Raw genomic sequence first — 72,089 nt, 5'->3', positions numbered from 1 at the left:
GACTCTTAGAAGGGTGAGACAAGAAATCCTGCTGATTTAAGCCACTAAGTTTTCATACACTGTATTGGCAGCTCCAGGAAGCTGATACAGTTCTAAATTACTTGATACTGGAGAAACAGAAAAATACCACATGCCAGGCAGGGAACTGGAAACTAATAACCATATTCTGAGTATATGCATCTAATGTTAAAGCCTTTTAAACTATTTGACTTGTGGAAGAAAAAAAAAAACTATACAGCATAACACCTTAATATAAGCCCTTGTACAAGACCATTTTTTTTTTAATATTTATTTGAGAGAGAGAGAGAGAGAGAGAGAGAGAAAGAATGCATGTGCAAGTGGGGCAGGGGCAGAGGGAGAGAGAGAACCCCAAGCAGGCTCCATCCTGTCAGTACAGAGTCCATGTGGGGCTCCATCTATGACAGTGAGATAATGACCTGAACTGAAATCAAGAGTCTGATGCTTAACCCACTGAGCCCCAAGTCACCCCAAGAGCATTTTTAAACATTCCATTTTGAAAGCATCTACCTGCTATATTAATATTTCTATTAGAAATCAACATATCTACTACTTACCTACTTTTTTGCCTTCACAAAAAAATTCTCGTATTTGCAGTGCTATACAGATGGTAGGCTTTGAAAATTGTCTTTTGTCGATTAGCCCATAAAAACAGCATAAATTATTCTTTCTTTCAAATGGGGAAATGCTTGCCCCAACTAACTCAAGTGTGTTGTTAACAAAGAAAATAACGAGTATTAAAGTGTTTAAATTTTTCACAAATCACCAAGAAAATATATAAAGTATTATTAGTGAACCAATTAATATGTGGAATTAAAAACCACACTTTTAAAATAATTTAAGTCTTGGGGCACCTCGGTGGCTCAGTCAGTTGAGGGTCTGACTTTGGCTCAGTTTTTGAGTTTGAGCCCCGCACCGGGCTCTGTGCTGACAGCTCAGAGCCTGAAGCCTGTTTCAGATTCTGTGTCTTCCTCTCTCTGCCCCTTCCCCACTCATGCTCTGTCTCTCTCTGTCTCTCAAAAATGAGTAAATGTTAAAACAATTTTTTTAATAAAAATAAAATAAATAATTTAAGTCTATAATAAAATATATGTTTGTTTTAAATTTTGACCATCTCTTTAAAATGGCATTTTACTTGAAAGGGAAATAATTATTGGATAAGGTATACTTTCATGATTTATCTTCATCTATTTCTCACTAAAACAAAAACAAAAAAGAAAAATAAAGACAAAAAAATCCTCTTATTACTTGGAGGAGGGATTTGTTCTGACATGAAATAAATTAGAAATGGTACGAATGTGAAAGACTAAAACTCAAAGAAAAACAGGATGCAAATGTAATTCCCAAAGCACTGTCATTTACAGAGAGATCTTTATTTTGGCTTCTCTGAGTTTTGCATTAATTGTGTCTCAAATACTCAGAAAAATCAAAACAAAAAGACCTAGAAAAGCAAAATCAGGAAATACTAATTTTATTTATCTGTTTAGGCAAGAATTGGAACCCTACAGTCCACTTTCTGAATTATTTATTCCAGTCTGATTCAATGAGTAAAAAGTGGAAATTCTTCCCCAGGTTACACATTAGAGTCATTAGCAAACCTTGACACATTACATCATTAACTGGGAAAGTTGGAAACACCTGGAACTTGTTTTCCTTCTTTCTTTCTTTTGTTCTTTCTTTCTTTCAAAACCTAGTCATTTTTAATTCATGCTAGAGACCTGGAATACTGGTCTCTTAGAACTTTTGGACTTACTGGTCACACCTATTTCATGTTTCTGATGATTAACTCTCAACTAACTCCCTGTCTCGTTCTAATTGAGTACCTCCAGGAAATACAACTATCTTCTTCTCTGGTGAATATTTATAAAAATAAACACTTGAACCATCACCAATCACTAACTCTTCGTCCCCTCATCTTGTATATGCTCCCATCCTCCATGTTCACATAACCTTTCCAAGAAAATCTAAGGTGAAAACCATCTTTCTTTTGATAGCAGAGTTCCCTTGGAGCAGGTTATCTCTTCTCTGCAGTCCCCAGATTCCTGGCCAAGGAGGTAAAGTTGACAAATCTGGGAGTCCCCATTGTCAATTCTAGATAATCATGCAAAGTTTTATTAGAAATAATAAGGTAAATACTGGTAGGATATGGTCAGTTTGCTTAAAAATATTTTCTTCCAAAATTGTTTCATTCTCATCTCTATCCTCTAAAAGAATGATAGTTTAATAGCTAAGATTGAGAAACTCATATTTTTTTCTAGTAACTACTGATGATATAAAATGTGCATGAATTTTCAGGCAAAACACAAGCTAGTCTGTTAAGATAAACAAAAAGAAAGGGATTGAGAGCAAAATTTTATTAATGTATTGCTGACAAAATAAAAAGGGGGAAATAATTTTGATCTCAATCTCTGGAAAAGGGTTCAGAGAATTTGTTTCATTTCATTGGAGCTGAATCCAAGCTAATCTAAGATCTTGCAAAATCTGATCTAAGTCACATGAATATCTAATGTAGCAGGAAAAATACATATTTGTGTAATTTATATGTTGTTTTAATCATTGCATAATTGTTTTATTTGTAAGAATTGTTCTGACATCGGGTTTAACACAAATAGATATAGATATACTAATATATAAATATAATGATATATATCAATGTGATCTTTTCAAAGATATAGCCCAAAAGTCCTAATAAAAATACTTATTTGATTATTTAAAGGGATGAACATTGGGTAGGCCTCAAAGTGCACACAGGATTTTGTTTAAAAATAAATTAAAATATAACCAACAGACTATACAACAACCCAAGATGTAAAATAATTTTACACCAAGCTTATTTTAGGTGTTGATGGGAGAAATTCATTGGCAAGCTGGTACCCTACACAGTTACTGAACAACAGAGTCTTGGTGTTTTGTATATATCTCTTAAGTCCTTTTGCAATTATGAAGGGATGTAGCTAAGTATATTTCTCATATTGTCAATGCATTAAACTATTTCCTGAATTAAATAGCTTACCAATAACAAACAGCTGTCAAATAAAAGAAAACAATAATGCTAGCCATTAGTCTGTATGTTTGATAAATAGTACCTGTTAGCTCTTGTAACAATCTCAGGAGGTGTTATTTTTATTATTATTATTATCTCAAGTGGTTTCTTTTCATTTATACAAATAATAGGACTTTAGCTATCAACACAAACAACACCAGGCCTTATTCTGAAAAGGAAGAAAACAGGAATAAGTGGTGCCAAGTCTTACTCAAGGTCACACGACTTGGAATTCAGTTTAGTGTCCATTTAACAATGGCCATCTTGGTAGTGTTTTTCTAGATATTTTGGCATTGTAGAAACTTAACAAAAAGTGTCCAAACATGATTGAATGTAACTAGAGACAATGTGAGGCGTTAGGCTTAAATGAGAAAGATTTGGGGAAGGGGTGATAGAACAGGTCAAAAAATAAAACTCACCCTGTGAATCATATAAATGAGTAACAAATAGAGCAAACGTGCTTCTCACTTTTGTAAAATTTAAGGATATAGCTATCTTTTACGAGAGCGTGCATGAAGTACTTCCAATTTGTGACCTCTCAAAGTCCCTTTTATCTCATATAGTCTCTGATTCTATAATGACTACTGCTACAAATAATATCAGTAGACAGATAAGAAACAGACAGGGGAAAAGAGGGGAAATCACCTCAAACAGCGATAACAGAAGTGGAATTAAGTCATTGTTATACATGGCAGTTGTGCCTTTCAAGACATCACTTTTGTAAAGCTCCTAAGAGAAAAGGGGATTAAAAAAAAATGTTTCATATTAATTAAATTCCATATTGCATCAACCCATCATCCAGTGTATTACGATCATATTACGGGAAACAATTTGTCATTCAAGAACTTGCTAACCATCTCAATAGCAATGGTCTCTTAGAAACAGATCTTAGGAAGGTGAATAACAACAGGCATGTGTTGCTTGGGAACAGAAGATTTTTCATTTCCCTACTAGTCTGAATAGCAGTTGATTTATTTAGGAACAAAAGCACAACATTCAATATCTTATGAAAGACACCTACATAAAACCCCTTAAGAACTAATGATTTTTAGGTATAATTTGAAAGATGTGTTCAAGTACTAAACCAGAGTAAAAAATCAGCCACTTTATCAATTCATACTAGTGGTTAGCTCTGAAAATTTAATGGAATACTAGGAAGCAGAAAGGTGGCAAAATGTCTTTAGGGAAGAAAATGTCTTTGGGAAGAAAAACTATGTGTAAATCTTCAAGGGCAGAATTTGGGAAGTATGGTATGAAGGGGTTTGGAAATGTATACAAATTATTTTAAGCCACATGTGCACAGATGTATAGGTTATTACTATTTTCCCCACAAATGATATCATAATCCAGATAATTGACTGAAATCATTTTAGACCTCACAAAGGAATACTGAGTGAGTTGTGTCTGAGGGCAAAACACAGTGACCACACCTAATTGGGAACTCCTTAATAATTGTGTCTATGTATAAATGACTTTGAGGCCTGACTCAGCACCATTTAACAGTAGTTAAGAACAAGGTCTCTGAAGTTACACTAGCTGTGTTTAAAATTTCTGACCCCAGGGCTACTTATTTTGGCACTGTAGAGATTTATTTATTACTCCACTAATGCACTTGTTACTATTTATGCAGCAAGGGGTGGGGTGGGGAGAAAAGATCTAATTACAACCTTCAAGGAGGTTCTAGTGGGTCCTAGGCACTTCTGCCTTGTGGGCCTCCTTTATATATATATAAGTGTAAAATTGTACTTTATGGCCATGTTGGTGTAAAAAGACTGTAATAACATGTTAAGACACTTTTATCTCCGTATTTTTTCTTCTGATTTTAAAATTAATTAGAATTTTTGTGTGTGCGTGAGCCTTAGATACTGTGCCCACTGTACCTAAATAGAGACATCAGCCCATTCTGTTCCCACTTAATACATTTATGACCTTTGGCAACTTAACCAATTCTCTATGCCTCAGCTTTGTCATTTATAAAAGGAAAAGACAGTAATAGTACTTATTCAATTTCATTGGATTGCTGTGATAATTGAATGACATAATCTACCTTGAAAGATGGAGGGTGCGCAGACTGGAGCAGAGGTGAGGATTGATGGGGCAGAGAAGTGTAAGAGGCAAACTTATGAGACAAGGATGAGAAGTGGGAGCAGAGTGGCTTTAAGGAGGGGGAAATTTCTAACCACAGTAGCTCCTCGTGCTTTAATGACTATGCTTCATCCATTTATGTGCCACTATTTTTCAAATATAGCTTACACCGAATTAAATAAAATATAAGTTGATTTAAACTTATCAACTCCATATGTTTAGCTTTAGTACATTTTATCAAGCAAACCTGAAAAAAGCACTCTTTTTTTTTTAAAGTGCAGTTATTCTTAATGTAGTATTTAAGGGAAAATTTATACCAAAAGAAGGTAATCGTTGGTGTAAAGGAGATTAGGTGGAAGATTAAAGAGTCAAAGTGCATGAATAAAAGTTCAGAACTAAAGGCATCACTGGGGTGCCTGGGTGGCTCAGTTGGTTAAGCGTCTGACTCCTGATTTCTTCTCAAGTCATGATCTCACGGTTGGTGGGATGGAGCCCTGTGTCAGACTCTGTGCTGACAGCATGGAGCCTGCTTGGGATTCTATCTCCTTCTCAACTCCTCCCCAGCTCGCACACATGGGTGCATGTGCACACACACCCTCTCAAAATAAACAAACATTAAAATACACAACTTTTAGAACTGATATACATCAAAATTTTAAAGTGAAAGTCACGTATTTTGCAGCAGATATAATGTGAGTCTCAGAGAAGTTGTGTAATTCCATAAATGGGTTATAACCCCAATCCATGATTCCTCCCTTTGGGGCCCCACCTCACTCCACACCAAATGTAGAGTAGTTCTGAGATGATGATTTACAAAATAAGCATTATTATAGATTGTGTGCTTTTGATAAAAGGAAAACACTGTTTTCATTAATTCAAAAATATTTACTATATTGCTAATGTGCCTGATACAGTGTGGGAAAAGACATAGTATAACTTTTAAGGAGCTTCTAGTTTAGTCAATAGATTGCACATTCAATAAGTGAGTCAAGTAATGTGTGTACCATTGTGTAAGCTCTACAAAAGAGAAGCAAAGTTCCAGCAGAGTGGAAAATGGGAGCACATAGTATAGCTGAAGCATTCAGGAAATGCTTCCTTGAGAAAGAATGAGTAGGATGAGACACAAAGTTGAGATCAGGCAAAGAAGGTAGGAGAGGGTATTACAGTCAGAGATTACGAAGGCGTATCAAAGTGGCATTGCACTCCAATCACTTCACGGACACAAGGAAAATCAATTTGACTGTCACCTTAGGAGTAAGGAGGAGACTGGAGCAACATGAGGGAGGGGGGAGTTAGACGCAGGACCGAACATACAGGAATTTTCATAATAAAGGAAGGATTGTGCACTTCATTGTAAGGGCAATGGGCTGCCAGTGAGTGTTGAAGTGATTTGAGAGTAGAATGGATGAAAAGTGACAGTCGTTTGTGCTAGGCTGGTGGGAGAGGATGGCGAGAGAGAAGGAATGAAAATATCTTTAAAGGTAAAATACACAGGACTTGGATTCTGATTGTAAGAGATGAGGGGTGTGAAGGAGTTATCTAGGATGGTTTGGTTGCCTGATACAAGTAACCGATGACTCAGGACATGCTATTTAAGAGGGTTTATACTGTGTTAGAAGTGGGGAATAAATGTCTTTTTCCTTTGTGGCTCTTTTCCTTCTAGTTCATCCTACAACGTTAGTTTTATAGGATTACAAGAGGCGAATAAATCTAAGATGGAGTCTAGAAACACAAATATACAATCAGGTAGTTTAATAATTTTTCACACTACTAGATTGTATTTACAGTGTCTGCCATATGCTTGACGCTTTTCTAAGATATTTATCTGAATATTACCGTGTATAGTCATTTAAATCCTTTATCAATATGAAGTAGATACTACTCTTTCTTTCTTTCTCTCTCTTTCTCTCTCTCTCTCTATTTATCTATCTGTATTTTACAGAGGAAGAGACTCAAGTACAGAGAGGTCACTGTTATTTAAGCAGCATGGAAATGACCGCAATTTCATTGAAAGCTCGAACAGATTTTCAGGTCAGGCTTTGAACTATCAAGTGGTGCTGCCTCTCTTAACAGATCCTTCAGGTTTAATCTTAAACAAAAGGTGTAAAGCAGGCCTTATAAATCCACCTGTGGCCTAAATCCTCTGTGTTAAGAGGCTGGATAAGAATTTGGGGCCAAAACTGTAGATCACATTAGTTTTACTGACCTGATACCCTCTTGGGAATAAGAACCCCTATAGTATGTCTCCCAGGTTGAAGTTGGAAACTGAGAGATTTGTGTGATTGGCTCAGATTCTCATAACACATATAACCAAAATGAGTTTTTTCAATTTGTCTTTCAGCCTTTTTCAACTGCTTTGCCATTAAGAGACTTAAGTTTTATGACAGAAATAAGCACCAGAATGAACTCGGCTTTTATGAATAAAGAAGATATATTATATTGCTATTATTTGGCAACATTTATAAAATCATTAATCCTGCTAAAGCATGAATAGCAGAGACCTGTGATCTCTGCTCTCCAAAGGAGATACATGAAGCATTAGCTTGCTTAGAAGAGTAAGTGATGTCTTAAGTTACTGAATTGTTCAGTTTTATTACCACACAAATTCCATGTAATCAGTTCTTAGCAAAGCACATTGCCATAACACATTTCATGGTTCATTGACAAAAATGATCCTTCATCCCAGGTAAATAACAGTATGTGTCATATGTGTGTTATCAGATTCTGAGTCAAGCTCGGAGCACCTGAGGTAGTTAAATTTTTAGTGGGAAATGTAATTCATAAGTCAGATTTAAAAAAAAAAAAAGTCTGAGTAATAGGTCTGACTACAGTAACTTACACTGTTCTTTCACTCTGAAAAAGTCAAAATGAACAGAATGGAGATGTAAGAATGCACTGGTACAATGATGAATCCTTTCTTGTTAACGGTTTTTAATGCAGTGGCTGCAATAGCTCATCAACAATTATCAGGTATAAAGCACAATGTAAACGAATCCTACTTTAAATTTACATTATTTAACTTAACTTGGGGATTATGAATAAATTTATCTGACGTGGAACAGCATACTTTAGTGAATGCTGATAAGAATCCTAGTGAGACCTTGCTGTTCATAGAAATCTGTCTCTCAAGGACATAACCTTTTCTGTCATGATTGCAACTCTCATTGCAAAATGAGAAAATTAAATCATTTGGGAATGCTAGAAAAGACAGAAAACTTTAAACTAAATGCCACTCATAACACTAGAAAGCGGAGTAAATGATGTGTTGACTTTGATACAAGAGAACATCTATGACATTATCTATCATTAAGTCGAGAAATCTGTCAGGTATGTTTTCCTTACGATGATGGTTTTTTAACTAAGTCTGGGATTGAGCTGTTTAAATAATAATTGGCACATATATCAATTTAAACAAACTTCTTGGCCGTCCTATAAAACTTAAACCAATGAGAGCTTCAGAGTTCTGGATCCCTTAGCGGTTTTAAGCCTAAATAAATAATAAGCCTAAATAAACCTTTAGCACCACTCTAACCCTCTGTTCAATTCACCTGTCCTACCTCAATTCACCATAGCCAAATGGTCTCTGCTCAGGGGTATCCATGATTCACTAAAATACAGTTATGTAATATAGTTAGCAGTAGTCTTTCCAAAGGTAAAAGGTGGTATATGGATAGAAAAAGTAAATTAACATTGTAGGGAAAAAATAATTTGGAGGGAAATTGTTTGTTGCCAATACCTATATCATTTTCTGCACACATACAGAAAAAAAAGAAAGAAAGGTATCCTGCTTTAAATTTAACTACATCTTAAGTCACTTATTAGAAATTTAGCAATAAGTTGTCCTTTAGATATTTTTCTCTAGGAAGATAAGACCCAATTACTTGTTCTCTTATTTATAAAATATTAAAAGTTATTTTCATGTGTGTTTATGTTTTCTCTGCTCATAGTTCATATTTTTATAATAACATATAAAAGATCCATGATTTAGATCTATCAGAAAATCTAATGGTTTAGCCAAATAAATCTATATTCAGAACAAGAGGGAATATGAAAAATTTTAGACTTCTACTTGAAAGGGTTTCTCAGAAGCATTGTATAATAGGTTAACTTTGAAACATTCATACAAAAACGTGTATGTGTGTGTGTGTGTGTGTGTGTGTGTGTGTGTGTGTGTGTGTGTATGTATACTTTCCCAAATACTGGATTGCAGATCATGTGTGAGACTATAGGAAATCCCTGATTTCCTTGTTTCCTTATTTATTCATTTATTTATTTAGGAAATCCCTGATTGATTGATTTAGGAAATCCCTGATTTATTTATTCATTTATTTATTTATTTATTAGGAGTAATTGGTACTTCATGATATACCTACTTAAAATGAATCTGCTAGTCTGTAGTAAAAAGTGAAAGAGAACATTGTCTCAATTATGATAGTTTAGGGTTTTTTTTTAACTTTTTAATATTTATTTTTGAGAGAGAGAGAGAGGCAGAGTGTGAGCGGTGAGGGGGTGGGGGGCAGGGGTGCAGAGAAAGAGGGAGACACAGAATCTGAAACAGGCTCCAGGCTCTGAGCTGTTAGCACAGAGCTCGACGCAGGACTCAAACTCATAGACTGTGAGATCATGACCTGAGCCGAAGTCAGACATTTAATGGACTGAGCCACACAGGCTCCCCAATAGTTAGTTTTTCTTAGCAATATTTACAGTTATAGTCATCTACTCATTTGTGGAGTTAATACTCAGATCAGTTGTTTTCAGGACATAATTTTCCTGGCAAAAATCTGTTACACCAAGAAAACAATATCTCTCACTTTGAAACTATTATAAAACCATTAAATGGGTCTTTATCCAAAAATATTTCAGAGTTCAGAAACTTTCCCAAGGACCCCTCAACTCTGATGCTGAAATCATAAATTACATGCATTTGAAGCACCAAACATTTCCCTGTTCTTGTTAATTTTTCCTTAAGAGTTAACTTTTGAGTTTGGTAAATGTTCTAATTGCCAGATGCTCCCATGTTAATCAATGGCTTTACAAGTTATTAGGACAGTTTTCCAATATTGCTCTCATCTACTTCATGAAATCCTGTGGCTGTTTTTAAGATTTACTATGCAAGTTTGCAACCCTGCTGCTCTGTATCTATATAACATTGCCATATTTCAAAACTAAAAATCAGAGAGAGATCTAAACTGTTCAGGCAATCAATAGTATTGTTCTGTGAGAAGATGATTAAATAGAAATAAATTTTGTTAAGTAGTCATGTTTTAGTAAACTTGATTCATATTATGACGGAATTTGAGCCTCCAATTCAGGAGACAGCAAAGTTATTCTATACAGAGCCCAGGAATAAATATTTTTTTTGTTTCTGTTGCAGCTAAGCTTAGTCACAGTAGCATCAAAGCAGTCAAAGACAATACATAAAAGAATGACATGCCTACAGTCAAATAAAACTTTATTTACAGAAACAGTGAGCAGGGTGAGTTTTTTTTTTTGTTGACCCCTCTCTAATTTAATAAATACTTGGATAACAAGGACCACTCTTTAAGAAAAATATTTCTCCCCAAAAAATGGAAATAAAGGACTTCCTCTATAATGTCCCCCCAAAATCTAAGAACTTTTGAAATTAAATATAATTTGCATGTTTTCTTTAACACAAACCCCAAGTATCACTATTAATCATTCGATTCTGTTATTTCTCTCACTGTAGTACTTTAAACTATGTGAAAAAAAATTTCTTTGAAAATATATGAAAATGTATGTATTTCTCAAATTTGCAGGTTTTTAACTCTCTAATATTAGCATTATTACAAATTAGAAACCCAGATAACCCAAAGATAATATGATAATCACATGTAAAACAAAATGATGATAAAAATGGAAAAAAAAAAACTTCAGAGATAAAAGTAAAAAAAAAAAAAAAAAAAAAACAATTGTTTACTTCAATCAATTGTATATAATTATTTGCCCTTCATGAAATACCTCAATTAAAGACTTCACCTGGGAAAGTTCTCACAGTACCAAGTCATTAGCTAGCTATAAGTAATACAATGATCTATGTGTTTTTAAAATGTTGAAATAATGTGTCTGGTCATCTGTAGCCCTCTGGTCCCTTTCAATAGTATGAGCAATCCAGTCAACAATAAAAAAAAATAGTTCACTAAGGTGTTACCACCTTATACACAGAAAGCACTACTGACTTGTGTGCATACAGTGTTACGTATGTCTCTTTATGCTATATGTAATTTTTATTAACATGTCCATTTACTATACTGCAGACTAAATTCACGGACATGCAATTGATTTTTAAAAGAAAAGCTAGGCCTTCTTTATCCATTCCAAACCATGTGAATTTGATCTCCAAAATTTCTACTTTTAGACTTGGTGGTATGATGGTAAGCATAGCTATCTTCCACAATTCCTACCTTTCTTCAGTGTTTTAAGATCTTTTTTTTTTTTTTCTCCTTTCCTACACATGATTTTGAAAGAGTAATTAGATGTTATTGGTTAATTTAAAGGAGCTGAGCAACCTAAAATGTGTAATATTTATAAATGTCTCCATATAATTCATTCATGTAAACTTTTTTTTTTTACAAAATATAAATGATGTCATATTTCTAAAGAGTTGTCACATCTTGCCCTGTTGATATTTTCTTCATAATATTTTGTTTTAGTGGTAAAGAATAGAACATTTGAACTGGATGGCTATAAATAGATATCAGAAAAAAATCAGTGAATCTACTTTTTAAAATAATTTCTGTAAATAACCAGAGTTTTCTATATGAATATTTCTTCTTGTTACTGAAAGAAAAAAGATTATGCCAGATAGACCATATATCTGAACCATTATGGCATTTTTGGTTTTCTACAATGAACCTTAAGACAATCTTTGTGGGATGAAAAATAAAATTCTCTACACCATTAACACATTTAGGATACACATTTCACTGAAACCCAATTAAGTCAGAGGATATCAGAATATGGACAGTGGAAGAGTAACCATTCCAAAATTAGATGGTGTGTGTGTGTGTGTGTGTGTGTGTGTGTGTGTATGTGTGTGTGTGTGTGTGTGTGTGTATTCAACACATACTGACTTTTGGATAATAGAACTAGCATTTGGAATGTTCCAGAATATGGACTGCCCATCAAAGAAGCCATTGACTACTGCTGGTTAAGGTACAGTTAACTAGTTTTTCTATTTACTAATTTTAAACAGTTTCTCTATTTACCAGTACAGAAAGAGATTCTTCTCTATCAAGGACTCCTTTCCCCCTTTTGTCTGTAACTTATAGGAACCAAAGATTGTGATACACAATACTGACAAAAAGAAATTATCATCAGTGTTATCAAATTGTATTGTTTATTATGATTAAACAATTTACTTCATATATGTTATACTTTATACAACCTCTAATTCCAAAACCAAAATAATTGAAAATAGATAAAACTTATATAGCCTTTATGATGTGTCAGACCATGCTTTATGATACAGAAGTTATAAAACTCCATATATATATTTAAGGCCAATTCTATTATTTGATGCATTCTATAGATATTGAAAATAAGTCACTAAGTGTTGATTTGCTCCAACTCACAGAGCTATTAATTGGCAGTTTCAGGATTGGAACTCACAGAGTCCAGCCTCAGTACTCATGCTTTTACTACTCTTTTCACAATGCTATTAAAGAAGCATTGCTTTCTCTTCCTAAGCCCTATTTCATTGAAGGTATTATTTTCAAAGGCAATACTCAAAATTTGCCTAAGCCAGGCCATTACAGCTTTATAAAGTTCATTTATAAGTCATTCAATATATACTAGATGTTCTGTCAATGCAAAGCCTGATCTGGGGAGTGACCATGGTTTATACATCTACCGTCTACAATTGACAGATTATTTTCAGTTCGCCCCATCTCCTACCAGAGACCCTCAGAAGACTTTTTAAAAATTAAAATGATGAATAAATCAGCAAATCAGTCATCAGAAACAAACGCTAATCTATTATTCCCCTGCACTTGGCTTTATCAAAAAGACACAACTCATGAGAACAGAAGTAATACGTAAAGTCTTTTCCAAACAACTAAATGGCAATATATATTCTAAAGTCAATATACATTTCAGATTCATCATCTCTCCTTTCAGTTAAACCAGTAAATTTACATAACCTAAACAACCCTTTTCTATATGTTTTCCAATTAATAGGGCTTTAATATGTTTAGAAAATATCTGGTTGAATTTAGTGGAACAGCAAATTATGAACCAGGTGTTTCAATTGTATAAACAGCCTAATATGTGGACTGCATTAATTATGGCAAGTCTTCATCTTAGCTCCAAACCACCCAACTAAAAGTGGAAAGAAGATTATTGCCTATTTCCTTATATCTAGATTGTGTTTTAATATCTCATTATATATTTAAAGATAGACTCAAGGTCTCCAAGGCACACAGAGCTCATTGGTAATTATAAATACAAGATGGTGTTAATAATAAACTTTTATTTCCATTCATTATTCTCATTAATTCATTCTTTTAAATTTTGTACATTGTGGTGGATTTTTTTTCTTCCCCTGTTACAGATGTTTGGATTCTGTAATCCCTTGAGGTATGAGGAGCCTGCATATCCCATCTGCAGTGATAAACATATCCGGTGATTAGAATTTCATACAAAGCAAAATACTAAGACATCATTAAGCCTACAAAATATTTAGTCTCCCATATGTTGTTTGTGCTTCAGATTCCTCAAACATTTTGCTATAAAATACAATTCAGAATAAATAATAGATAAAAGTAAAGTCAAAGAAAAGAAAAAAAAATCTGGGTTTTTCAACTTCTTTGTTGTATATTTTATTTACACCAAGTATACAGCTCAACTCTCAGTCTTCTTTACTAAGTTGACATGAAACCTGAGTATTCGGTGTATGAGGTTTATAGAAGATACTGGTCTTAATAACACATTTGGCATTTAACTGAGCTTAGTTTAAGATGGGTGGGTAAAATTCATTAGAAGTTCCCTGATTGAGCATTAATTGCTAGCCATCTTGTGCTAAGTAAACTATTTTCCACAGTCTGTGCAATGCAGTGAGGATTCTGTTTTGCTACAGAGCCTAAGTGCAGCTTCATGTCTTGCTCCAACATTTAATAAATCAGTTGTTAAGCAAAACCTACATACATTTTATTGCACATAATAGGTGAGCAAAGCCCAAAGGTGAAATGAACCCACAATGAGAAATTTTGACATGAAGTGAGCAGAAAGCTAAAAAGAAAATTTTTTCCTTGGTAGTCTAGGGTTTGTTTTATACCTGGCAACTGTGCCAAACAAGCAATGGAAGCAAAACCACATCAATTGTGGGAAAAAGGAATACAGAATCAACTCTTAAATTTGGACTCTCTGGTAATTATCAGCAAGTTAATGGGTGTTAATTTTTCAACCTCAACATTAGAGCCATTTATGTTTCCAGTAGCTTTCTTGGCTACTGTGTTATATAAATTCTGCTCACCCCTTTCTTTCCTGAGTTCATTTCATCTAGGGTTACTTCAATCTGAGACTAGAATAGTAAATACTAGAGGGACTAAACAAGTCATTCTCCTCTATTGAAAAGATGTAAATGATACAATATTTCACCCAGCCAACAAACAAAATCAAAGTACTAGATGCAGCACAGCTTGAGACCTGTATATTTTAGTTTGAAATGTAAACATAAATATGACCCCGGAGATTAAACAATTTAATATTTTTCTCATTTAATAAAGACTGGGGGCCTCTTGAGTGTTTCCTGAGTACAAACATCTTAGAAGTATGTTTTTCATAAAACTATATTAACCCAAAATGGAAAAGACCTTTGGGTCAGTCAGACCATCCCTTGGAGAACACAGAGGGCAGTTGCCTCGAATAAATACTCCAGTGTTTGGTCCCCTCGAGTGCTAGAGTTCCCTAGTGTTAGGCCAGCTCCTGACCTTTTATTTACAGTGTTATTTATTATTCATATTTTATTAAATATTTAAAATGCCACCTATTGTATCTGATGACTATTATAAGAAAAGGTCCCTGTTCTTCAGATCTAGCTAGTTAATATCCGGGACTTGGCATTAATTATCTGACATTTCTTTTCAAAAATTCCTGAAGCTCCATGGTTATATTTAGCAACCGATAGTCAGAAACCACTTTGGCAAAAACCAAACATGGTCATGAAGATAGCCAGAGTCAGGAGATAGTCCTTCTTGATCACTTCATTCATAAATGAATTCATTCTTTATGTCACTTCTTTATGAGTACCACTGATAACTGATATTTATTGTAAAGTATATACAATAAGTGACAAGAAGGACATTTGTTAAAATAAAATAAAATAAAATAAAATAAAATAAAATAAAATAAAATAAAATAAAATAAAATAAAATAAAATAAAATAAAATAAAATAAAATAAAATAAAATAAAATAAAATAAAATAAAATAAATTAAAATAAAATAAAATAAAATAAAATAAAATAAAATAAATTAAAATAGTAAAATATAAAATGATTTTCCAAATTCAGTATGGGCTCTTCCATAGAGTTGGTTTTAGGCACTTCCCTGGTTATCACTTAATCACTTATTTGGAATTAAACCAACACAGTCGGTGCTTGTCTGTTTTTGTCAGTCTCTCTCTTTTCAATAGGTTCAGCATTTGAAAGAAAGTGAAGGGGTACATTATCCTGATTATTTAACTGCTTAGTTAGTGTCTAGTTCTTTCTGCAGAGTTTTCTATTCTCACAGTAAGAGAAAGGATAAAATATCCAAACTTTATTGTTGAGTAAATTAATCCTGGGACTATGCTTAAGAATTCTACAAGGAAAGATGCATATCATTTGAGTGAACAGTGAACCAACAACAAAAAGTAAATCCAAAACCAAACCAATAAAAAACCCAAAGCATCACTTTTCTTTAATGCCGAGAATCAATTCAGTCCAGTTGCAGAGAAACAGAGGTCCCTGGTAAATTTTATTGCTGGGGAAGAGCTGTCCCTGGCCATGAAGAAGCAGTTCAGGAACAAGGCTTATAACCGGTGGAATAAGGGAACCTGTCATAGACCTAAACCTAGTTCCTGAAGTGCACCTTCCTCTTAATTATTTCTCTAAAATTTTATTTAAAGTGATAGTCTATCCTTGGTTATGTTGTATGTGATGCATGAAAGATCTGGGAAGGAGAGCAGCATTTTTGTTGTAGTGGAAGGTGTGACCATAGAAAGGACAAGCCCAAGAGGTCACCAAAAGTAGGGTGACAGTGAAGAACTTCGAGGACAAGGCCAGGATGAAGAAGCAGATAAAACAGTTAGCATATGTGCCTGAGGAAAACCTGGGCAGAGAATAATGCCCCTCCCCTCAAATTAAGTCCATGCAGGTTCATGCCACCATGATTTGGATTATGCTAAATCTCATCCTGCTGTTTACAGCTAATTTCCATTCCTTAAATCCTTGCTACATGCCTCTCCAAATTCATGTCTTTGTTGTCCTCCTTATTTATTTCCTTACTCCACATCCCTCAACAATTTCAAAGGATCATAACATCAAGTTTGATTTCTGACTCAATAGAGAACAGATGTTAATAAAAGAAGTTGGACTTCCTGAGATTAAATCTTAGATCTGCCACTGATTATTTGTGTGACCTTGGAAAAAGAAACGCATCTGAAACTAAGATTCTTTATGTATAATATGGGAAAAAATAGTGTATACATAGATTTTTCTGATAAGTAAATGAGGTTATTTGGGAAAATCACTTGGCAGAGCGCCTGGCCTACAGTATTTTTATATTAGCTCTAATTATTATTAATTATAATTAACCAGGTGATTCTAAATAGGTATTTCCAGCCATGATACTTTTAAAGTTTTTTTTTAATGTTTATTCATTTTTGAGAGAGAGATGGAGACAGAGCATGAGTGGGGAAGGGGCAGAGAGAGACCGGGCACGGGGGGTGGCACAAAATCTGAAGCAGGCTCCAGGCTCTGAGCTGTTAGCACAGAGCCCAACGTAGCACTGGAACCCACAAACTGCGAGATCATGACCTGAGCTGAAGTCAGACGCTTAAGTGACTAAGCCACCGAGGCACCTTCCAGCCATGATACTTATTCTCAGCTCCATTTTTTTATTTTCAACTATTTACTCATTATGTTTTCCTATTATTGCATATTCAACACTTGTTAAACTCAACTCATACTGTTTGTTTTTTTTTTTTTCCTTTCAAACTAAGGCATTTCTTACGGTATTATCCTCTTGTTCCCTATGTATCAGCCTATTCAGTTATGAAATTCTCTAGCTGCTGCTGATATACTTCAGCACTCTTCCTTCCTTTTTATTCCCAAAGTAGTCTTCTAGTGGAAACCCTCAACCTTGGTTTCTTAATGTTACAATTATCTCAACTGCCTCCTAACTTTTCTTTTTTCTTTCAACTTGCTGCTCCAGTCACTTGGAATTTTATAGACTAGTCAATATTCCTAAATCACAGATATTAATATATAGACTATCCAAGTGTACAATGATCCTGTAATTCAGGTCCTTTACAGACACTTCCAGCATTTACTACCTTCATACCAAAATTTAAGCTCTAAATAAAATATATTTAATTTCTCTTCCTTGAATATTCTACATGTTTCTCTACCTATCAGTCAACACCAATTCTTTCTTAAATGTATTCAACATTACTATACTTTGTGTAAAATAGTAAATACTCATCAAGAGTCAACTCTAATGAAATGTTATGTACTAAAACTTTTCTTGATTATGATGTTCCTTTTATCTAACCTTTCTAACATTTGATGTATCTATTTCTCCTGCCATTATAACATGGGAAATGATAGGTGTTTATATATATTATATCTTTCATTTATTTTCTCTAGTTTTAAGGTTCCTTGGGGAAGGTTTATGGGCATAATTTAGCCTTACATTTACATTAGTGCCCTGAACAATGTGGCTGTCCCACTGGCTGATGTTCAGATGCACGATTAAGTGATACTAAGTCATTTCAAAAAGTAGACACAAAAATAATTTCTCATATCATCTGGTTAAATTAGTACTAAGTAAGGAAAAAAAATTACAAATTAGTTTCATTATGGGTATAAGCTCCAAGTAGCAATCTAGCCAAAAGTTTATTAATTTTTATTTCTTAAAGAAATTCAGGTCAATAAGAAATTCAGTTATGTTTTTAACAAAGCAGAGTATGTTAGAAATGCCCATATATACTTATGTTTACATTATGCTTATAGAATTAAGTACTAAAACCTAATAATAGAGATTCTTATTCTGGATGGCCAGAAAACATCCTACTAACCAAACAAAAATCAACATTTAAAAAAAAAAAAAGAATCCAAAATCATCAAAAATCACAGTGAAAATATCTCGAGTACAATTCCTATAATTTTTAGGGGTTTTATTTATCTGTGTTTGATAGAGACAATGACAGCATGAGAAAGGGAGGGAGGCAGGGAGGGAGAGAGAGGGGAAGAGGAAGAGAAGGAGAGAGATTCCCAAGCAAGCTCCATGCCGCCAGCACAGAACCCAATGCGGGGCTTGAACCCATGAAACCGTGAGATCATGACCTGAGCTGAAAGTGAGAGTCGGACACTTAACCAACTGAGTACCCAGGAGCCCCTCTAGAGTACAATTCAAAATTGCATGACATATGAAGTACCAGGAAGACATTTACAATTCTCAAACAAAAAGCCACATGAGACAAGACAATGTTCCAAATAATAGAGCCATAACTATACTATAAAATGTAAAGAATAACATGTCTGCAAAGAACGAATGTTAGAATATTTTCAGCAAAGAAACAAAAATGATGAGGCTTGAGCTCAGATTATAATCTTGAGGTTTGTGGGTTTGAGTCCTGCACTGGAGTCTGGTGCTGACAGGTCAGACCTAGAGCCTGCTTCAGATTCTCTATCTCCATCTCTCTCTGCCCATCCCCCACTCACACTCTGTCCCTCTCAATAATAAACATTAAAAAAAGAAATAAAACTGATAGATAACAAAATGGAAATTCTGAAACAACTGAAATTTAAACATTACTGGATGTGCTTAACAGCCTAGTAGAGGAAATAAAGGAAAAGTCAATGAATGTGTAGATTGATAGTAATTATTCAATTTGAAGTACAGAGAGAAAAATCATTGGGGAAAAAATCAACTAAGACCTGAAGAAAAGTTTTAAAAGGTTTAAAATATGTGGAATTGTAATCTCAGAAAAACAGGATAGAACTGAGTAGAAAAAAATATTTTAATGGTGAAAGTTATAAATTTATAGAATTGAGAAGCTCCTTAAACTATAAGCAGAAATGGGAATTAAAAAAAAAAAACTGTAAATGCATCAAAATCAAAATGCTGAAAACCAAAGAGAAACAAAGTCTTAAAAGCAGCTAGAGAAAAAATAACATCTTAATTTTAGGACACAATTTGAATTTTTGCTAACTTCTCATCAGAAAATGTGGATATCAGAAGACAGTGAAACAAATTTACAATATTAAAAGGAAAAAATCTGTCCATCTAGACATCTATATTAAGCCAACACACATATCAAGAATAATAAATAAATACATTTTCAGATTAGAAAAGAGAAAAGCTGTCAGAACTCATTGCCAGCAGATATCAAATACAAGAAAGACAAAGAGTTTTTCTGGCTAACAGAAGTTGAACACAGATGGATAGGGGGTCACTGGGTGGCTCAATCATTTAAGCATCTGACTCTTGGTTTCTGCTCAGGTCATGATCTCATGGTTTATGGGTTCAAGTACTGCATTGGGCTATGCACTGACTGTAGGGCTTGCTTGGGATACTGTCTCCCTCCCTGCCCCTCTTACTCTCTCTCCTTCTCTCAAAATAAATAAATCCCCTTAAAAAAAAAGTTAACAGATGGATACATAGATCCTTAGGAAAGAACAAAGGATCAAAAGATAGTAAATATCTGGGCAAATGTTAAAAAACAAAACAAACCTTTTTTTTCCCCTATTAATTGCTTTAAAAGAAAGTATAGGGGCATCTGGGTGGCTCAGTTGGTTAAGCACCCGACTTTGGCTCAGGTCATGATCTCACAGTTCATAAGTTTGAGCCCCACATCAGGCTCCGTGCTGACTCACTCCTTCTCTCCCTCTCTCTGCCCCTGCTCTTGTGCCTGTGTGCACATGCTCCCCTCTCAAAATAAACATTTATATATATGGTTTTTTATATAGATATAGATACTATACATACAACAACTATAACATGGAGGAAATGGAGTTAGACTTATAAAGCTGTACTATTACCTTATTTTATATGAAACAATATTAATTCCATACTGACTATGAAAGGAGGTACACTGCAATCCCAAGAGCAACCACATGACAATGCAAAATGGATAACAAAATATTAACATAGAATTCTTAACATATACTTAAATAAATAATTTTATTTTTTTAAATCTTTTTGAAAGATAAAGGATTTCTTTGAATTTATATTCTATGAGATATAAATGCTGATCACGTGAGTCAATAAACAAGAAAGGACCCTCTTCAATGAACACTAATTATTTTTCCCAAGTCGGGATTTCCTGGAAGTCACATCACTCACAGTTCAGTCTATCTTCCACTTTTGCCATCTGAAGGCTGATCTACTTCCAACCTAAACCCCAGGAAAGGTACAGAGCCCACCACAGTTTGTCCAATACCCTAATAGTGTTTTATGTAAACCCCTTATCCCTCGCTTTTAATTAAAAAGAGAATTCTGCCAGTTTTCTCCTAACAGTCTCTGCTGCAGGATAAAAAAAGTATCTGCATCATACTTTGCTTGAGACTCAGAAGTCAGACATACAATTTCAAAAGGAAGAAGAAGAATTGGTTCATGGCTGTGCCTATCAGCCACCCATGTGGGCCCAGCCATCAGCTGTGGTTGCCAAGCAGACAGCTAAAAACACCTAAGCAGGACAGGACCGGACAAAGGTAGATCTTTCTATGACATCATGGAGAGATGACTGACTTCAGAGCTCCCAGACTCCACAGCTTCCAGCTGCGTCATTGTCCATGTGTCACCCCTAGAGTCATTTTTTCCATCAGGATAGCTGAAGCTTATGGGCCTCTCCTTGTGGCACTTCCTAGTCTTCCCAGGGTTTTAGCTGAGGCCCAGGGATCATCACTGCCTTAAGGGCAGGCTGCTTAGGGGGTACCCATGGGGGATGATCTTTCCATGCATTCTCCAGCTCCATAGGGCTTTACCAGGGGCTTTTCAAACCCAACATACTCCAGGATATCCCTGAGCACATCTTCCTGTCCATACACCAACCTACCAAAATGGTCATAAATGGCCAGAGTATGCTGGGTGTGCATGCAGATGATGAGCTGGCCATACATGTTGCTCTGGTGCAATAGACTTGAACAGTGAAGTTGAACCACCAGGTGTGGATCTAAAGATCCTATGAAGCTCCAGCAGATAATCATATATTTGATGTCCGAGACCATGTCCGGAAAAAAAAAAAATTTTTTTCAGTCACCAAGGTGTGAAGCCAGTCATGGTCTGAGTTATTTAGACAAAGGTGAGCTTCAGTAAAGATATCCTTAGCTTTTTAAGGATTAGGATTACGTTCTCTAATCCTCCATATTGAGAATTTTGATGCCAATCTCTTCTTCAATCTCTCACTTCTCTGTGCCAATCGTTCCTTTGAAAGAGGACAAGTGAGTATCACCCTCTCGAGGAACAACGATGTCAAAGATACCAGCCATACAGGCCAAGCGTAGGGGATGTTCCAAACATTCTGGAGGAGTGACCAGTCCTGCTTTCCGGGCATGTTTTATAAACTCCATTTCTGATTTGTATTTGGGTTCATAAGTAGGAGGTGTGAAACGTTTCTTAACCCTCACTGGAACTACAACTGTGGACTGAATCACCAGGACTGGCTGCCAAGACCACCACACTAAAGCTCTGGATAAACAAAGCAAACCCCATGGTGGGAGGGCTGCCACTTTTTTCCTTAAAATATACTTTAATACTTTTAAAAAGCAGAAAGGAGGAACAATCAAAGATCAGAGGGACAAAGTAAAGAACAATCATGACAAAATTATATAAAATGTTAATGAACTAAATGCTGTCAGTAAAAGTCAGAAATTGTCAAAATACACACACAAGAAAGACTCAATAATATAATGTATGTTGTACATTATAAATAATGCATATGTAATACAAATCTACAAATATAACTTAAATAAAAAGACAGGTTAAAAGCAAATAGACGGTAATAGACATAATGCAAAGAGTAAGCAAGTAGACTAAATGGCTAAATTAAGAGCAGGAAAAAAAAATTCAAGACAAAAAATATTACTGTAGAAAAGACATTTAAAATGATAAAATATTTAATTCATGAAGATGATATAATAATTTTAAGTATGGGCACATCTAGTGATGGAAATTCAACATATGTGAGATACAAATTAACTGAATTAAAAATAGGAAAAGATAATACCAAACATATAGCCAGAGATTTAAACAGAATTCTCAGCACTAAATAGAACATAAAAACAAAACAAAACAAACAAAAAAACAGTAAAAATGGAGATGATTTCAATAGTACTAGCAACCATATTCAGCTAATATTCTTTTCAACTTATAAAATACACCAACTGCAGAAAATACATTTCTTAATTGTATGTAGTGTATTCTCTAAATAGTCAAATCTGTTGTCTCATACAAGAAACTTAAGTTTTAAAAATTGCATCTATATAGAGTATGTTGCTACTACAAAGGAATTAAATTTTAAAAAAACAGCATATTTAAGAATGCTCAACTATTTCTATATTAAGCAACACGCTTTTTTTTTAAATTTTAATGTTTATTTTTGAGAGAGAGAGAGAGAAACAGCGCATGAGCAGGGGAGGGGCAGAGAGAGGTAGACGCAGAATGTGAAGCAGGCTCCAGGCTCTGAGCTGTCAGCACAGAGCCTGACATGGGGCTTTAACCCATGGACTACGAGATCATGACTTGGGCCAAAGCCAGTTGCTTAACTGACTGAGCCACCTGGGTGTCCCTAAACAACACATTCCTTAAATATCAAGGGTCAAATAATAAAAAATAATAATGAAAAATAAAGTATTTTAAACTGAAAATATTTTGTTATTTATAATAAAAGCATATAAAAATTTAGGATGCCAGTAAAGCAGTGCTTTGAGGAAAATTTATAGCATTTAAGGTTTACTTTAGAAAATAAGAAATATTTTAAAATGATGACCTATAGTTTTACTTTAAGTATTTAGAAAAAAATAAAGAAATGCAAACTACAAGAAGCCAATGGAAAGAGATAATAAAGATATAAGCTAAAGAAAGAAAATTTTATATGCCACAAGTAATTTTTTGTAAAGAATTTTGAAAAGAATCACAACACAACTAATTAGTTCAGCCAGACTAATCAAGGGGATAAAAGAGTGTATGTGAGTGAGAAAACACACAATTATCAGTATCAGGAATGAAAGAAATGTTATCATTAGTAAAATTATAGACAAAAGACATCAAATGGATGAAATAATTATGAACAATTTCATTACCACAAATTTGACAATCTAGGTAATGTGAAATTAATCCCTTAAAAATTACAAAAATAAGACAAATTTAAATGGAAAAGATAGATCACTTAGTATAAAAAAATGGGATTTGTTACAGTAGATATTTTTTAAAAGATCCACAAAGAAAATTCCAGGTGCAGAATTGCATTCTGCCCAAATTTTAAGGTAAAAATAAAAAATATTTTATACAAAATCTTATTGAAACTTGAGAAAGAACATTTCCCAACCATATTTATGAGGAGAGTGTAATTTTAATACCGAAATCTGTCAAAAATAGTACAAAATAAGACAATTACAGCCCTCCGTCTTTCATGAAAATAGATCAAGTTATTTCACATTATTAGAAAGTCAAACCAATAAATATATACTAGGATAATACAGCAAGATCTAGTAGAGTTTATCAGGAAGGCCAAACCAGCTTCAATATTGAAAAATAATGTAATTTACCATATAACAGAATGAAGCACTAAAAACACAATAGGTAAATAAAATATATTGATAAAATTCAGATTTATGATTAACAACAACATTTATGATTAACAACAACAACAACCAACACCTCTTAACCCACTATTAATAGAAGGAAACTTCCTCAATGTGATAAAGAGCATCTATTTGTTTCTTTAGAACTACAGCCAACACCCCTGCAATCAGGGTCAAGGGCAAGGATGCCCACTCTCACTAGTTCTTACAACATTGTCCTGGATATCTTAGCTCTAAATATAATGCATTAACATAAAAGTTATCAAGATTCCAAAGAATGAAACAAACTGTTTTTATTTGCTGATGAATTAAGCATTTACAAAGAAAATCCTAAAGTATTGACAAAACAACTGTTAAAATTAATATCTTAGGATCCAAGGTTTAAAAAGTCAATTGTCTTCTAATATGCCAGCAAGAGATAACCTGTAAATCAAAGTTTAAAGATTTATCTTACAATAGTTTCCAAAAATTGTAAAACATTTAGGTTAAATATAAATTAACAGATCTCTTCCCAGAAAATTAAAAAGCATTGCTGGGAGAAAATAAAGAAGAATCTAAATGAATGGGACAGTGTACTATAATCATGGGTTTTAAAACTCAACATTGTTGACATGTATTTTTCCCCAAATTGATCCATGAGAACAATCTCAATCATGATCCCAAAAGCCTATTTTGTAAAACTTGTCATGCTAATTCTTAAATTCATATGACATTGCAAATGACTAAAATATCTAAAACAATCTTCAAATAAACGAATAATGTGGAAAGACTTCCACTACTTGACATCAAGACTAAAAATAAAGCTACAGTAATCAACACAGTATGATACTGAAATAAATACTGCTGAATAGATAAATGGAAAAAAAAAAAAGTCCAGAAATTGTTGCACACAAATGGTCATTTTTTTTTTAAGAAAGGTACTAAATCATTCCATTTCAGAAAAGAAACTCCTTCCAAAAAATAGTTCTGGAAAAACTGAATACTGACATAATAAAGAAATATCATTATCTCCTACAGTACACAAAAATAATTCAGGATTCATCAGCGATCTTATTACAAATTGTAAACTGTAAACCTTTACAAGAAACCATAGACAAATATCTTCATCATTTGGAGTAGGCAAATGTTTTTATATGGATTATAGAAGGCAAGAAATTTAATAGGAAAGAAGAAGTTAGACTGTACCAAACTAAATAAGCTGTACTTTCTCTAAAGACATTGTTAATAAAGTTAATAAGCTACAAACTTGGAGAAATATATATAATGTAAATATATATAAATGTCATGCCTGCATGACATATATAAAACACTTATAACACAATAATAAAAAAGAAACCTCCTTCCCTAAAATAAGCAAAATATTTTAACAGACCTTTCAGAAAGGGAGATATAGGAATGGCCCACAGGCACAGGAAAAAAAATGTCAATGTTGTTATTCATTAGAGAAATGCACATATCAATCACAAAGAGATAAAACTTCATACCTACTAGAATGGCTAAAACTGAAAGGTAACATACAACAAATGTGCCATGAACGTGCAACAACTAAAACTCTAGTGTTTTGTTAATAGAAATGTTAAATAATATCTTTAGTTTTAACCAAGACAAATAAAAATGTTATGTATGTACATAAATGAATTTTATAATAATGTCCATAATAGTTGATCCCTGACAGCCAAGTATTATAAATGTCCTAGGTATACATCAACTGAAAAGTTTATAAGAAACCTATTGCATATTTATACAGTAGAATACTATCCAGCAATAAAAAGCAGACAGACCAAGCAACTTGGACATTTAGATATAGGTATTCATATATACACACATTATACTTTTTTATGTATTTAAAATGAGATAAAAGTACATAATATATGCTTCAATTTATATGAAACTCCAGAACAAGAAAAAAATGTTCTTCATTGAAAAAATAAACCCAAACAATATTTGTCTCTGGAGGGTGTAAATGGAAATTGACAGAAATCAAACATAAGGACACTTTCTAGACTGACGGATGCAAACGTTCTATTGAATCTTTAACAGGGGTTTAGGTTACAGAGTTAATTTGTACTTAGCAAAACTCAGTGAATCTATACTTATGAGACATCAATACTTGTTTTATTGCATGTAAATTTTAATTAAAAAAATACACATTGCACACAAATCTTGGACTCTAATGATGTGCCAGCTGAACAATTTAGTACATAGTATATTGATGTCTGAAATTTAGTGTGAAATTCACCTAAAATAGGATGAACTAATAGAGTGACAGAGATATGGATGCATAGGTACAAATGTGTTGATGTTTTTTTCTTAAAGATTGTAGTTAAATATTAATGGTAAAGTTTGAGAAGATGGGGTGTGTGTGTGTGTGTGTGTGTGTGTGTGTGTGTGTGTGTGTGTGTGTGACTCAGCCATAAAATGAATGGCTGCCACAAGAATGAAATCTCGCCATTTGTGATGACACAGATGGACCTAAGTATAATGCTGTATGAAATAGGTCCGAGAAAGACAAGCACTGTATGATTTCACTTATATGTGGAATTTAAAAAACAAACAAACCAACAAGCAAAATGAAACACAGAACTGGTGGTTGCCAGAAGAGATGGGGTCAGGGGATGGGCGAGATAGGTTAAGGGAATTGAAAGGTACAAACTTCCAGTTATAAAATAAATAAGCCCGATGGATGTAAAGGACGACATAGGAAATATAGTTAATAATATTGTAGTAACTTTGTATGGTGGCAATAAGTAGACTTACAGCAGTGATCATTTCATAACGTATATAAATGTTGAATCAATATGCTGTACACGTGATGCTAATATAATATTGTATGTCAACTATACTTCCATCATATTAAGTTGGGAGGTGGGCATACAGATTCTCTGTCAATTTCTCCAACTTTGTTATGTGTTTGAGTACTTCTTAATAAAATATCGGAGGGGCACCTGGGTGGCTCAGTAGGTTAAGCGTCTGACTTCAGCTCAGGTCATGATCTCACGGTCTGTGAGTTCGAGCCCTGCGTCGGGCTCTGTGCTGACAGCTCGGAGCCTGGACCCTGCTTTGGATTCTGTGTCTCCCTCTCTCTCTGACCCTCCCCTGTTCATGCTCTGTCTGTCTCTGTCTCAAAAATAAATAAACGTTAAAAAAAATTATTAAAAAATATAAAATATTGGAAAAAAGGAAGAAATCAATGGTAATAGGCATTTATATAATTTAATAATTACTTATATACATATTAAATTTTAGAATTATTTTCCTTATTATCTAATTTTCACATACTGTATATTTGCATATCATTAAACACATACACACATGTTTCCATATAGTGTACAGTAGCATCAATCAGCCAAATCTTTCAACTTAGATCAATCTCAGAAGCTCCATCAAATTAAAAAACAACAACAACAATCAAACCCCAAACAAAAGAGCTAACAGAAGCTGTTGAGAACATGGGAACATCCAAGGCAACCAGGACTTGAGGAACCAAGTTTTCCGAATAAAAGAAAAAGCTCCAAGATGAGCAAACGTTGTCAGTTTTTGTATTGAACTATTTGCTGAGCCTTAAGCTGTCTGGGATGAGGGACAGTGCCTTCAGTTTAGGACTTTCTGTGATCTGACAGGGATACAGGTATAAAACTGCATTTCAAGTTTACCAAGGAGGCCATGTCTTGAGGGGCCAAGATCCCAGAGCAATAAAGGATTGCAGAGTTTAGCATTATTTCTCCCCTCAAGCTATTTGTCAATTTCCAAGTCAGTGGGGAAGAGATTAAGAATCCAATGAGAAAACTGCATCTAAGAAGGAAGGAAACATAACAGCACTTTTGGTACTCTCGCTTTCCTGTGGCCACAAAAGCTGGAGTTTGAAAATGCCAAAAAGGAGGAAATCTGCCAAACATCCTCCTTCTAGGCTTTCAGTTGAGAGCCCTGAGGGCTGTGCTTGAAATATATGTGCAAAGTGGAAATAGTTTAGACCTCAAAAGACTGAAGCACAGACTTAGACCATCTCAAACTCTGATTGCCTTTTCTCTAATTGCCTGCCAGAAGAAAACTAAGTCCTCCCTGGAGGAAAACATCATACTCAAGAACCTCTATTTTTTTTCCACACACTGTCTTCAGAAATGAATTTTTAAAATACTGGATGCACCACTTCCATTGAACATTGTACTGGAATTATCAGTTTAATAATAAGAAGGAGAAATCAAAATGTAAGGACTTGAATGAAAGAATACTGTCATTATTCTGAAAAAATAATTATGTGCATAAAAAATCTAAAGGAAACTAATTATTAGTAAGTAAATTTAGGTAGTTTGCAAAGGAGAATGTCAGGATACAAAAATCAAATATATTTCCATATACAAGCAACACACAACCAAAATTGAAAACTTAACACTTATGGCAGAGCACAGAGGAATTTTAGGGCAGTTAAAATACTCTGTATGATACTATAGTGGTGGATACATGTCATTATACACTTGCCCAAACCAGCAGAATGTACAGAGTCAAGTGTGAATCATAATATAAACTATGGCCTTTGGGTGAGAATAATCTGTCAATGTAGGCTGATCAATTACAACCAATGTACCACTCTGTTGCTGGAAATGTTCATAATGTGGAGGACTATACATGTGTGGGGATAGAGGATATATGAAAAATCTGTGTCTTCCACTCACTTCTCCAATGAACCTAAAATTTCTCTAAAAATATAAAGATTTTTTGGGGCACCTGGGTGGCTCAGTCGGTTAGGCGTACGACTTCGGCTCAGGTCATGATCTCACAGTTCATGGTTCAAGCCCCGCATTGGACTCTGTGCTGACAGCTCAGAGCCTGGAGCCTGTTTCAGATTCTGTGTCTGCCTCTCTCTCTGCCCCTCCTCTGTTCATGCTCTGTTTCTGTCTCTAAAATAAACATTTAAAAAATCTCTCTCTCTCTCTCTACATATATATATAAATCTATATATATATTTAAATGTTTACACTAAGAGCATAAAACATCAAACATCTTTTTAAAAATCTGCAAGAAATGTGGAAAACCTCAACATAACTTTCTATAAAACACCAATGAAAAACTTAAAGCATTAAAACAAATTGAGCATTAGCTAAGATAATTTTGAATATGAACAAACTCAACAACTTATACTATCAGACATCAAACTTTGCCATACTACAAACCCACAGTAATTAATAAAGTGTTGTTCTTATAAATGAATAGGAAAAAATAGTAATTTTTTAGACCTTTTACTACTAAAATGGGAAAAGGATGGTCTTTTCCATTAGTTGTGCTGGGTCAGTCCAAAACAAATATAAAAATGATTTTTTTTTATTTTAAATTATACATAAAAATAAATTACAGATAGTTTTTAGACTTGCATATGAATCTAAAATGATAATTTTTTTAGAAGATCACAAAAGTAACTAATTTCTAACTGTGGCATGAAAAGGTATTTCTTTATCTAGATCCTAAGTCACTGACCATAAAGGAAAGACTGAAAACTTGTATTTCATTAACATTAAAAACTTCAATTCATCATGCCTCTCTTTCTGGGGGAAAAAAAAAGAAAAGTAGCTATTAACAGAGTGAAAAGACAGGAACGAAATATAGCCAACAACAAAAAAAGACTCTCGGTACAGTTAATCATCAGAAAGAGATAAATTAAAACTTTAATGGGAACAGATTTGCTGGAATGGCTAAAATATAAGCTTGAAGATATCAAGTGTGGGTAAAAATATGGTTTAACTGGAATCCTAATACTTTGCTGGTGTGAATGTTAATTGGTAAAAGTCAATTGTTGTAAATTCCATCTCCTTACAATTCCATGCTTAGGTATATACCAAACAGAAAGTTGTATATTTAAGCACCATAAGACATATGAAAAGATGTCCATAGCAGTGTAATTTACAATACTTTTAAACAATAGAATGAATCAATTATGGCATATTTATCTAATGGTATTCTATAAACAAATGGAATGAAATCAATTTGTTTTACTCTATAACCTGGATGAATTTCAAAAACATACTGTTAAATTTAAAAAAAACAAAAACAAAAAGAGTACTCACTATAATCATTTCTTTATCTTCAAAAGCATATGAAGCAAACCAATGTTGAAATAACTCAGGAAAGTGGTTATAACAGGGTGAGATTCATAGGACTGATAGGGAACACAGGTAGATTTCTGGGCTTATGGTAATATTCTATTTCTCCATCAAGACTGAAGTTACACAGATGTGTCCTCTTTTCATTTTTTTTAACGTTTATTTTTGAGAGAGACAGAGAGTGAGAAGGGAAGGGGCAGAGAGAGAGGAATACACAGAATGTGAAGCAGGCTCCAGGCTCTGAGCTGTCAGTACAGAGCCCGACGTGGGGCTCAAACCCACAGACTGAGAGATCGTGACCTGAACCGAAGTCGGAAGCCTAACTGACTGAGTCACCCAGGCACCTGTGTCCTCTTTTTAAAAAGTCATTGAGTTGATAAATATGGTATACAACTTTTCAGTAAGTATATTACACTTCAAGACAATTTTCCTAAAAATCAATGGTGTAAATGATATAGGTAAACCTCTAGAGAGAGGATTTATTTATTTATTTATTCATTCATTCATTCATTCATTCAGAGAGAGCCACATGAGAGTAAGGGAGGATCAGAGAGAGAGAGAGAGAGGGAGAGAGAGAATCACCATCAGGCTCCACGCTGTCGGCACAGAGCCCAATATGGGGTTTGATCTCACAAACTTTGAGATCAAGACCTGATCAAGAGTTGGACATTTATCTGACTGAGCCACCCAGGCACCCCAGGTTAGGATTCCTATTTCTTATTACCAAAAGACAGAATGGTTTGAATATCTAGTCATCTGCATATGAACTTTCTTTTAGTCTCTACGGATTAAGTAAGAAATCAATGTAAATATTTTAGCATATTCCTGTAATTATTCATGCTTTCTCACCTATATATTTTTATACATGAAACAGGGTTCTAGAGTCTTTTTGAGAGCTTGGTCTTGCAATAGTAAGTTCTGTCTAGGCCCCTATAAATCTGATAAACCTATAAATCTGATAAATGAACAATTCCAGAGCTGTTATTTGAATGGATATTATTAAGAATATATGGTTCTAGAATGGGCATCAAAAGCTTTCTTACTTTCCATATAGGCCACAAGAAATACTTGCTCATTGCCTCATGTTGATATGCTTGTTAATTAGATCTTGCATCGTTGAACTTACTTTAAATTGAGATATGATTATTTGTATATATATACACACATATATTTGTATGTATATATATTATTTGTATATATATGTGGGCATGAGATAAAATGATCTGTATATATATATAAATATAAATATACATATATATGTATGTATGCATTATATATATGTAAATATATGTGTACTTTATATATATGAATAGGCCTGTTTTCTTGGAATATACTATGCCAGATTACTAAAAGTTTTTAAAAATTTTGGTTTGAGTCTATGTAATTAACTAAACTATGGCACACTAATAGCCAAACAATGTGCCCTCAGTGTAAATGTGCCCTTTTATTTCATTTTCTGTCCTTAAGTAACTTGTAAACTGTGATACTTGGATACAAATTATTACAAATTTATTTTTAATTTTGTTTTGTTTATTCCCAAATGCAAAGCAACTAGGATCATAGTGATGCTACCTGTGGTTAAGAGTGACTGGTCATAGCCAGGCTCCTGGAATATATTATTACTACATTTGTGATATGATTTGTAATGGGAAAAAATAAATAGCAAAAGCATATGATTATTTCTGTAATTTAACTTACATTTTCTAAAACCGGTAATAACTAGTGTAATTTAGATCTCATAAAAGAAACAGAGATGCTCTACTGAATCTAAAATCAAAGCCCATGAAAACCTTTTATACACAATGTAAACAGACATGTTTAATATAAGCATCTGCCAATCTAATCTGATAATTTTGCTCATGTTGTATTTTTTGCCCATTTGGCATGTTTTTATGCAGCAATTTATATACAACACTGTATCAGCATATATGGGGTATACAACCAGCTGTGTCCTATTATATAATTTACAGGAAAAAAAATAACAAAGAAAATTGCTTTATAATGAAATATGGGGGAAAATTCTAAGATGAGAAACCTGTTGACCTATTTTCCAGTTGAGCCGACAAGGGCATATCCTGTACCTAGACCTTGGCCTGTAATGTTGACTACTCTTACCCAGATTGGCCTATCTACTCCAAAGCAAAACTTACACATTTGCTTCACAAATGAGCCTACCACTTTAAGCCAATCTTTGCAAAACAGGAAACAGCAGCATGCACTTTACTCCCCAAAAGAGTATTGTTTCTGGAAAACTTCCCCCCCAATCAGAAAATTGTAGTTCATAGTAAACAGAGTAAACAGTGATGGTGAGTAACAATGTACAATCAGAAACATGCATGAGATGAGCAGCTGCCAGTCGTTAGCACAGTTGCTGTTCACTGTTTTCCAAAGTACTGTTTATATTACTGTGGTGGTGGGGGAGGTGGATCAAGAGAATAAAATTGTACAAAATGAATATGGGTCATAGTCCTCCTCTAAGTGCCGTTCCTCCCATCTTCCACCTCCAATTAATTTCTCCCATATGTTTATTTGGTGAGCTTTTTCAAGTAAGAATCCTTTGATCAGCTATCAGTCCATCAGCTACATTCACGAGTAAACATCTCCTGCATCTTTCTTAGGTTTTAGTAGTCCATTGTCTTACAATATTTTAGACATCTTGTCAAGATTTTCTCTTCTGCAAGATGGCCACAAAGTAATTCATTTTTCTGATGACATTTAATTTTTGTGTGACTTTCTTTATTTTTGTGCAAGTCTCATCAGTCAAGTTTGTTCTATTTGATGGCCTATGTCAGTATACCTACAGTATGGTGTTACATCCCTCTGTAACTGTTGTCTGTATCCAGAGGTTAATAAATGTGTTTTCAAAAAGCTCCAAGGTGGTTCTAATACACATTCTATCAGATTCGAGTCAATGACTTAATAGATAGAATGCACTTGTCTAATGGACTACCAGTGTTTCTGGTTACAGACTGTGATTTGCCCTCGAGGATTAACACAGCAGTTTCCCTCTATGAGTTAACCTCCTAAGTGGTTTGATCACAGACACAATGCTGATCATAGTGGTTGTAAGTATTTCGGTTCATGATTGTGGATCCCAGAGTATATTAATATCATGGCATTCTGAGACTTATTTATTTTGAGTGTGCCTTTTGGTTAACATGGTTCTGTCTTGCAATTTGTAAGACTTTTTGAAGAAGAGGATCAGACTCTGGAGTATAATAACTTCCTTGGCATATGGCTCTGAGTTGACTAGCTTTGTTTACCTTTCATCATTTGAAAACAGCACGATTTTATCTTCTACTGTCAATAGATTAACTCTAGGGGTGCCTGGGTGGCCCAGTCGGTTAAATGTCTGGCTCTTGGTTTCGGCTCAGGCCATGATCTCAGGGTTTGTGAGCTTGAGTCTGCACCAGGCTCCACGCTGACAATGCGGGGCCAGCTTGGATTCTCTCTCTCCTTCTCTCTCTCTGCCCCTATCCTGCTTGCTCTCCCTCCCTCAAAATAAATAAATAAACTTAAAACAAAACAAAATAAAAAGATTAACTCTCAATTAACTGCTCTTTCTATTAAAACCATCAACTTTTTATAGCATTTATCCTTAAGTCATGGGGCAGGCCACACACTAACCAGATTTGTGCAATGGGCATTTTTAGTGCCCTTTACACCTATCTAGTTCCCTTCTAGTATTCCCTACCTTCTCATAATCATACCCAGAATTTTACAACTGCAAATAATAATTACTAATAAAAATAGTACAATAGAAGTTAATATGTTGAACAATTTTCTATGTTCCAAAACTATATGCGCTCAGCACTCTGCAATATTTAATTTCCACAGAACCCTCTAGTGGAGGTACTCTTATTTTCCCTGTTTTATAGATAACAAAACCGAGGCACAGAGAGGTTAAGCAACTTTCAGGAAGTAATGTAATTCAACAGGTCTAGCCTAGGCTTGCTTGTTATCACCTTCATTGCAGCACTGTGCTGATTCAGAGGCCAATATTACTAAGCAAACACTCACAGGTCAACATGCTACTATTCACAAAGATGCTTTGAGACTTAGGTTTTGGCTTAGAAGGGGCATCTTAAAGGGAGGGGGTGTTAGGTATTGCTGGAAGATCAGGAAAGTAGTAAGTTTTAGATAAGCAGAATTACTACTCACCTTTCATACCAGATTATGTTAAACTGTTGCCCAATTTACCCACAGCATAGGAGATCAGCTGTATGTGGTGATTTCAGTGTAGGGAATTAAAATGCTGTTTTATCATCTCCCATAGGAAAATAACAATTCTTCTGATAACTATTATCACCGAACATGTACTATTTACCAGTTACTGTCCAAAGCATTTTAGCTTCATATAAAAATTTGGTGTGTGGAGACAATGGTGAGGGTCACTAATAATAGTGAATATAATATCATCTTTGGGGAAGTAAGCTATTAAAATCCATACACAATGGATGTGACAGATATTTCTTACAAATTCATGAATGGAACAATCAGGAATATTCTTACCTATGACACCAGTGAACTGAGGAAAAAATTTCAAGGATACAGGACAGGAATGTTATCACAATTGAGAAACTGAATCATGTAGAGTATGCTCTGTTCTGAGCAAGGTTGTGATCAGGCAGAGGAAAATTTAGACTGCTTCAGCCACAGAGCTTGAACAAACAACAAACATAGTGACACATGGAAACATTGGCAGGCCCCACCCCAGTACCATGAGGGAGGTGGTGGCCAGTGACAGACCTCCTTGAATTGCTACCCACCTGACATATATATGTGTTACAGAGATTTGAGTCAAGCAAGCTATCAGAGCCAAAAGGCAAACATCTGAAATATATAAATGGCATCTACTTTTCTGATTTAATACTTAATGGGCAAACATGATTATACACTTTTAACATGTGGCTTTCTTTTTAGAGAATGTGCTATTTAGATTGATACTAACATCTGGTGTGTTTGATAGTTGTTTTCCCTATTGTAGATTAATATACCGGCATGTTGACATATATACGTAGTTAAGGCTCTACTGGCACGTAGGTTAGACGGATAATTTGAGTCAATCCATAGGTAACCAGTAAGTTCAAGAAAACAAAATTCTGAGCCAGCAGGAAAGCAGGTCAGATTAGTTCCTAGGGTGAATGTCACTTAGTGAGACATAATGGCTTGCCCTCACCTGGATAAGACTCCTTCTGCACATCTGGTTTCCATTAGCCATTGCATTTTAACTGTAATGCTTTGTAATTATCACTGCATAGGACTCATTAGCTTTGTTTTTACTCAAGAGGAGACTGAGGATCACAGAGATAAAATAACTTCCTCCAGGTTAATCAACTAGGAAGGACAGAACCAAATACTGAACACAGAACTGTTGGGCTGAAAATTCCACATTCTTTTCACTCTTAGATAGGGTGCATTCCCTGAAAGAAACAAAGCTACACATCACTGATGTGGAGAGAATAATATGCCTTAAAAAGGATTCATTGTGAAAACTCTGGCAAAAGCCAAAAGCAACCAAATCAGAGAACTTAACTAATAGGTAGATTTTCAAGAGTTTCCATTTCCTATTTTTTTGTCAGTTTCCAGGAGGATTAAAAAAAAATCTTAAAGCTGTGTTCATAACAGACACCCACAGGGGAAACACAGTGCCCCCTTACTGCTCACGCAAGTGGGTTTACTTATCAGAAGGCTGTTGCCTAAATAAGGAAATACAAGCTGATAGCTCCTTCTCATACCCAGTGTCTACAATTATTCTAGACATAGACAAGAAGCAACAAATTGGCAGAAGACTCATAAGGAAAAAATACATTTGTAAGAAGAGATTATTCATTATGCTAAATTGCATTTGTCTTTCATGAAAAAAGAGGGAGGGAGTATTAATATCACAACTCAAATGACTCTCTCCCTTCACATAAAGCCTATTTTTCAGATTTTTTGAGCCAAATTGCACTGTCAGAGAATCACTCCAAATTTCATAACCATTATTATGACTCAGGAACATTATGAACTACTCAAAGTAGAGTTTGCCTTAGGCACAATTGTGAAATAAGTGAAATACATCTTCTGGGTCCTTACTGTTCTTTCTCTAGATTTTCCCACGCCTTCTGGCACTGCCTGCTGCTGCCTCTGTTTTATTGTTTCTGTTAATGGAAGAGTTATCAGTCATTTACACTTTAGCATGAATACATGTGAATTAGCATAATGAGTGCCCTTCTTTATTTAGGGTAAGCTCATTTTAAGAATTATCTCAGGTTGTAAAATAAAAAGCTGTGTTAAAAATTTTAAGACATCAGGGACAAGATGGAAGAGCTCTTGAAGAAATCATTAAGAGATCTTTTGTATCGTTCCTGAAATGATACTATAAAGGCAATCATCTACAGAAATGATGATAAATAACTGGTGAATATTTTAACTGCAATGTCTCTTAAATTAACTCTGTATCTAAAAACTAAGAGTTTCAAGGAAAGATAAAGGCAGGTGTGATGAATCATTTTCTTGCAATAACACAACTTTAGGTAGAAATTTAAACCTACCATTAGTCCTTTCTATTTTTCATGTTTGCCCCTTCCTCTTCTGTTAGGAGCACAGAGCCCTTTCTTTCCATTCCACACACAGTTTCTGCCTTGTCAAGCATTGGTCACTGGTTCCCATTATTTCTTATTGTCAGTGATGCATTCCCTACCAACCAAGTTTTCCATTTCTCAGGGACATATTTTCAACAAATGACTATGTTAGATAACAATCTGATAAATTAGTGTTTACCAAAATGGGCATGACTTAAAACTGCTTAAGGTTTAGCCATCCATATTCTTAAAGCTGTTTCTTTTTCAATATGGTCTTGCTAACCAAATGAAATGGGGCCTACCTTAAGGTTTTCAACTACAGGCATATAGCAGATATTCATTAACAGGTATATGGGCAAGTCACCTTCCCTACTTCATACCATCAACAAAAATAGCAAGACCGAGACCAACAAGAGTAAGAATACTGGAGAAGCAGTACGACCACTAAGACAGGACATGCTATTTTCTACTCTAGGTATGTGCAAGATTGAAGCCACTTTGATGGGACTGTGGCAAGAATGGTATAAATTAAACTGTTTGCCACACAGTCATTTTATGCATGGCGTGCAGTATTCCATAAACATCTGCGAAGTTCCCAGCCATTAGGAGGGTTAGAGGTTGCAGAAATGACTGTCAACATCAAATGGTACTGGAATGATTGGATTTGCAGACAACCTCCACCTATTCATCACAGTCGGGTGCTTTAGAATTATTCCAATCACATTTTAAGTCCATCACTGCTAAAGCTTCCTGGAACAATCTGTAGGATTCTACCTCTCTTCTAGTAGATACATTGTCTCTCACTTCCATAACCCAGCAATGTCTAGAGTTTTTGATCTCAACTGCTGAAAGGAAGTTTGGATTAAAATCTTTAAGCACTTACAGAAAATGAAGTGAATCCTTTTCCTATACAGGCATAACAAAAAGTAGCTGTGTGCATGCAGATACAATTCTCTTTCTCAGTCTAGCAGTTCAGATCCCATGACCATTCCTCTTTGATCTTCCTCATGGTCTTGCTATCGCTTTGAAGCAGCATGGCACGCACTCTGGGTACCAGCTTATTAAATACAGGTTATTGTTAAAAGAAAATTCCGACTGAGACTGAGCTGATTCATGTATGGTCTCCCTTGTTTACTAAGAATACTTTTGACTGGAAAATATTAAAAGGAAGCCTGCTTTTCATTTTTTTTAAAGAAGTTTTAACTCCCTTTTATTTAGGAAAAAGAAAATCTTTGAAGTAAAATTTCACCGATCACTTCCCAAATTTGTTTAATCCCAAAGCCTTTGTACTTGAAGATAGTTCTGCACACAAGTGACTCAGTTAAATATATATCCTACAGTCCCATTAACTAATATTGTCATATTTTTCTTAAAAACAGAGGTTGCATAACCTATGTGTCATTGGAAAGAGTGGAGGGATTTGGAAACACTGATTGTCTTACCTGCATCAATCAGGTTTTATAGCTTATCATTTTTCATAAAAGCAAAACATGAAAAATTACATATAATTATAAAATGCTATTTGTTCAAATTTCCAAATAGATATAATAATCAAATTATCATACTTCAAAAATCACATTACATATGCATACAGAGAGAGATGTATATATAGGTATGTACTCACACTTGTGAAAGTTTGGATTCTGAGTCAAACAGACCTGTGTTTTAGGCATTTTATATACTATCTGTCCTTGAAAAGGTTTTTGTTTTTTTTTTTTTTTAACATCGCTGGACCTCCATTTCCTCTTCTATACTGTAAGATTGCTGAACCTATCCTGAAAAGCTGTCGTGAGGGTGACAAATCAGGAACATGACTACTGGCGTACCTGACATTGAATACGTAGGTTCTAATAAATAGGTGCTGCTGCTGCTGCTATACATGCTGCTTGCGAGGTCATTAAGCAGCCTGAAGTCAATAAATACCCTTATCCACTCACTCAGGTTGTTTCTGTGTGAAGTAGCACCATAGGAAAACATATCTTTAATGCAGAACACCTGCCCCTGAGACTTTCAATTTGGGGTCTGTATCGTATAGCCTGTTTTCCTTTGTTCTTCCCACCTTAATAACTATGGTTTGTGTTGCCTATGGAGGTCTCATAAGCTTCTAGTTATACCTATTTTGGCTATTCTGGAGCAGGCTGACCTACCCTTTGGAACTCTCCAATTTGAATTTCAATTACGGTACAGTCCTTTAATTAAAGTCAAACTATCTCAAATACATTTTAGATATTTTATGATCATCCATCTAGATACTCTATTGAGGCAGTCAGCAACCACAGGTGAATAATTTTACTAACGTAACTAATGATAATTCTCTTACCAGATGCCTTCTGGAAAAAAAAATCCTAAAGAAAATACACTATGGTGAAGACATAGATTTATATAATTAGTATATTCTCATATCCAACAAATACACGGCTTAGTTATTCCTATCATTATACTGAGATTATTAACCTCATGGTGTCATGCTCTGCCTCCACCCTATTCATTGACAAAATAACATGGGCTATTTCAACCAATCTATATCCCAAATCAATTATTTATTAAACCCTTGCTGTGTGTGTCCCATTATGGTAAGTGTTGTGGCTGCATCTGTAATGCTTTATGCCATTAAAATGGTTCTAGTAAAGGTTTGGAGATTCTCAGATTACATGCCAGGCTTGGACTCTCATCCCCCATATGCCATTCATTAAGTGTGAAGGTTGGAACAGTATCTGGAGTTTATTTGCTTCCGTTTTCTCATCTGTGTAACAAGGAGACTGAATCAGATGATGTCTCAGATTCTATGATCCTCCTCCTCTTTCCTGAGATGCTAGGTGAGATATCCTGCATGGTTCATGGAACACACTCCTTGCTCTAGCCATCACCAACTACATTCATATTTATCTCACTTCCAGGATTTTGCTAGTGTTAAAACTTTCCATGGAGCATATCCCTCTGCCCTTTACCAGGGTAACTCCCAACTCATCCTTTAGGTTCCGATTCAAAGGTCATTGGTTTGCCCAGTGTCTTCCATAATCCCCTCCCGCCACACTAAGTTAAATGTTCCCCTTTTGTGCCCACAGCAACTTAAACTCCATCCATTGCTTATAATATTCATTACACAGGGCCGTCTTATTCATTTGTCTAACTGAATTCTTCCCTCAGTGGTTGGTTTTGTGCCTTACTTATACACTAGGTTTTTGCCTTTAGGGTAGGATCAGGCTTATACTAGATGTTCAAAGATTATTTCTTAAATGAATTCAGAGTTGAATTTTGTTTTAAATCCTTCAATGGCTGCCACATGGACACTGTGTTACTCTTTCCAGACTCTCCTTTATTTATTTTTTTTTTTTTTTATTGTGATTTTTTTTTTTATTTATATATGAAATTTATTGTCAAATTGGTTTCCATACAACACCCAGTGCTCATCCCAAAAGGTGCCCTCCTCAGTACCCATCACCCACCCTCTCCTCCCTCCCACCCCCCATCAACCCTTAGTTTGTTCTCAGTTCTCAACATCCAGACTCTCCTTTAGAAAGGAGGAGCTCACCCCATTAGTTGAAGACAACGCAAGAGCTATCAGTAGTATCTCTCTCCAGGAACTGCCCTGGCAGATGGCTACCGTGCCTTCCCACGTACAGCCTGCATGCAATGATTGGTTGACACAGGGTTATAAAAGCCCAGCCGCTTTGCCTAAATGCAAAACAATTTAAAGAGCAATTTTAGTCTCACATTGCCTATGGGAAAAGCTGAGGGAAACATGTGAGGCAAAAGCACTGCAGTTCATTTCCTGTAAGTGCCCAACCCTATTCTCATCACTGTAAGTGTTGTGCTCTAAAGCAATCTGCAACAAACTTCCTGCCTGCAAAACTCCATTTCAGAGCTTGTTGTCCAAAGAATCTGACTTTTGACACCGTAAGTCTGAGAATAAAAGCTCAAACCCTGTACAACCATGACTGATTTCGTTCCTTCTTCTATAACCTAGTCTCATCACCATGTCACTCTTTTTTCAATCATACTGTTTGTCCTTCTTTACATTCTGAAACTTTTTCACCTTACCTGGATCTTTTACTTTTAATCCCTGCATCTACAAGTCCCTAGGATTCTCAGTATACTATCTCAAGGATGGCTTGTTCACAGCCCTGTGGTATCACTTCTGACACGCTTCTCACAGTCCTAGGTATTCAGATGATAGCATTTTTTATAACTAGAGATTATCACACTTCCTGATTGATTGTCCCCCATTAAAATATAAGCATTTTAACTTAGAATAATAGCAACAACACACATTATTAACTAGGCACAATTTTAAGGGTTTTGCATAGTTAATTCTTATAATTGCCCTGTAAGTATTATTATTTCATCACTCTTATAGATGAGGAAACTGAGGAACAGAGAACCCATAATTAGCAGGAAGGGACAAGGAGATCCAAACTCAGGCAATCTAACTACCAAGTTTGTGCTGGTAATCCCTACTATAGGTACTAACTACATAAAACCTCTTGTATGAGGTAGAAGAAATTAACAAATTAATCGTATAGTATAAAAAACCCCATTTTTAAGGTAACTTTTTATAGAGGGTATGACAGTCACACACAAGAACTTTAAATGTAATTTTAATTGCATGCTCCTTTGGAAAGAGAAGCAAACATTTATGATTTCGGTCTCACCTACTAGGTGGAATCTGTAGTTCTGCTGCTGCTACAGAAAGAAGCATATTTTACACCACTGCCAAATCCGTTATGTTGCCTTGTATGCACTCTGGTACTTGTATTCCTAACTTCTTCTTAATAAGCAAGCAGTTCAAATAGGAGTAAGCCATTCAAAAGAAGACATATACAGAAATATTACACTTTATTATGTTAGGATAAACGTTAAGCTTGGTCCTAAATGTGAGAGCACAGGTTCTCCTTTTATATCACTATAGATATTATAGTATATTTAGCTTTATACAATATAGAATGATTAATTCCAGTAATTCACTACGTAAGAAATATCAGCTCTAATAAAATGTTCCACTCTTTAAATTTCTTTAGTCAGACGCTTTGTCTATAAGATGCCAAATTTCTGAAAGCAAACTGAAAAATGTGGCCACTCATCTGAAAGTTTTGTCTACATTACATTGAACATGTTGTTACTTATAAATCAGAAGGCTGGATTTTTTTTTTTTTTTTTTTTACTTAGTATCCAGAATACTTGGCAAAGACAATAAGTCAATGGAATCTGGCTGCTTTTGTGTAGAATAAGAATCTAATACTACATTCTTCTTCCCCTAGCTTTTTGCGTAGCTATATTTAAAATCACAACATACCGTACTATGTCTAAACTGTCTTTGCATTTATATTATTCTTAACTAAAAAGCACAATTAGAAGTACTTTTAATACGTTAATTACTGGTGCATTATCACAAAATGTGATCTTCTTTGGCTTAACAATTTTGGAAGCCATTTGGCAAGATAAAGCATTGCAAAGGAGATTAGTGTTTTCCAGAAAAATATCTATTACTGGTTTTCTACTTTTATTCCCAAAACTTTGAGTATCAGTTATGAAATAATCTCTTCATAAACCTATATATTTCCATTTCTGAAGCAGTGTTATGATTCATAAAAAATAATCTTCCCCTTAGAGTCCATGCATCTAAGAGAACAATCTTGCTGAGAATAAGCAAAGTCAGTTATAGTAATTTTCCTAAACAATTATAATACAACCAATCTGGTCACAACACCATATGTAGAATCAGTACTGATTTTCTATTTTTTTTTTCCTTTTAGAGCCATTACCATATACAAAGAGCACTTGTGGTACTTTACATTTATTGCAAGAGAATATTTTCTGGGGCAAGCGCCAGTTAAATTTTTAGTGCCTAAATGAGGCACTCAATGCAAGTTGGAATAAACCACCTTTACAAAACTTCCAAATAAAATATAAAACCTAAGAAATCCTTCAAGATTTCAGGAACTATGTTTTATCTGCCTATCAATGTCATTGCTCCATTCTCTATTGTCAAGGAAAGAGTCAATCTGAAGCAGATCTTGTGGACACTTAGACCTTATATTTGCAAAAAATGAATTATTTAACATATAACCACCAGCCTGATCATGACATTAATTTAAAATTTCTTTCCCCTCTAATTAAGATAACCATTAGATAAGCATGAACAAGATTTTTTTAAAAAAATCTTTGACAATTTAAGAGTTTGGGAAGTATTTGACTAACTTGAAACCTAATTATTTAACTCAGCATTAACCAGAATATCTTAAAAAAATATTTTAACTGTGGAAAACATCTTCTTCCAAAGTATGTGACAACTTGTAAAAGAAGAATTAAACTCTTCTCCCATCTGCACACCATCTACTACTTCCATGAATGGAAATTATGCAATTAATAATGCCCATTTTTGTGGCAGTCTGAAGCCAGATCTAGAACAAAAAATATGATAACGCGATACTGGTAATAATTAAATGTATGTTCCTTGAAGGCCCCAAAGTCATTGGCAACAACTGTTGATTCACTATCATACTATGCTATTATTCAATTACGCCAAAGGTACACCCAGGCATTTATACCAATTTGAAAGTTAAAATGAGGAGAGTATGTCTGGGTCCAAGAGTATGTGCTATTATTTAGTCATTTTTTATAAGGTGAATTCTGATTCATTAGGAAGAAATTTCTTTGGGACTTTTAAATAGTAAATAAAAAAATTTACTTCAGAAATCAGTAATACATATTTATTTCAATTTAAATCTTTTGAAGTGAGAAATTATAAGCAACTCTGAGCAAATAACATTACATGTAATCATGAATAATATTGAATAAGTGAACGGGGAAACTCATGTCCAAAGAGCTGTACAGTAGTAACTGCAAATTTAAATTTCCAAAATTTTTACCTTTCAAACCACCCTAACTCTGAGAGTGTTTTCTTATTCTTCTTCTATAAGAATAAGCATAGAACTTGCATTAACAAATGGCCATCTTCATCATTATATATTGTGTATCTGAGTTGACTAATGATTTTAAGAGAAATTGGACATTTTGGCTTAAGAGATTTTAACAAGTTTCCAGGTATAAGTGAAAAGAAAAATCTCAATGGCATAGTCAAGAAGAGTCAACCCTAAGTCGTGATTAATCTTAGAACACATTTCATAGTGATAACATGAATTTTATTTTTTCTTTTGTGAATTATACTCCTAAGATATGTCCATACAGGGTTTTGTTTTGTTTTGTTTTGTTTTTGTCATTTATAGATTTTTAGGTATTTATAAGTCATTGCAAAGAAAATCCTTTTGTAATGACAGGGTCTTAAAATTAAATTTTAAACAGAAGCTATATAAAATGTTTTCTTTTAACATAACAGTATCTAGCAGATTTCCCTGTCTTCACTCTATTTCAATAATTAAAGTCATCACTCATAATTTCCCTGTCAATGTTGCCTCATGTGAGAATTGCCTCTTCTGTGGTAAGCATCTTCGGAGTCTTCCCCCAGACAAGGCTTCCTTCTGTGAGATTTGTAGTCCCACCCATAAGGCGGGGCACTGTCACAGTAACCATATTTTTGCTACATGACCCTGCTCCCTGGAAACACCCTCAGGGATTGGGGATGGATATCTGGCCCAAGTAGGACCTTCCTATTCGCTCTGTCAGAGTTGAAATTGGACTGGGAGAAGTAAGTTCAGTATTAATGACCCGCCCCACCCCCATGAACAAAAAAGTACTTCCTTTGCATCTGTGGGGAGGACTCTTGTCAGTGAAGTATAATACAGACAGCAGAGAAAGGAACAAGTGAAGATGAAGATTATGTATGCATCCTAAAGGAGATTGAGAGTCATGGTGCTAGAGACTGAATGCTGTCTAAGCCTCCGTCTCCATTCCTCCTAAGGTGGGGGTGTCTTTCTTCCCCTCCCACACTATGAGCTGCCTTTGTATTTCTTACTAAATTCCTCATCTTTGTCTCAGCAAGGGGCAGTAAGTTTCTGTGGCACGAATTCCAAAGAGCATTGGTTAGGACATCCATTCTTTTGTGTTATATGCCCTTTCCAACATTATTATATGAATAAAAATACTTGGATATGTGTTTTATCATGGTGAAAATATATACAATTTTATTTGCTTTCTTAGCAACAAATTCAATAATTATTAACCCCCATCATAGGTTTCCTTCCAATGATATGTAAACATCAAAAAAATGCTTTTCAACTTGGTAGTTTCTTGATACATTTTTTCCTTCTAGTTAGTCACCATGCCATTCTTTGGACTTGATACCATACTTGCAAAGTTAACAAGTGTATCACTTGTACAGTGTGTCTATTTTTATCCAGTGTGATGACCATATCTGGACCTCTATCTTAAAACCACAAGCCCCTGTGCTGGGTGGCTCAGTTGGTTAAGTGTCCAACTTCGGCTCAGGTCATGATCTCACTTTGTGGGTTCAAGCGCCTCATCCAGCTCTGTGCTGGCAGCTTGGAGCCTTGAAGCCTGCTTCAGATTTTCTATCTCCCTCCCTCTCTACCTTTTTCCTGCTTGCACTCTGTCTCCCTCTCTAAAATAAGTAAACATTAAATTTCTTTTTCTAAAAGCAATCTACTGTGAAAGTAAGTAGATTTCTATGATGGAGTGGGAGGAAGAGAGAGAGACAAAGAACAAAAGAGAGAGACAGGGAGAGAGACCTGATTAAGGATTAACGTCTGCACTTACTTCAACATATTTTAATGTGGTTTCACATGTTTAACTTCCATTACATATTCTAATTGCAGAGTAAGGGCATATTTATCATTAGAAAATCATTTCATAGGTTTTTTTTTTTGGGGGGGGTAAAGATAATATTGTTCTTGGGGCACCTGGGTAGCTCAGTCGGTTAAGCATCTGACTTAGGCTCAGTTCATGACCTCACAGTTTGAGTTTGAGCCCCGCGTAGGGCTCTGTGCTGACAGCTCAGAGCCTGGAGCCTGTTTCAGATTCTGTGTCTCCCTCTCTCTGACCGTTCCCCATTCATGCTCTGTCTCTCTCTCTCAAAAATAAATACACGTTTAAAAAAAATTTTAAAAATAAAAGATAATACTGTTCTCACTGATCATGAGAGGAGTTCATGTTAAAATGGTTTTCCAATTAGTCAGTTACTTGTAGTCAGTTAGCAGCAAACAGTTATTCAATATCAAGTCAGTTAACCATGAACAGTGTGTAAGCAACACTAGACAGGTGATATTAAAAAATAAATAAAATAAAATTTTCCTTCATGGAGATTTGGAGGAAAATGAACAAGATGAGGTAGGTTGTGATTAAACCTAAGGAGCTTTCTAACATCGTCAAAAAATAAATCAAGTCCTGTCATATGCCATAGCAGGAATGAATCTTGAGGGTACTATGCTCAGTGAAATAAGCCAGTTATGAAAGAACAGATACTGCATGATTCCCCTTTACATGAGGCACCTAAGACAGTCAAACACACAGCAGCAGAACAGATGGTGACTGCCCCCAGCTCGGAGGAGGTAAAAATAGTGGCATTTTCAATGGGTAGGAAAGTTTTTGCTATGCAAGGTGATTAAGTTATAGAGATCTACTGTACGATACTGTGCTGACAGACCACAACGGTGTACTATTATGCACTTAATGTGTTAAGCGGGTAGATCTCATGTTAAGTGTTCTTGCCACGGTAATAAGAAAGAAAACATCCTAACTGCGGAAAAACCAACTGAGAGCTTGTAGCAAACCTATCGGCATGGGGAAAGGTGCCTATGTCCACGAGCCAGATGAGCGCAGCAGAGAGCTGCCCACTGTTGCTTGGTTGAGACAAGAGGGAGGTGATTTGTGTGTGTTCATATCATCTCTGCTCTGGGTGGCAGGTGGTGGCAGCGGCACCTGGGCGCAGGGTCTGTGGGCTGCCCGGTTATGCAGAGAGCACCGCCTGGGGCGCTGGGTGCTGGGAGATGTGGCTCCTCTCCTCAGTTGGTCTCTGGCAGCTCTTCAAATCCAAGTTAAATCCGTTAGGTCTAGCTTTGCAAAACACCTCTAAGCAAGAACTCCCACTGAACATAAAATGGAAATTCTGCTCTTGAAAACCTCCAGAATTAGGTTTCATTTTTGACACCTTGGATAACAATGGAGAAAAATTTGTCTTCCTGCATTAAAAATGCCTCACGTGCATTATTTACGCTTTCAACATTTGTGAAGAGTGGGGGGGGGGGGTGGGGGGTGGAGAACACATATGAAAAATAAAGCCCAGAAATGCTAAGTGATTTTCCGAAACCCACACTGATGACAATAATTTCTACTACAACTACTGCCCTTGCCACTAACACCTCTATCTTCCCAGGGAATTTGCTATGTGTCAAGAACTTGCCAAAAGACTTTACAAATCATCTTTGTCTAATTTTTACAGCATGCCTGGAGGGGCTCCTCACCCCCATTTTCTTGGCGAGGGACACAAGGCTCATAGAGTTAAGGAAGTGTCCAAGCACACAAAGCTACTGAAGACATGGAACAGGAGTATCTATGGCTGAAGCCCACATTCCTAACTACTTCACCGTCAGCCTTCAGTATCTCATGCAAGACTTTCCAGTACATACTGTTATTATGCTTCTCTGTATTTATGTACTATTTTACAAATTATTTCACACATTTTGTTCCTACTTAGTGTGCATAAAACAGGTCTTCTCCAACACTATTTCTAAGGTCAGATATCCTACATGACTGTTCGTTGAAGCACTACCATGACATGATATGCTGGTGTGTGTGTGTGTGTGTGTGTGTTCATCTGTTTATTGTCTGCCTCCCTCCCTAGAACTTAAAATCTAGAACAGGGACTTTCTGTTTGAACCATTAGTCTAGACCCAGTTGCTAGAAGAGTATAGACATTCCATATGTATACAGTCAATGAATGAATTATCATCTAGACCCAAAATATCAAGGGCTGCATCTACTATTATAGATCAAAGCTATAGTTATTTTTTAGATGTAATCATCATCAACAGCTCATTAGGATTATGTTTTTACTTGAGTTACTACACCTGATTCTGTAAGTACCCCAACATCACACAGGAAGCATGCAATAGTCAGAAACTGCTAAACTGATTTTAAATGAAGGACCAATGAAGTAGGAGAATTAATATTCAAGAAGCGATACCTTGTTGCAGAGAAAAATCAGGCTTTGAAGTTTCAGAAAATGAAATCCACATCCTGATTCTGTCACGTATGTGACTAGAGGTACGATATTTCTGTTTACATATAAAAGTGGGAAGTAACGCAGACAGTGTAGGGATTACTACAAGGATGACATGAGATAAAATATTAGTCTATGACTTTTAAAACAGAATTTTCCGGACTTTCTCTAAAATGCTGCCTAACAACAGAGTTTTCTATTTAAAAAAAAAGAAAAAGAAATGAAATTGCAACCCTCTACCAAATCATCCATGGCAAGAAAACAGGAAAAGAGAAGAAAAAAGATGTTGCAAGGCCCTCACAGACCTGGAGGTCAGCTGAGAAAACATCAGACAGAACATGGCATCCTGGGTGATACCTAAACAGAATGGCAAAGCCGACAGACGAAAGAGGAGCATGAAAAGCAGCACAAAAAAGAAAGTGGACAACGTGGCTTTAGAACTTAGAACTGCGTGGGGGGCAAACTTCAGAAGCAGCTTAGTGCGATAGTGAGGTAGTGAATAGAACTAAATTCAGACTAAAAAGCAGAGCTTTTCATTTCAAAGAAAGGGACAGAAGGGCCAGGATGGCTTATGTTTCAAGAAAGCTCCATAGAACTTCACAATCTTTGGGAATTCCCCAGGGTGTAAAAGTTCAATAAAAGAAAATTGGCTTAAAGGACTCAGCACTAAGTGAATATCTCAAGATTAGTTAGGTAGTCCACTTCTCTCCCTCCTTGGCTCTTTAGACTGGACACAGTGAGAGAATGAGAAACACAACTAAATAGTTATTAAGGAGATAGAAAAGCTTACAGGCAAGTACTATGTGAAACACTCATGATAAGACTATAAATAGAGTTTGAAAGGACCCCTCCTCCTTTTTTAAAAGCAAAGTTTACGAGGTGATTAACACTTGGCAACACAGACATGGGAGATGGGAATACAAATTTTTTAAAAATGATTTTTTGGCTGTATTTTCAGGATTCTTAAATTCTATGTGATGCTGGGTTTATACAATTTATGAAGAAGAAAACCTAATTGAATATTTATAATAGCCCCTCAATAGCATTAGCCATGCCTTTTTCTTGAAAGCACAAGATTTATCTGACCCTTTGATAAATACCGTTAAGATATTTAAGACAGATACAAGAAAGAAAGGAATACAATTCTTTCTTGGAATATGAACATTTGGTCTTTGAGTTCAAAGTCTTCAGGCAGACAATACATATTACATGAGGACTATTCTTACCAGTTGGTATATGAAGCATAGTGTTTTTGTAATAATAGTGTTTTTCATAAGTCTGAGGAGTACCTTTTTAATAAAAATAAATAAATAAAAGCAAACACTTAAGCAGAAAGCACAATGTTCGAGTTACTGTCTATAGTGCTTTGTATATATTAAAATATTTCATCCCCCAGCAATTCTGTAAGGTAGGAACTATTGTACCAGTTATATAAATGAAGAAATTGAGGCACATAACAAGTTATATAAGCTTCCTGAAATCACTCACCTGGTAAGCAGCAGAATGAGATTTAAACACAGACAGCTTAGCTGCATGTAGCATACAGTTACTCAAGTCTTATTTGATTTAGTTTGGAACAAAATGCCTGAGGAAGCAAGTCTGTCTGCTGTTGATCAGACAGACAATAAAATCTTAAAATGTAAATATATTTACTATACTTATAGTAGGATATAACATTTACTCTCTCCTCTCAAAGAATTTTTTCTCGTCGAAATTTTTACCAAACTAGCAATATCCGTAACCATATATTATCATTATTTGAATGCAGTTATTCTTTTGATACAAAAGGAAGATTTGATCTAGGAATAAATGAGGTCCAAGGAGAAATGGGGTTTGATGGCATTGAGAGAATATTGTTGAGATACAAAAATGAGCCTTATAATTGAACAAGGTCAGAAAAGCAGATAGATAGAAAGCCCAGGGTTTGAGGGAGATCTGGGTTGACATCTCAGGACATCTTGTATAAGTCACTAATGTCTCTCAAGCTTCTAGTTTCTTCATGTATAAAGTGGGAATAATCACAGAAGCTCCCTTATGGGGTAGTTTTAAAAATTAGAGAACTCAATAAATTGTAGCTAGTATTAACATTATATATATTATAAATGGAATAAGGGATAGTAATTATACTTGATTAAAAAAAGTGTTAGTAAATGAATAAAACAATACATTATAAAAAATTGAGGACCACGACAGGCGTTGGTACAACCCCAAAATTAGAGAAATACAGATGTTAATTTTATTACTTTTAAGGGCAAAACTAATTGCTTTTGTTAGTTCACTTGCCAAACCTATTTGAATTCTTCATGAAACAGGAGCATAACAATAACTAGAATATTATAGATCTTTATGTATCCATAAGTCTAGATGTATATATATACACATATATATGTGTATATAAATGTACGTATGTGTATATATATGTGTATATATATATATATATAGAAAACAATAGTTTCCATTATACAATTAACCAGTTTAAAATTTATTATATGACCACATAGTCACAACTGTAAGCTCATTTTTATATACAGAACTTTAAAAATTTAAAATTATAGAAATTAGTAATAGAGATCTTTATGATTTTATGGATTTTTTGTTGGTTTTTAAATGATATTTCTCAAAATTTATAATAAATGTATATAAAACACTGAAGATCACTTGTCGTTGTAAACAGCTTAAGCAAAGCATAACTAAGAGATACTTGACTTCACACCTAGAGTTCTAAGTTGGTGTGCACATTGTTTTTAAAGGTATAGAATGGGTCCTCTGGTGATTATATGTTGATAGATGATACATGAAACATGTTTTATTGTTTCCATTACTTACATCTCACAAGAATAGTTTATTTTCTTTTTTTTTTTTAAGTGTTTATTTTTGAGAGGGAGAGAGAGAAAGAGCATGAGCAGGGAAGGGGCAGAGAGAATGGGAGACAGAGGATCCGATGCAGGCTCCAGGCTATGAGCTGTCAGCACAGAGCCCAATGTGGGTCCCCAGTAAAAGTTTCCTTTTTAAAGGAAGGATATAAAATTTTATTTCGAAGCATTTTTGAATTTTTAAAGGCTAAATTTTTTAAATTTATTATTTAAAAAGTGCATTGAAATTGTTACATAATCAATTGTTAAAATCTACAAATAACAGAAAATTAGGAAGAGTGAAAATACTAAGCATTTAAACTTTAAATAAATATAAGTCACTTTTCCAAGTTTTCTTAAAAACATTATTTTCTATCATGTAATTTTCTATTGTAGCTCAAGAGTTTGGGGCACCTGGGTGGTTCAGTCGGTTGACTGTCCAACTTCAGCTCAAGGTCATGATCTCAAGATGTATGGGTTTGAGCCCCAGGTTGGGCTCTATGCTCACAGCTCAGAGTTGGAGCCTGATAGAGATTCTGTGTCTCCCTCACTCTGCCCCCTCCCCTGTTCACCGTCTCTCTCTCTCTCTCTCTCTCTCTCTCTCTCCCTCCCTCCCTCAAAAATAAATAAAACATTTTAAAATATTAAAAAAAGAGTTTCATAAAACACAATTATCATGAAATATTTCAATTGGGTATTCAATGTATGTAGGTAAAAATGACCTGTTTAATTTTCTTTGAATGTGTATTTGTGTATATTTGTGTTCCTCAGCTCATATTTAAAGAGATATGTTGACACTAATTACAATCAAACTATCATTCATCATTAAAATCATAACCTGTGTGTCTTTCCTTTTTGCCTTTCAACTATGACAAACTGAGAAACAGTTGGGGCACCTTGGTGGCTCAGTCAGTTGAGCATCCAACTTTGGCTCAGGTCATGATCTCGCATTTGTGGGTTTGAGCCCCACATTTGGCTCTGGGCTGACAGCTCAGACAGAGAGCTCGAGCCCACATTGGATCCTGTGTTTCCCCCTCTCTCTGTCCCTCCCCTGCTCTTGTTCTGTCTCTCTCAAAAACTAAAATACAATGATAAAAAAAAATAAATAAAATAAAGGAAACCAAGAAACAGTTGAAGAAGGAAAGTGTAACTACTAGGGCATTTTATCTTTTGAATTAAAATCTTTTGACTTCTCAGATTCCAACACTACCCTCTCCACATGTATTTCCAAACCAACAGAAAGTACACGCGCAGACATGCAGACACACAGACATACACACGCACACACTCAAAGCACCACCTTGCCCCAACAGTTCTACAGTTCTAATTAAAAGCTACATTTTGTTAAGCAAATTAGGAGCTACAATAAAGTGGAGGGAGCATGTGAAATGAATAATTAACGTTGTATAGACTTCAGCATCATAATTAAGATTAAACACCGCATATATTCAAACTAGATTAGCACAGCCATTGAAAGCAGGGATGTGCTCAGTGGGAGAGTATGCTTTTGCTAAATAATGTTTTATGAAGAATATTCTAAAAACATTAAGCACAAGGTTGTCATATATAAAATGATTAAAGTTTTATACAAAAGCAGCTGTAATTCCAGTAAATGAAGTAATTTCATTTTCCTGCTGTTTTCACCTTTAGGAACATACTGTAAATGGAAAGGAACGCCATGTGATATCTTATTAAATAGAGTATGAATCCCCTTGTTTCAGATTAATGAACTCTCACTACATAAATTTGGGTAACGGACAGTTCTAGGCACTTAACGGTACTTACTTCTTTGATACCCCTTGGAAAGATTTATTTTGTTTAACTTTTATTTAATGTGTCCCTCAATCTTGTCAGCAAGTGTTTTGGGGGGCATTATTCACAATTAACTTTCTTATCTTTAACTTATCTTTACCTGAAATCTTTCTTGCATCATGGAATAATTCCTGAAAACTCAGACTTGGCAAAGGTCATATATTTTCTTTGCACGTGCATTTCATTTATGCTAATAACTAGTAACCTTTATGGTGAGATCAGACTCTATTCTCAATACTTTTATTCCCCTTTCTTCCTGTTATTTGCCACTAAGTTTCAACAAGTTAGAATTTTAAACCAAAACCAAAGCAAAATGTGATTTTTATACTAGTTTTATTGGTTATAGTCTTTTCCTGACTATCCTACTCCTGCGTTTTGTTCTTGACCTGGAATTAAAAAAAAAATCCTCAATCTAATCCCATGCTGATGATATTATCAGTTTTTTCTTTTTTTTTAAGTAAGCTCTATGCCCAATGTGGGGCTCAAACTTGCGACCCCAAGATCAAGAGTTTCATGCTCTACCAAGTGAGCCAGCCAGGCACTCCAGTATTTATTATCAAATTAAAAGAACAAAATGAATAAAAAGATTCAAAACTTCTGTTTAAACTACATATAATTTTATGAACATAAATTTATTTTGAAATCAGAAAATCTACATCCTGAATCAGCAAAAATCTTATGTTCAATGTGATCAATAATGAATAAGTAATTCATTGAAAATACTGCAAGAATAAGATAGCAAGATTTATACACATACAAAGTTATAGTATTGGCGGATATCTATTCATAAGAGAAAAGGGGAAAGCATGATTTTTATTTGTTTTATATTTATTTTTTTTTGCTATAATTACTGGAATATGTTGCAACAGAATATTCCAAACAGAGGCACCTGGGTGGCCCAACCCATTAAGCAACCAACTCTTGATTTCAGCTCAGGTCATGATCTCACAGTTCCTGTTACCCAGCCCTGCATTGGGCTCTATGCTGTCCATGTAGAGCCTGCTTGGGATTGTCTCTCCCTCTCTCTCAGTCCCTCCCCCACTCACTCTGTCTGTCTGTCTCACTCTCTCTCTCTCTCTCTCCAAATAAATATACATTTAAAATAAAATAAACTGGAAAAAATATTCTAAATAGCTCTTAGAAATATAAAATTCATGGAATGTATGTATGTATGTATGTATGTGTGTATGTCAGTCCTTTATGGAATGGGGTGGGGTGAAATGAGATGAAGCACAATTTCCCATAAAAAATATGATGAGACAGTATGATTAATTAAAACAGAGATGGATCTGAGGTTTAATTCACCTTATTCAGATGCTTGTTTTATCAAAATCATCCTGTGAATTTGATTTCAGGATAAGGTCACTCCTATAAACTGAGGGACAGATTGTAAAAAACAAAAAAACAAAAAAAAAAAAAAACACTTCTCCTTCTTTCCTTGTTAATAAGTTATTCTCTGAAAATAGCATTCAGTACTCTAAAAACAAAACAAACCACAAGAGAAAAAAGATTTTGAATATCAGATCAGAAGTTGGCAATCTATGTCATAACATTATAAATAAGCCAAGGGAAAATCCTAAAACATAATTTATTATATATCTACTAAATATATCCCAGGCAAAACATAAAGAAAAAACTGAAGTCATGAAACTACTAAGATCTCATCAGTTTTGTTTTGTTTTATTTTACTTTTATGCCAAGTAATGCTAGGATAATCTTGCAAATAATGGAGAGAATAGGTAACAATAAAGAAAATTGAGCTGATAAAGCCTAAAGAGTAAAAAAATAGTTATTATCTTTGCCAATTAAATTCTTTTTTTCAATTGTATTGGTCAACAGTTTCAATGTAAAAAAAAACACTGTTTTATGGATTCAAGCATTAAGATGAAAGTTAGATACTATCACTATAACTATAAATTACGATTATAGCAATATAATTGTAGGTCCTACAAGTAGGTAGCACTAATGGTCTTATCAATTATAGTGCTATAAACATTGTTTATGGCAGCATAAATATTGATATTAATGTAATCAAGAATCAATAGTGCTTATTCAAAGTGTCATGCAAAATATAACTAACTTGTAAGATGAAATACTTAACTTTTAGCCTATGTGGAATGTATACTGCCATGCAAGGAAATTCTCTTGTATCAAGTCGAATGTAATTTAAATATTGATTAAAAATTCAAAGAAAAACTGTATTCAGGACATCCTGAACATGGCAAAAGTTTTATAATATATTCTTTTTTTAAAAAAGTTATTTTGTCTTAAAAAAAAACAAATAAATCACACAACAGTGATTTTCAAATTAGTGTGAATGCCTCATGAAGCAATCAAACCCAAATACAGTATTCCATTTTACTCTTGGTAAAAGTAATGAGTAAAACACGAACATTGTTGGGATTCCTATAGCAAGACTCTACTTAATTCTACCACTGTATAAAGGCAGAATTCTATTATGGACACCAAAATTCTTGCTGCTTGGTGGGGATGCCCTGTATAATCTTCCTTTGAGTATAGGTGGGTCTCATCTAATCAGATGACTTTTAAAAGATGATTTAGAGGTCAGAGAAGGAGAAAAGTCAGAGTTTTTACGCTGCAACCAATGCTCTCCTTTTGTCCCTAAAACAAGTAAAATGACATGTTTTGGGGAGTCTCACGTGACACAGAACAGGCAGCAAGCTGCTTCTAGAAGTTGAAACCCAGCAGTAAATAAATGGGGTCCTCACTAATGCAACTGAAAGGAAATGAATTTTGCCAAACAGTAAGACTTCAAGGAAACTTTGAGCCTCAGATGGAAATACAAATCCAGTCAGCACCATCATTGTAGCCTGATAAAACTCTGAATAAAACCCAAATGGCCTACACACAGACTTCTGATCTATAGAACTGTGATGTAATATGTGAATGTTCTTTTAAGTCTCAGGTCTGTGGTACTGTATCACTGTGTAATAAATTAAGAAAAACTAATATGCCTGCTTTACCCCTTCTGTCTAAAAATCTCCTTATTTCTTCTGCCTATCTGTTCTAGTGTGAAAGCAATTGAAAAGTTGAGAAACCACCCTGTTTTCCCTGCATCTCCAAACGAGTTCCCACTCACAATGATATTTAAGATTCCATACCTCAAGTTTGAAATGTGGGTGCCCATTGTTGATTGCACCATCAGAAGCCAAACACCTATGATGTTTGCACATGCATGATATATAAATGTAAACTTCATTTCATTTCATAAACATAGCCATTTAGCATTGAAAAAAATCAAGTTGGAAGACTCATAGCACAAAACCTATGTAAATTTTAAATTCAAGGATAAATTGTAGAAACATGCCAGATGTGTGTCACCATATTAGTGGGTAACTGAGTAACTTAATTGTTTTAAAAATGAAACAGGATTTCCTCTCTCCAAGTCTCCATTTTACCAGAAAGCAGGCCTGAGAGTTAAAGTATATTCCCCAATTTCATGCAAATAGTAACACGGTTTAGAAGTATCCTGCTTTCAAGGATAGAGGGAGAAAAACTTATTACCTACCATATGCCATGTACAGACTAGATGCTTTTACTGTTTAATATCCTATGATCATCTGCCACATTTTTAGGGCAGATTACAAAGAGGCAACAACAACAGTCTGAGGTCAGGGAGCATCAATGTATGAACCAAGGAGATGTAAAGAAGAGGGAGTGCTAGGAATATTCCAAGTGCATGCTTACACAGATGCTGAAATAAAACAAATTTTGAAAAATCCTCTATTGGCCGATTGAAACATACTGCTCCCATGGGCTGATAAGAAAAACATAATGAAATGGTTAGGAACAGAGACCTTGTAATTTGTGTTCTAAAAACCCTATTAGTAAATTACCCAATCTTGCTAAACCTTATTTTACTCAACCTTAAAATGGGATAAAATAGTGTCTATTCTTAAGTTGTCATAAGAATTAAATCTGATAATACAGGTAAAACACTGAGAACATTTATAGACTAAAAGCATGACCTCAATATAACTAGTAGAAAGTAATCAGAATAGTGGTGATTGAGTAGTAAATAGTATCGACATTGAAGTCTACTTTCTCAACTCCAATTATTTCTTAATACTGGGGTTGTATACTACAAAATTTTCTAGTTTCATACACACACAAACACACGGATATATGTATATGGATACACATATATCTCAACCACTGGATTGTTGCTGTTTGTACTCCTTCTATGTGTCCTCGCTTTCCAGCTTGTGGATGAAAGTATCGATATTGAAATTCTGATCATAATCACCTTGCTCTCATATAGTTTAGAAGGCAACTCTCCCATTCTCTCACCCCCAACACACATACCACATACAGGCAGGTGCAGCAAGGAATCAATACTTATTAATTATCTTTAATTCCTTCCTCATGGGAAGGGTATCACATTAGTCTAAATCAGAGGTTTTCAACTTGCAGTCCATAGACCAGAAATGACTAATGGATATCTTATTGACTAGAACAGTGTTAGTTCTTGCTGTGATGTAGAAAATTGATACATATCTTTTTAAAGAATTTTAAATTTTCTACCCTTTTAGAAGATGGTTTCATTCTTAAAATTTTAACTCCTGTATAGTTAACACACATTACTATGTTTAGTACAATATAGTGATTCAACAATTCTATACATTTTTCAGGGATCATCTTAAGTGTACTCTTAATTTCCTTCACCTATTTCACCTATTCACTCTACCCCCTCTCCTCTGGTAATCATCAGTTTTATTCCCTATAGTTAAGGGTCTGTTCCTTGGTTTGTCTCTTTTTTCTTTGTTTCCTTTGTTTCTTAAATTCCATATATGAGTGCAATCACATAGTATTTGTCTTACCTGATTGACTTATTTCACTTAACATTATGCCCTCTAGATCCAACCCTGTTGCTGCAAATGGTAACATCTCATTCTTTTTTATGGCTGAGTAATTTATATATATTATATAATGAAATATTAGCCATAAAAGAGAATGATATCACACACACACACACACACACACACACACACACACACACACACACACACACAGAGCTACCACATTCTCTTCATCTATTGATGAGTATTTGGGCTGCATCTATAATTTGCCTATTGTAAATGCTGTAATAAACATAGAGGTGCATGTATCTTTTCAAATTAATGTTTTTGAATTCTTTGGGTAAAATTCCAGTAGGAGAATTACTGGAACATAAGGTAATTCTATGTTTTTAAATTTTTTGTGGAAGCTCTATACTATTTTCCACAGTAATTCCACCAGTTTCCAATTCCCACCAACTATGCAGGACAGTTCCTTTTTCTCTACATTCACACTAACACTTTTTTGTGTTTCTGATTTTAGCCATTCTGACAAGTGTGAACTGATACCTCACTGAGGTTCTAATTTGCATTACTCTGATGATGAGTGATATTGAGGATCTTTTCACACATCTGTTGTCCATGTGTGTATCTTCTTTGGAGAAATGTGTTCATGGCTTCTGTCCTTTTGTTTTAAACTGGATTATATTATTTTTCGTATTGAGTTGTGTAAGTTCTTTATATATTTTGGATACTAACCCTTTATCAGATATATCATTTGGAAGTATTTTCTCCTGTCCTGTAGGATGTCTTTTAGTTTTGTTGATTTTTTCCTTTGTTATGCAGAAGTTTATGTTGTTATTTTTATTTTGATTTAGTCCCTACAGTTTATTTTTGCTTTTGTTTCCATTGCCTCAGGAGACATATCTAGAAAAATGTTGCTTGGCCAAGGTCAGAGAGATTACTGCCTCTGCTCTCTTCTAGGATTTTTATGGTTTCAAGCCTCACATTTAGGTCCTTAATCAGTTCTGAGTTTATTTTTGTATACGCTGTCAGAAAATGGTCCAGTTTCATTATTTTGCATGTAACTATACAATTTTCCCAACACCATTTGTTGAAGAGAGTTTTTCCCGGTGTACATTCTGACCTCCTTTGTCAAAGATTAAATGACCATATAATCATGGGTTTATTTCTGGGCTCTTGATTATGTTCTATTGATTTTTATGTTTATTTTTGTGCCAGTACCATAATGTTTTGATTACTACAGCTTTGTACTGTATCTTGAAAGCTGGGATTATGATACATATATATTTAAAAACCATTAATTATTTGCCAAGATTTATAGTTGAAAGAGTCATATTTAAACATTGATTTCTGGCTTTTTTTTCTTCCTATTAGTAATTTAAAAGTAGGTATTACATCACATGGATCAAATCCCCTTTACAACCATGTTCCTCAGACTTTTAAACTTATATAATTTATAATGCATATACTCAGAAAGAGGGCTTACTTCATTGTATTTGTCATGTTTTATGTAAGCACTCACATTTTCAAAGATTTAGAAATCATCTGACCTTAACAACATTTTGTTCTGAAGATTTGTAACTACAAGTAACTTTTCATATTGCTGAAAAGTTTCATTCTTTTATGACATTTGACTCCAGTTACCTTATAATGAAGAATTTTTTTCCCAAACAAATCAAATAGAATTCAATCATTAATTATCTGAAAATTGGATTAAAGTTCAGAGAAAAAGTTTCTGCTGATACAACAAAAAGATTTCCCAAATACTGTGGTTTTCTGTGAATACGTCTACTGCTACTGCATTCTCTGCATTGTCATCCAGTTTAAAAAATTGTTATGAAATATTTTTGTTGTTGTGGTTTGGAACAGAATAATGTATTCTCTATAACTCGTGGCTGAAATTTAGGCAACTTTCTTTTATGAATATTGGATTGGGTCCTAATTACTACTAAGGTGACTTCTCACCCACATTTTTAATGACTATATTGATAATGTTGGTGGATACTCAATGCCCATGATTTTAAAATGTTAAATATAAAGGGACATTTTAATCACCCATGAACAAAACAAAACAAAACAAAACAAAAAAAAAACATAGTTTCCAACATAATAAGTGTCAAAAGTGCAGGGAAGTTTAACATCAGTTAATAACATTGGGGTAATTTATGCTAGTTTCACTGTTAGGGTTAAGTACTCTAGCAAAAGCACTTGTTCACCTTGGAGATTATGTTTCATTTCCAACATAATCCTCAAATTAAAAAGATACACATGTTGCCATCATCCCTGTTTCTTATGCACAGTAGCTCCTATTGTCCTAAAGTGTCCCCTAGGGACATCTTGCTACGGAAGCAGTTAATGTTTTTTTTCCAACATTTGTAACCTGAAACTGCATCGCTGGAATTCAGTACACAGCTCTGCATTCTTAGTGTGTTTAATTACAGATTCAAAAATTTTAAGTCACTGGCGTCAAGATTATCCCAGAACAAATCATGAAATTGACAAAACTTGAGGCTACAGTACTTTGAGGTAGTCCATGTTTACTTATGCAACTCCTATAGATATAAATATAGAAATGATATATAGATCTCTTACACCAGACCAAGGTTTGGAAAATAAGAGCTTTTGTTGTTGTTGTTGTTTCCCACTAAGAATTCTAGTTTGGGGCCATGTTAATACTTCCCTTTAGAAATCTACAGAGAGGTTTAACCTTCAGATTAACTTCAATACCCAATGGTATCTGGGCTGTCAGGAAAAACTCTGTTAATAAAGTATTCAAGGAGGTTATTTGTATAAACAGTCTTCCTTAAACTAAATATTAAAAATGGTATTGTTACTCAAAGCCAAAGTGGTAAGCAATTAAAATCTGAATCCTATTTCCACAGCTACTACTCTATAAAGAAGCTGTCTTGTTTACATAACTGTCTACAATTCTTGCTTCAAGCATCTCTTTAGAGGGACCTAGATCCAAACAATTGGAATTGTACACCCAAAATACAAACTGGGATTTGTGTTGAGGACCTCAAAAGGATATATGTTCTGTTTATTGGTTTGTTAGGGTGGCCCTAACAAAAACTAACTAACTTAAACAATAGACTAGGTAGTTTAAACAAGAGAAATTTATTTTCTCATAATTCTAGTAGATACAAATCCAAAATTAAGGTACTCAGCAGGGCTGACTTCTTTTGAAGCCTTTCTCCCTGGCTTATAGATGGCCATCTTCTCCATATGTCTTCACTTGTGTGTGTGTGTGTGTGTGTGTGTGTGTGTGTGTGTGTGTGTGTGTGTGTGATGTTTCCTTTAATAAGGACACCCATCACATTGGATTAGGGCCCACCATCCTAATTTCATTTTAACTTCATTACCTCTTTAAAGACCTTGTCTCTGGGGTTCCGGGTGGCTCAGTAAGTTAAGCGTCTGACATCAGCTCAAATCATGATCTCATGCTTCATGGGTTTGAGTCCCACAACCTGCTCTGTGCTGACAGTTCAGAGCTTAGAGCCTGCTTCAGATTCTTTGTCTCCCTCTCTCTCTGCCCCTCCCCACTCGCACACTATTTTGCTCTCAAAAATAAGTAACATTGAAAAAAAAAGGCTTTGTCTCTAATACAGTCATATTCTGAGGTACTGGGGTTGGGGACATCAACATATGATTTTGAGAGGACTTAATTAAGCCTATAATAGTCTCTAAGTAAAAACTGTGATAATTGGAAATTATAACTCAAAGATTTTTAAATTGATAATTGCACTTACAATTCACATTATTTTTATTCTTACTTTGGCTCATTACCACTTAATATATATAAAGTGTTTTTCTATTTACAATGAATGAGCTGATAACTTGGCCTTTCTTCTCAGTATCCTGAACACTGAATCTTGCTGAAGAGCCTGTTAAGATACTTTTAACAGGCTTTCCAAAAACAAACAAACAAACAAACAAAAAAACAAAAAAAACCCAAAACAAATAAAAACTCTTGTAGCTCAAGATACCTGGACAATAATATTGCCTTAATACTTTCTATCTTTGGATTATAATTACAGATGTAACTTCAAGACCATGAAATTATAGAAGTATTCATGATAGGATGCTCCCATCTTGGATATCATAATACAGAGGAAAAAGCAGCCACGATATACATTTTGTTCAGCAGTAAATCTTCTTGAGGTTTTCAGTGAGAATGTTTAGTGATTCCCAGAACAAAATCAGTCTGTACTTGCTGTATATAGAAAGGCATTTGGCTCTGAGGGCATTGAGTTAATTGGCAACTTGTAGAAAGAAATTTTCTTTCTACATGCCAGAGACCTTAGGGTATATAGTAACTACTGGACAAAAGACTTACAGGTCTGAAACTCCAGAAACTTTAAGAAAATTAATTATACCACACAAATATTCAGTGAAAAGAGAGATATGCAGGCTCTTGTCACTACTTTTCCTAAACACTCAAACTTGTTATAGAGAATGCCTTGTTTTATATGATTCTAGTTAATGATCAACTTGCTATTTGTGTTACAAAAGATAAATGAAGTTAAATCATATTTAGATGATTTAATAGATAATTATATATTTCTAAATTATTAATGCAAACATAATGCCAGGAAAATGTAAATAATTAATGATGTACTTATAAATAATTTCTATTAGGGAAATATATTAGGAAAATGATTTGTCCTTACGAGTGGGCTCATAAATATTTAACAATAAATACTACTGACATCTTTTAGATTCACCTCAAAACCGTAACATTTAACCCTCTGTTTATAATATGAGTACATTTTTAAATGCAAAAAAAAAAAAAAATATGGTCTTAGGTATAATCTTTATTTACTTCAGAACATTTAAAAATTATTTTAAATGGCTGCAATATCAGTAGTAGTTCCATTGTATTTAATAAAGATAGGGCATTTTTTTTCTTTTAAATTTGTTGTCTAGAAGATGTTAAAATACAGGGGTTCATTGAAACATCAGTTAATTTTATAGTTCCAATCCATAGCATGCTCAGTTTATGTATTCCCTAACATTATCTATCATGTTTAAGAAAAAAAATAACTATGTTTCAGGAACCTATTTATATAGTTACTTTTCCAAAAGACCCAAAACATACACAGCAGGGGGGATAGCATTTGTGGATTCTTCACTTACAGTTCGCTGATCCTTGTAGGTCACAAGCAGGGATTTGCTGGGGAAGTTAAGTAGTAGTTACCTGTAAAAACAAAGGGTGGGTGGAGGGAAGCTATCATGTAACCAGTTTCTCCAGAAAACCTCTTACTTGAGGAGTCAGATATCCTTAGCAATGACAATGGCCAGCTCTCACCCTTGCCCCTTGAACTGGTAAGTCTTTAAGTCCACGCTAGAGGCGGCATTCTTCTCATCTGATCCAACAGTTTCTGAATCTTAACCACTACAAAGACCTTATGTCCTTTAACTGGGTTTCTTTTGTTTTTCTACCATTTAACATCAATGTTGTGGTGATCTCATATGCATGGACCCATATAAATAATATATGTAAATATATATAAATCTTTATTACTCATAATAACTAGTACGCACCTGAATAGTATACATGTAACTATATATTATAAACTACATTTAAGTATTAAATGTAAATACTAAAATGTATATATTAATATAAATGTGTAGAAATATCTTTATCTTAATATGTTCAGATCATGAACTCCTCCATATATTTCCAACTGCCCCTTCAATAATTTCATCTATTTCATGTTACAGTCATTCTTTATATATTCAAAAAGTCCAATCAGTCTTAGAGATTCAATGGGAATTCTCTTTAAGATTTCTCTGCTCTTTAAGATTTTTTATTTCTTTGTCCTAATTCATGATTTACTCATCTCTATTCAGATCCATTATATGTTGGTTTAATAATTTACTTATAGTTTTCTTTCAGCTAGCAACCTTTTTTTCAAGGACTTTTTTCCATAGGCCAGGTTGGGGAAGTCAGCATTCTCCTCCTCTCAATTACCAAAATATTACCAATCCACTATTATTAAGAAATTTGGTTTTTGTTCTTTTACCATGTTATACTAACAGAAGCCTGTGCTGTTCTTGTTATTAATGCATTTATTTTTGTATCTTTTATGATTTTATAATCAGGTAGTATTCAATCTATCCATTAGGAGACATATGGAGACTGGAAATTCATTGAAGTCATGACTTTCATTATATACATATTCTATGCCCTTTTCATAGCAAAGCAACCATTTGATAAGGATTTGTTAAGCCACAAAAAAGAAGAGGTGTTGATTATTATACAGGACAAAACAGAATTAGTCCCAGTAAGCTACATTTCACAAGGGAGATATCATACTTATGAAACTCAGCAGCCATTATGAAGCAAACCTACAGGAGATCCAAGGAGAGTTAGCAGAAACATAGTAATAATAGAATAAGAGATTTTAATATACTACTCTCAGCACACAGATCAAAGCAGAAAAAAAATTAGATAAATAAACATGAGAGGGGAAAATCTAAACAACATTAATAAATCTTATGAATATATTTTCAAATTTATACCCTTATAACAGAGAATACATCTCCTTAAGAACAGTGACACTTTCCCCATTGGTCATATTCTAGGGTCACATTAAGTTCTAAGTTCCATGAGGCACAAGTAATGTAGACAACTCTCCCCATCACAAAAAACGATTAAAACTAGAAAATACTAAAAATAACTCTTCAGTTGAAAATTAACACAAAATAAACCTCTATCAAAAGACTTCAATAGAAAAGGAAGCCAAAATTCTAAAATTTCTAATAAAAGAAAGCTACATAATACAATCTATGTGCTCCATTTAAAGCAGTGATGAGAGGAAAATTCATAGTACTTAACAGTTTTGTTATGATAAATTAAGGAATAAAAATAAATGAATTAAGAGCAACTGTTTGGTTTAGTCAGTTAAGTGTCTGACTCTTGATTTTGGCTCAGGTCATGATCTCAAGGTCCTGAGATGGAGCCCCACATCAATTGGGGCTCTCTCTTCCTCTCTCTCTGCCGCTCCCCTGTGTGCTCATGAGTGCTCTCTCTCAAATAAACATTTTTAAAAAATAAAACATAAAATAGATGAATTAAATATTCAGCTTAAAAAATAATAAAATATTAAAAAACAACAAAGTAAGCCAAAGACAGTACAAGAAGAGAAATAAAGGGCCAAGATTAAGGGGAAAAATAGAAAAACAAAAAACAAAAAACAAAAAAAACAGTAATATGTAACAAATCACAGTAAGTAGTAATTTAAATAAATCCAAATCCCTTTATTACAATATAATTAACAAAATAGATTACTAGTAAACCTAATTCAAGAAAATGAGGAGAAATTACACCTATATGCATCAAGAAATGAAAAAAGGAAGATACTAAAAGAGACAACATTCTGAAAAATCTTGAGACTCACTTTCAGACCACTAACCAAAAAGAAAAATAAAAGAAAAAAGTGAAAACTTTTATGAAATGCATAATTAATTTTCTAGGTAAAATCAGATTACAAAAAATGACCCCATTACAGACAGAAAGCTTAAACAGACCAATTTCCATGGAAGACACAGTGTTATTAAGGAACTACTTTGCCAATCAAGCACCCGGTTCAAATGATTTTTCAGAGGAACTCTACCAAAACTCCATGTCCTAAAGAGTTCCAATGCTTTGTTGTTCTATAGGCTTAAAAATGCAGATTTTCTAGTATCTTTTTATAAAGTTAATAGAACACCAAAATTTTATGGAGATAATACTCCCCTACAAAAAAAAAAAAAAAAAACTATAAATATTACTTTAAAATATCAATGCAAAAATTGAACATGAAACAGTCAACAACTCTAATACTACATTAAGAAATAATATATCATGACTAAGTGGAATTTACTCCAGAAGTACAAAATTAGTCTGACATAATGAAATCTATTAATATTACACAATTGTACAAACAAGAAAACGGGTCCCAAATTGAATCACTTACACTAGCCCCCCATCACCAAACCAACAGTACATAGTTTCAGCCCTCCCAGTAATAGAATCCTCTGTCAGTTAATCAGGAATTGCCTGATCCAAGATAGTTAGGTAATCTACCTGATAGACCCCTTGTCCCAAATGGGGAAGGGACTGCAATAACCAACTAGCATTTTTTTTTTTACCTAATATAACTTTGTTGTCCTTGCTCCATTCTTCCTACGTTGTTCTCATCCCGAAAGAGGAAAGCTCCTTAGAGCTCTTTTCTCTTTTACATTGATGCTGCCAGATTCAGACTAATTTTACTCCAACTCTCAAACTTTTAAATATGCCCTAGTTTATCTTTTAACAGAACGGATATTAATATATATTTATCTAGTAAGATATTTTAAAAATCATATGCTTATCCCTATAGATGCTGTAAAAGCTTGGACAAAATAACACTTACTCCTGATTAAAAAATACTGAAGAAATACAAACTGATTGACATGTTAACACATTATAATGTTAATTGTTAGCCCTAATGCCAGTATTTTGCTTTGTTTAGAAACACTAGGACATTTCCATTAAGATCAGAAAAGAAGGTAAAAATGTCCCCTATTTCCATATTTGAGAAATCATATAGAGGTATTAAGTTGCTAAGAAGAAACCATCTCTATTTTATACGTGATTGTATAATCACACAGTTAACAAGCTTTTTTTTCTTTTTACTTAATACACTCTGAAAGACAAAGCAATAGACTTTAATAATGATATGAAATGTTAATAAACATGTCAAAAATATTTTATAGAGTTAGGTAAGTTGATATGAAAGTTCCTATGGAAATAAACATGCAGAAACAATCAGGAAACAATTAAAAAGAAAAACTACCTTGAGATACTAACTCTACTAGCTGCAAAAATGTACTGTAAAACCTCTTACAACAATGTGTCATTGGTGCATCAACAAATAGTTCAGTGAAATGGAATGCAAAAATCCAAAATAGACCCAGATACATAAAAAAAGTTCACATGCAATGAAGATAGAATCTCAAATTACTATGGCAAAGATAAACTTCTTAATAATTATTGTTGGGACAACTGGGTAGTCACTTTAATAAAAATCAAACTAGACTCATACTTTACACCATATATAAGTATCAATTTTAAGTTAATCAGAAATCTAAATATAAAATAAAATATAAGTAAAGTAAACCTTAGAAGTACTCCAAGAAGAAAACAGGAGTGATTCCTTCTTAATCTAAGTATAGGAAAGGTTTTGTAATTATGAACCCAAAATACAGAGACAATAAACAAATTTATCAATCTGCCTACATAAGAAGTATTATTTTGCATTGCAACAAAATATCATGAAAAAATTCAAAAGATGAGTGAAAACATGGGAGAAAACATTTGTCACCTATATCCCAGACAAAAAGTTAATAATGTCCTTAATATACAAAGAATTCTTAAAATTTGAGATAAAGGCACCAAAAACCCAAGAGAAAAATGAGAAAAAGTAACACATAATTGGCAACAAAGTTATAAAATGGTCTTTAGACTCAGGAATAAATGTTGAAGACCACTGATAATGAGAAAGATACACAATGATACACTATTTCTTGGCTATTTAGGCATGTTAAGATTTTCTTTTCTTTATCTTTTCTTTCTTTTCTTTTCTTTCTTTTTAATGTTAATGTGAAAATACATCCTATGGGGAGGACTGTGGACAATTAGGCATTCTCATACACTGCTGTTTAACAATCAAAATCATAATACTCTTTGTAGATGAACATTACAATACCAAGTGAAATTACATATGCTCTTAATTTTTGATCTAGCAGTCCCACCTCCAGGAATATACCATGATGGTACATCCTCAATAAAAAATTAAAAAAAACTATATAGCAAAAACAACAACAACGACAATGACGACGACAATATGCACAGTGTTACTCACTGCAGTGTTATTTCTAACTGCAAAATATGAAAATCTCCCTAAAGTCCATACATGGGAGAGTGCTTAATAAAGAAATAGAGTAGGTGTGCCAGCATGGCTCAGTTGGTTAAGCGTCTAACTCCAGCTTCCCTCATGATTTCAAGGTTTGCGAGCTTGACCCCCACATCTGGCTGTCCACTCTCAGCACAGTGCGTGTTTCAAATCCTCTGTCTCCCTCTCTCTGCCCCTCCTCTGCTCCTGCTCTCTCTCTCAAAAATAAAAATCTAAAAGATAAATAGAGTACAATACATTTACAAAATAAAGTACAATATGACAATGTAAAAAAAGTTCAATACAACAATTAAAAAATGAGGAGAGTCTTACAATTGATATGAAACAATTTATAAGATATATTTAAATTTTAAAGAAAGCAAAAGAAAAAATCCATAAATTATTAACTTTTGTGTTTGCTGATAAGAGATTAGACATATGCATCTGCTAAATTGGACAAAGCAAAAACAAACAACAGAAAGAAACTAAAAACATCTTAACATCTGAAGCAAAAACTACAGAGGGTGGGTAGGAATGAGGGAAAAATTAAGGAATGGGAATTGGGCAGAAAAGATGAGGGGGAGTGACATTTCTTGAAAATACTTTTTAAAATGTAGTTCTTATGTTTAGAACCATGATAATAGCTCACATCCTCAAACAGCACATAAAAATTATTATCAACCAGGATGTGAGGGAGACCCCAACATGAATAGTACAAGTAACAAACGACCCTAACTATATTGCAGATGGAAAACATAACCACACTTGGGGACTTGGCTAAGGTGGTAGGGGACTAAACTATGTTACTGTAGAAAACTGTATGTCGATATGATACAGTAAGTCCAAAGACCAGAACCATTATATACACATATTGTGTCCAGTTAGTAAATTTGTTTTCCACAGAGATATGGGTTCACAACAATCAAATTGCTTTAGTAATTCTGAAGTTACTTTATGAGAGTTGAGCAAATCAAATGTGTGGTCAAGATCATCCAGATTCTTACTTTTGGAGGAAAGATTTAACCAATAAAAAGCAAGCAATACAAAATCACTTCTGTGATAGTCTTGCTAAGAAGTACATTATCCTATTTTAATCATGAAGAAACATTAGAAAATCCCAAATTGAGGGACAGGCCACAAAATAAGTGGCTAATATTGGTCAAAATTGTAAAGCTCAAGAAAGACAAAGACCAAGGAACTACCCTAAATTGGAGAAGAGTAGGTATATAAGAGAACTAAGTGTACAATGGGATTCTGAATTTGATCTTAGACCAGAAAAGAGCATTAGTGGAAGAACTGGTGAAATTACACTAAGATTTGGATATCAGTGAAAAGAATGGTGTCAATGTTCATTTCCTGGTTTTGATAATTTAATTGTATAATGGTTAATTGTATAACGGTTATATAAAATATTAAAATTGTGGCAATTTGTGTAAACCGTAAACAGGACATACTTTTTATAGTATTTTTGCAGTTTTCTAAAGCTGAAATCATTTAAAAAAAATAACTTAAGAAGAGTGCCTGGGTGGCTCAGTCAGTTAAGCATCTGACTCTTGATTTCAGTTCAGGTCATGATCTCACAGTTTGTAAGATCAAGCCCCACATTGGGCTCTGCGTGGACAGTGTGGAGCCTGCTTGGAATTCTCTCTCTCCCTCTCTCCCTGCCCCTCCTCAGTTTGAGCTCTTTCTCTCTCTCTTTCTCAAATAAATAAATCAACTTAAAAAAATTTAAAAAAATGTTGGATTGCAATGTCAGAGAAACAAAACAATAAGCATAAACAGAAGGTAAATGAAATATTTATCCCATTACTGGTTTAGGGTATTGAGCAAGTCATAAAATGTACCTGTATTCCCCTAAGTCTTCTCTTTGTTTCTAAGTCACTTCTGAAACTAAGGCACCTGCATCAAATTTTTAAAAATCCTAAGAAACGTGTCCCTGTCTCTAAAGGCATGTCCTTCAGGATGACACATTAAAGGTCAAACCACATCACTGGGTCAGGTTATTATAATGCACAGGGTAGAAGCATATAGGGATAACTCAGTTGTTTCTAAAGGCAACTAAAACTGTCAACATCAAGAATATCAAAATTACATTACAAAGACATTTAAGTGCACAAAAATCGTTAATTGCTGTTATTAAAAATATAAAATTTGTTCTATCAACCATATTCATGTAGATGCTACCATTTAACACAAATTCTAGAATACCTTATATCTACAAATTTCTAAATACATATAATTTCAGGTTTTAAAAAAGATGATTATTTCTCAGAAGTCTTCAATATGTGTATTTGTGTGTATATATATTGAAGTCTCTTTCATCAGAATTCTACCTAGGTTTTAATCTTCTATATTTACATTCATCTATATGAACTTAAGTCCTTTGATCCCTTCAGTTTCTTCATGTATTGCATTTATGATACCTATGCTACAGAACCAATTTAAATCTAAAAATCCTATGTTTCCAATTTAAATCTTCCCATTCTATATCATAGAGCTATTTCTGGGAGCTTCACTTGAGACAATAAACTTGAAAGTACTTGGTAAAAAGAGGTTTATTTTAGTATTTGTTGGTATGGATTGAGTAAGCTACTTGACAATTTAGTAAGCTTACTCTAAAAATAAAAAAAAATACATTCTTTCTTTCCTGGGAACATCATCATTAAAAAAAAGCAGTGGAATATGACCCCTGATATCATAATAATCGTATAATATAAAATGATAATCAATTGATTGTAGTTCAGGTAATGCTTTTATTAATCTAACAGGAAAAAAAAAGTCTATTTCAACTAGTTCAAATATCCACCCCAACAAAATAATCCTGAGTTCTATTTGATTGCATAAAAACATGGCTTTCCACTTACATCCATAATACTACTACCATTACAGGCATTCCATGATGGCTTTCAGACTATTTTCTGTTAGAGGCTGAGCTATTCTAACACAATTTAATCACATTTCTTCTACAGTTCTATAGATGATTTTCATGTCAACAGGTCTAGAGCCTGCTTACCAGATAGAGAGATGGAAATAAAATACTGATTCTTGAATGGCCAGACATGGGCCATGGAAAGACCATGATAAGAGAGAATGAGCTTTTACTCTTTTTTAACCAGTTCTATTCTCCTCTTTATCCTCCCCTGTCTACTTGACACATCACTGCCACTCAGGAAGACCCATGAGTTTCAAAGAAGATTGTTTTGTTACTGACAGGAGAGAGGAGGCTTGCATTCTTCTATAGAAATATAATACTCAGAAAATAGTACTACTTTAATTATTATAAATATTTTTTCAATAATTTGCTCTCAAGAAAATATGGGCATTTCTACATGATGACCATTCAACTCCTTATGTTTATGAAAAGCACAAAGCTATACTTTCATTAAACATAAGCACCAACTCTGTGCTAGGCCTAGGGTATACCATGGTCAACAGAAAGGAATACTCCTCACCATAAATCAACTTATGATCTTATGTATTAAGGCAGAATACAAATAGATACAAAAGTACTTAAGTATAATTTCAAGGGGGAAAACACTCTTAAGATGAGGAATATCTTGTTTCAACAGAGAGCAACACACCTGAAATGGCATAGCCAGCAACATCTGAGAAGGCAGTATTTAAAAGAGATCAGAAGGATCTACCCATGTGATATTTGGGAGTTATTTTCTAGGCCAATGTAATAGCATTTGAAATTGCTATAAGGAATGGTCTATAAGTGGAAAGCAGTGTTCATGGGAAAGACTAATTTTATACATGGTTGGGACAATAAACGGTGCCAAATAATGCAGATTCTCCTAAGCTGTGGCATGGAACTTTTTTTTTTCTTCTCCATGAAATGGCAGAAAGTTGTGGGTCTTAAGCAGTAGACCATCACTATTTTATTTATTATTAAAATTACTATTAAATTTATTTTTTGAATTCTGGCTGCTGTGTATATAGAATATGGACTAAATGAGACAAATAATGAATATTAAAGCAATATATTAGGTGAGAAATAAATGATGTTGGACTGGATTAGGCTGGCAATAGCAGAGATATGGAAAAGTATAGTTATTCAAGATCCTTTGGCATTACATGTAGCAGAACTTGCTGATGGTTTAAATCATAGAAATTCAGGAGAAGAAAATGTCCAGGATGATTCCAAGATTCTGGCTTAAGCAATAGGTCTGAAGTGATGCCATTTCCTAAAATATCTCTAAACGTCATTAAAGAGAAAACAGATTTGTTCTTTGAGTTTTATTACTTTTTTTCCTCTCGGAAGAATCTCAGGGAAATAGCCAAAAACCATATAAAAATATTTGCATCATCATTAGTCATTAGGGAAATGCAAATCAAAACCACAGTGAGGTATTACTTCACACTCTCTAGGATGACTATTTAAAAACAGTAATAATAAGGAAAACAAGGGTTAGCTAGGATATAGAGAAATTAGAAACCTCATACATTACTGATGGGGTAGGAAAATAGCTTAGCAATGGTGGGAAACAGTTTGGCAATTCTTCAAAACGTTAAACATAGTGGAGGCACTTGGGTGGTTCAGTTTAGATTAAGCATCTGACTCTTGATTTTGGCTCAGGTCATGATCTCATGGTTCATGAGATTGAGCCATGCGTGGGGCTCTGCACTTAGAGTGTGGAGAGTGCTTTGAGTTCTCTCTCTCTCTCTCTCTCTCTCTCTCTGCCCCTTCCCCTCTTGTGTTTTCTCTGTCAAAAATAAATAAA

General features: G+C 34.3%; 1 pseudogene; it reads right to left on the bottom strand.

The window, feature by feature from the left end:
* Positions 1-21,189: 21,189 nt before the first annotated feature.
* LOC112860510 (large ribosomal subunit protein mL45 pseudogene) lies at positions 21,190-38,708 on the bottom strand (annotated as a pseudogene).
* Positions 38,709-72,089: the final 33,381 nt, after the last annotated feature.

The sequence above is a fragment of the Puma concolor genome, chromosome A1 (genome assembly GCF_028749965.1).
Source record: "Puma concolor isolate L17-30 chromosome A1, mPumCon1.1.hap2, whole genome shotgun sequence".
NCBI classification, from domain to species: Eukaryota; Metazoa; Chordata; class Mammalia; order Carnivora; family Felidae; genus Puma; species Puma concolor.
The sequence above is the reverse complement of the archived record's forward strand: the minus strand, read 5'-3'. Positions and strand labels throughout refer to the sequence as shown.